The 72089-nt window shown below is 36.3% G+C and overlaps 1 pseudogene; it reads left to right on the top strand.

Moving 5' to 3' along the window:
• The first annotated feature begins 17737 nt into the window (after window positions 1-17737).
• On the top strand, window positions 17738-41148 carry LOC132422485 (transmembrane protein 125-like; annotated as a pseudogene).
• Window positions 41149-72089: the final 30941 nt, after the last annotated feature.

The following is a 72089-nucleotide window of genomic DNA, read 5'->3' on the forward strand; positions in this document are numbered from 1 at the left end:
TGGTAGAATTTCCTTCGTGGAACTTGGCTTTCAAAAAGCCGCCAAAACTTGAATCAAAGGGTCTTGTGAAAACAGTACTTGGCATTTTTTTTAAACTTTATGAGTTATTAGCGAAGTCCCCTCAAATGAAATTAACTTTAGATCATGGAAAACAATGGCAAAAGCCTATAAAGCACAATTCATGTACTGCAGATAAGCTAAAATATAATAGTTAACTCATTGAGTGGGTGGAGAGGGTTTAAGAATTACTTTTAGAAGGGCTAAAAGAGTTCAGAGCTATTTCTTAAAAATATCTTATTTCATGGCAGGAAGATCTCTCCCTGCTCTTATTGAAGATTTGTCTCTGTTAGTCATGATTTCTTACCCTTACCCACAATCTATGATTCATTTTTTTTTATAACACTCTCTGTTTTATGAAAAGCTTTTTTTCTTTTCTTTTTTTAAATCCAATCTTACCTGTGATTAGTCCTGCCCTACTTTCCCATGTCACCTTCAAAAAAGTGGTAAAGCCCAAGTTTCCTCCAAAAATAGACATTATTTGAGTCTCCTTGTTCTATAGCTGTGGTGTCATTAGGGACTTCTGTGGCAGTGCAGATACTAAGAAGAAATATGTCATTCGGTTCTGAGGTCAGCCTAGTTTAGGGAGGAAAGAGCAATCTGGTGGTGAAACACCCTACAAAATAATATCTCTGATTGAATTCACAGAAAACTCGCTGGAATTAAAAGACACCACCAATATTTTTTTCCTGCTAAGCAGGGCTGTATCTATCTGACCTAGATTATCAGACTGTGAAAAGTGGATATGAGTCCTCTGCAAAGTAAAGTCTTAAGGTCTTGGGACTGAAAAGAAGCTTAAGAGCTTCCTATTGCAACACTTCTAATTCTTGGATCTCTCTTCAATAATTTCTCCAGGTGGTTCTCTAGTCTTTTTATATAGATTTCTAACAAAAAACCTAGTAGTCATGGGAATGTGAGCTCTTTGAGGGCATGGGGACTGCTTTTTTTCTCCCCCACTGTTATCATCTCTTGAGTCTAAACAGTACTTAGTATCTATTATAACCTTACTAAAAATTTGATGAATGAATTAAAGAATGAAGGACCACTCTGAACTACTTTTAACTGCATAGTAATTTTGGCATAAAAACATATATGTGACCTACTTTCTTTCTACTCCTCCTCTAGCCATCTCTCCTTTACCCCTTCCTCCTCCTTTTCTTGTGTGGCAGGCATAGAAATCACCTATCCTAGAAACAAGAAGCTAACACTTAGCTGTGTGTACACCCAAGGTAACTTCTTATCTGTTCTTGTCATTAATATGTTTAAAGAAGACTAAGTTAATACAAATTAAGGGGTCACTAGCTAGGTGACCCATTTTACTTAAGTTCTATGTGTCTCAGTTTTTTGATCTGTAAAATGGAGATAATAGTTGCGTCTCCCTGAGATGTTTGTGTGAATACCCAGTGCCATATTGTAGATAAAGTACTTCAGAATGGTACCTGACATATAGTTGGCACTCAATAAACATTAGAAAGTTGATGCCTATGAAATAGTGTTTACTACGTTTATTCATCTTTGACTATTCTGGTTATTTCTCACTGAATAACAAATCACTGCTTTCATTTTTCTGTGTATTGATTGAGCTCAGATGTGTGATTCTCACTATGGTTTCTCACATGTGTAAGTGAGGACCCAGAGACATCTGGATACTTGCCTGAATTGGATGTCTAAGAGGGCACACAACATGGCTGGTAGCTGAAGCTGGCTGTTGACTGGGAGCTCAGCTGAGACTATCTCTACATTTAGCCTCTCCAGGTGGTTTAAGCTTCTCTAAGCATGGTGGCTGGGTCATGAAAGGGATCATCCCCAGAGCGAGCATTACAGGTGACCCAAATAGATGTAGAAAGGCTTAATATGCCCTATAGCCTCAGAAGTTACATGCTGCAGCTTCTGCCATACCCTGTTGATCCAAGCAGTCACAAAGCTCGCCTGGATTCAATGGGGTGGATAGATTCCATCTCTTGAGTGCCAGAGTGACAAGGTTACATCACAGAACAGCTTGTGAGAGAGAGACAAATTGTTGCCATCTTCGAAAAGTTTCATCAGCCACACTGACTATCAATTTTTTTCCTTTATATTTGAGATTAAATTCATTTCTTTATTATTTTTCTTCTGAAACATTTAAGGCCATGTAGAAAAGTTTCAACCCTCAAACCCTCTTTTTATATGCAAAGCTTTCAAAAATCTGCAGATTATTTAATGGCTTTAGTGAACATTTTCTGGATTAATATTATAGATGCTTCAATTTTTCTGTAGAAAAACATGGTTTAAAAATCTTTTGATACTGACATTGTTCTTAGGAGTTGAATGCGGTGACTGAAATAGCTTTAAAAAAAGTGATTAAAGGCAATATACCAGTCATGGTTTGTTTCATTCCATTGAGTTACATAGTGCAGCTGGCCATTTATTTTACTCCTTTACCTTCAGATCACCCAACAAAAAGACATTTGAGTTAAAATAATTCACACTGTGTGTTACTTGGTTATTCATATCCATATCTCTAGTCTATCGCAGTCCCAACATAATAATGTATAATATTTTATAGTCCTCAGTGGCTCACATAGCATTTTCACATGCAATATCTCACTTGATCTTTATACTACAACTGTGTTACCTAAGTGTATGGTATTTCTGCCTTCCCATGAAGGTACTGAAACTCAGAGAGGTTAAAAGTTTTTTTCCAACAAGGGAGCGGGGATTCGAGGTAGAGGTATCCACTCTTTGCAAGTTTAAAAATATTCATGCAGTTATCAAATTTCTTTTTTTAATACATTTTATTTATTTATTTTTGGCTGTGTTGGGTCTTCGTTGCTGTGTGTGGGCTTTCTCTAGTTGTGGCGAGCGGGGGCTATTCTTCGCTGGGGTGCATGGGCTTCTCATTGCGGTGGCTTCTCTTGCTGCGGAGAACGGGCTCTAGGTGCGTGGGCTTCAGTAGTTGTGGCTCGCGGGCTCAGTAGTTGTTGCTCACGGGCTCTAGAGAGCAGGCTCAGTAGTTGTGGTGCACGGGCTTAGTTGCTCTGTGGCATGTGGGATCTTCCCGGTCCAGGGCTCAAACCCGTGTCCCCTGCATTGGCAGGTAGATTCTTAACCACTGCTCCACCACGGAAGCCCCTCATTCAGTTTTTAAATTTCTGATTCTTTTCCTTATAGAAATCAAAATTAGTATAGGTCCAACACTCATTCCCAACATCTGTCATTTGACTAACACCAATATAGTATCTAGAAAAGCTGTAATTATTTTCCCAGCTTCCCCTGTAACTAAGTGCTACCTTGTAAAACATTTTCAACCAGTAAGACATAAATGGGAGTCTTCTAGGAGGATTCTGGAAATATTTTTATTCTTTTGTTGAAAAGAAAAGGTAAAGCTGATTCTTTCCTTTCCACTTTCTTCCCATCGTGACTGTACTAAAAATGATCAGGACTGCAATCATTATCTAGTAACTGTGAGGAAAAGACATAAAAACTATAGGCATGCTGGTTCTGACATTGTTGAGCCACTAATCCAATGACAGCAATCAACTTCTTCCAGATTATTTTCTAAACAGATATATGTGTTAAACAAGTCCAGTCTTCTTGGTTTAAGCTGATCACAGTTGGGTATCGTTACCACCAACAGAACACATTTTCCCCCCAAAATTTTCCTTCCTTCCTCCCTCCCTCCCTTCCTTCCTTCCTCTTTCTTTTTCTTTTTTTCTTCAGCCTGTGATGCATATTGGAAGGTGAGTGATGCTAAAGAAGAGGTAGCCTATTTGAGAGGAGTTCAATGGATATTGTCAAGAGATTCTATTGGTAAACTTTCATTTTTAGGAAGAGAAGTCAACAGAGACAAAGTAACGAAAATGATAAAGCACTGAACCTAGAAATACTCTAGTTGGCTAACAAGTTATAGAAATACTATTTATCCTCTTATGTCATTTACTCAACAGAAATACTTAATACATTAATTGTTTAATTAATTACTATACCACCAGGAATAAAAATTGGCCATAAGTTAGCCATAAAATTGGAAAGTTATTTGGAAGTATTTCGTTGCTGTTTTGGGGAAGTACACAATGAACTGCTGATTCATTATGGTGTTAAATAAACCATGCTGTTGTGCCCAAAATATCAATATCTGTAAAATGACCAAATATAAGTATACTTTCTGATAAAGATTGAAAATGTGTTCATCTCGGTTAGTCACATCTCTTACATTACCCTGTTCTTCTCCTACACTTCAACTTGGGACATGTAAAATTTCTCGTTGGACGCTTGTATATACTATTCCTTCTGCCTGGACTCTATTTCCTTTTTTCATTGGTTAACTTCTCATCATCCTGCCAATCTCAGTTAAGGATTTACTTTCTCCGAAAAGATTTCCCTGACACATAAGTTTAGCTGCTTTTTCCATATGCTTCCTCAGGTCTTTCCTCTATCATAACCTGTAGTTTCTTTGTTACTTGTCAATTCCTTGCTATACTCTAAGTTCCACGAGGATAAAGATAATACCTTTCATCTTTGTATCCTCAGAGCCTTTCCTGGTACACAGTGGGTACTTAAAACTTGTTGTGTAATTGACAGAATCAATTTAATTATCCTTTTATAATTCTTACATGTGCTTTAAACACAAAGTCTTTAATTAGTTGAAAGAAGCAAGTCTAGATTATTAAATTCACTTGTATGATTTTATTTTTGTCATCATGACTGAAAGAAATAATCCTTTCATTTGAAGTTTTCCCCCTTTTTATATTCAATGCAGACTCTTGTCTAATTTTCCAATTTCTTCTTTGACATTCTTTATATGTGAGAAAGCTATCAGTCTTCTCATTTGCCAATCTTTGTTTGCCAAGTGTGAATGTTCAAAGCCAGAATAATTTCCACATAACATATACTACATTTTCCTACCTAAAAGTTCAAAGAGAAACACTATGCTTGACATGATTTATTTTTGACAAATATGTGTAGCCTGCTTTAATATGTGAAAACATTTTTCATTAGGTTCCTGAGGGGGACAATTATATCTTACTGGATATACATCTCCATTTTAACAAAGTGTTACTCATTCCAATTTTGTTTTGTTTTGTCACCTAGTATCTCAAAAGAATACATATTCTTAAGTATAAATATTCCTGAGATGGATTTCACAGTACATAAGATAGGTGGTTTTAAAACATCTACTATGTTGAAACTGTTTAAACCTAATTTTAAATTCATTCCTGGGTTTTCTTTTGCAAGATTTTTGTCAGATTTGTGTAACATTAACTAATGGCCAAATCAATATTCTAAAGTTCAAATCTCCTTCATTCACCTTTCAAATTAGCAAATTGATCTATTTTTTCCTTTGCTAACCTCATATTTTTCAATTCATTTATACAATTATTTTCCTTTTCCTTTTGTGTTTTATTTCCTGGTATGGCATCTCTGACAGTACTGTTTTATTTATATTATTTTTATGTCATCTTGAATAATTGTGACTCTTCAATTATTCAGCTCTTAGAACACTTCAAAATTGAAACTCATTAGCCTGCTTGCTTTTTTTTTCTCCTCACATTTTTAGGGAGAGATAATGATACATAGCTCCTTCTTCCCCAGTACTCCTTTGCTAACAGAGAGTCTCAGACACCATTGGATTGCTTAAGCGATGCTTGGACACCATTTTTAAAAATTTATTTATTTATTTTTGGCTGCGCTGGGTCTTTGTTGCTGTGTGCAGGCTTTCTCTAGTTGCGGTGAGTGGGGGCTACTCTTTGTCGTGGTTCATGGGCTTCTCATCGCGGTGGCTTCTCTTGTAGCGGAGCACAGGCTCTAGGTGCGCGGGCTTCCGTAGTTGTGGCACACTGGCTCAGTAGTTGTTGCTCGCGGGCTCTAGAGCGCAGGCTCGGTAGTTGTGGTGCATGGGCTTAGTTGCTCTGCGGCATGTGGGATCTTCCCGGACCAGGGATCGAATCCATGTCCCCTGCATTGGCAGGCGGATTCTTAACCACTGTACCACCAGGGAAGTTGGACACCATATTTTGACTCTTCCCTTTCACTAACTCTCCATATGAAATAAATCTCAAAATTCCGTTTTACTTTCTCAGTATCTGTTGCATGAGTCCGTCTCTCCTCCCCTCTGCTACTGTCCCACCGGGCTTTCATCATTTCTCATCTACCTTTGTGAGAAAACCTCCTAACCATTTCTACCTTCCCATCCTACCACATATTCTACCAGGTAATGTTTCCAAAGATTACTTTGGAAATCTCATCATTTTCATTCTTTGCATGCAATCACACAATTATTTCCATCTCTCGTGGGAAAAGGTAAAGTTCTTTAACGTGGTTAGACCTCAGTCCTCCTGAATTTTTTTCAGACAAAACTTCAAACAAGTCTTATTCTTTTGCCTTCCTGATCTCCTGACCTTTTGCATAAAATGGTTCCTTTGGCTGGAAAACCCTCTTCCCTAACCCCATTGCCCCACCCACTTTCTGTTTCTTCCCAAGGCTAACTCGGCCTTCAGGTCTTAGCTTCAAAAAGCTTTGGAAGCCTAGCCTCCACCCTCTTCTTCCAAGTAGGATGGTTAGTTCCCAGCCTGGGTTTTCACGTGAAGTCTTCTACTTCCCTTCTTCTAACTCTTAGCCTACTGAACTAGTATGGCCTCTTGGTGTGCCTTTCACATTGTTGGAAATTCTGTGAGGTTAGACCATCTGTATTTTTTCCTACCTTGTCCCTGATTCAAAGCACATAATTATTATTTATAAAATAAATTAATTTGCAAAAGTTACTTCCTGAATAATTCCTTTAGGTAGGTAAAATGCTGTAATTTTTTTCTATCAATGTTATGAGTGTTCTAAAATTATTAATCTGAAGTCTATATTTTTACCTTTCTCACAGCTCTCTTAGTGTTTCAGACTACAGTCTTATGATGACTATCTTTCAAATTGTCTTTCTTGAGAAAAATGAGTCACTGTTTGATTTTTATGTGCACTGACAGGGATCTCAAATTGTTACTTTATTATGCACAGCTCATAGTGCCTTAGATTTATTTAACTGGAAAAGTCCATATGTGTGGTTTCTAATTCTGCTAATATAATGCTGTTGGGCCAAGGGGAGGTATAGAAAAGTTTCAAAATTACTTGCCATTTCTATTAATTAATAATTGGTTCAGCTCTTCTTAGTAAAAATGCAATATCCCTTTAATTGTACTAAGATCCCTCTATTGTAGAGTGAAAATAAGGTAAAAAGCTATGTGGCATACTATTTTAAAGATAAAGCTTTGTACAAAAAGGTTTAGGGCATCAGTAACTGGCACTTTGTCAGGACATAAAATAATTATTACCTCTCTAATCTAACAGAGAATATTTTATACGATGGGAAAGTGGGGTTAAATAATTGCCTCCTCAAGGCAAGTTTCTCTTGACTTAAAGCTACCAGTATGAGGGAGAAGAGAAATAAGTTTAAATTAACACAACATTAAAGACAATAATTTAGGGTAACACATGTTTTCAAAGTTGTATTTTATTGGTGAAATTTCACAGTCCACAGAACGTGAAATACAATACTTACCTTTTGTAAACTCACTGTACTAGGCTAAACATGGAAATTCTTTTATAGATGCATCTTTCTTTCCAACTTCAAATCCTTCAGGAAGGTTAATTTTTTTTTTTTTTTTTTGCGGTATGCGGGCCTCTCACTGTTGTGGCCTCTCCCGTTGCGGAGCACAGGCTCCGGACGCGCAGGCTCAGCGGCCATGGCTTACGGGCCCAGCCGCTCCGCGGCATGTGGGATCTTCCTGGACCGGGGCACGAACCCGCGTCCCCTGCATCGGCAGGTGGACTCTCAACCACTGCGCCACCAGGGAAGCCAGGAAGGTTAATTTTAATTAATTGAACCTGAATTCACTTACCAATAGTATTAAGACATTGAGTTCAAATATCTAGCCATGAAGTGGTTTCTTAGGATTTTTTGTCAGGCAACTCACTCACCTCCTCAAATTCTTTCCTTTGTCTGGTTAACTAACTACACTCTACCTACCAGCTCTAGTCTTTTTGTACTTAACACATTCACCAACCTCTACTTCCATTATTCATCATATCCATGTAGTGTACCCCTATTTGGATATCAGCAGATCCTCTCTTTTCTGCTCATGAAGAGTAAGCCTATCCAACCTTGTTTCTGCTGTGTGGTCCTGCTCACCCACCCTCATGGCCTTCACATGCCTGCTTTGTTGAACCTCTGTATATCCAGTACTTTGTACTATCTTGTATACGGTGGATGCACAATTCATTTATGAGTGCCTAAATGAATGACTGAATGCCTGACTCAAGCTGGGTTCATCAAATCCTCTCCCTTGAAAATTACAACTGAGAAACATGTTACTGAGAATTGGTGGCTAAGTCGCAGTAATCGTAGAGCTCAAGGGGGAAAATCTACAGGTTGCTGATGCTAAATTATCCACACTTGATCAGGTTCCTATTTCATTGAAGTGTGGTTGCCAACTCGCTTTAGACTATGAGAGGTACTCCAGTATACATCTTGTAATCTCTATTGTACAATTGCTTTCCTTGCAACCACTAATTCATGCACTCTCAACCATCACTTTTATCTGAAAGTGTTTGTTTGAGCGTGCATAGGTAGCAATAGATTACACATATACACACATATATGAGTATATATTGTATTCCTGTAAAAAAAACATGAAGGGCTTCCCAGGTGGCGCAGTGGTTGAGAGTCCGCCTGCCGATGCAGGGGACACGGGTTTGTGCCCCGGTCCAGGAAGATCCCACATGCCGTGGAGCGGCTGGGCCTGTGAGCCATGGCCGCTGAGCCTGCACGTCTGGAGCCTGTGCTCCGCAACGGGAGAGGCCACAACAGTGAGAGGCCCATGTACCGCAAAAAAAAAAAAAAAAAAAAAAAAAAAAAAATATATATATATATATATATAAAAAATAAATAAATAAATAAACATGAAGCAAACACAAATGAAATACATCATCTACAATAGTGTATCTGTTAATGCATGTTGTTTATCAACCTGGAATTACATATGGATTTATTACTTTTTGTATGTGTCTCTTGGCATCAGATATATGTGTCTCTGGACATAAAAGTTTGAAAAGGCATATATTTTCAATCAGTATAGGTTATCTATGTGCAAATAGATGTATTCAGGACAATATGTGATTTTAGCGTAAGCTACCATTTATTATATGCTCTTTTATGGATTGAAAGCCACTGTGCTCCCTTTTATGTTTTTCATATTATGGAAGGATTTTATTACTCTGTTTATTTTGTGTTTGTGTCTTGTTTTCATTAACTTAAAGATCAATTTATTTTTAAAAGGTGGTCTGAAGAACAACAAAAACAATAAGAAAAAAATGAACTTTTTTAGCTACTTATTTTTTGCTTCTTCCTCTTTCTCCTCCCCCATTAGTCGTATTTGTTCTGGTTCATTGATCAAACTAGGCATTTTATGCTCAAAACGTTTCTATTTAGAATTTCTTCCACTTGAGAGATGAAAGTCTTAAATAGTCTGATTTTGAGGCTTCCGTTTCCTTTCTATTGTATTTCCTTCATATTAAAACAGTATAGCCATTTTGACCATGCCATTTTGATTAATCTTTCTTTAATATTATAGACCCTTTTAAAAACAGAATATTCTGTTTGCTGATTATCAAATGATATTTGGATCTCTAATTTCTGGTTATTTTTTCATAAACTGGAAATAATGAAGAGATTACTCTAAATTTGTACTTCCTTCTAAAACAGAAACTTAAGACATTTCTAATAATTATGAATATATAATTGTGAATAAGAGTGGATACACTTTCCTGCTAGGAAAGGATGTTTTCAAGGTGTACAGATGAGAAACTCAGGATTCACCTAGAGTTTCTTGTAATAAGTCCCATTCTAGCCTTGCTAATTATCTTTTAATGGAAAGAAGCTCCAAGTGTCTGCATCCCCTATAACCTAGAATTCTAATTCCATTATTGCCTTTTACTTTATATGTGGGATGGAATGACGACATGAGAATAGTTCAAGATTTGGTGCTAGGATTTTCCCATCTCTAGTCTCAGGAATATTGTTGGATGTTTGTTTTTCCCCAAACCTCAGAATATTCTGAAGATGATTTTTCAGTAGGGCAAAGATAGGTGCCATTCCAAGAGAACTGGCTTATGCTTTATTGCGGCAAATGCTTCTTCCTTTGGAAAGGTCTACCTCTACCAACACAGTTCCCAAAATGTCCTTCCTCTCCAACATTGTCACAGCCAGTCATCCCCCCCCACCAATGAATCTATAAATTCCAGGTTTTTCTTTAATAAGAAAAATCAGTTGTATCCCGCTGAATGTATATCATGGATAAGTACACTCCAGTATACTTCTGCTAGTATGTTTACCAAGGGGTACAGTTAAGAGCCATATTTACAGTGGTATTTGACTGGAGTTAGTCCTTATAATTGTATCATTTTAGATAAGTTTATGTTTCAGTTGGTTTATCATAGTAGTCTATCTTGCTTTATTGTCTTTTAAGGTATTCCAAGATGGGTCAGGAATTCGGGTGTTCAAGGTTAACCTGGTAGTCTGAAGAGGGTGAGGGTATGTGTCAAATGAGGTAGGACTGATTTAGGTGCCAAATCACGGTAGCCTGTGATGTAGTTATGATCTGTCATTGTGTACGATTTCCTGCACTCTCATACAGCAAAGACAAAGTTTGTTATATATTGGACATGGCAGTACCGGAAATAGGTAAGAAATTTTAGTTTCTTCTTGAAGTTTATAAGACTATTTTCAAGTAAATGATTTTCTAAAGAAATGGGTCTTTGGTGAGACACCAGGGAATAATGGAAATAGATTCAGAAAAATGCCACAAGCTTATTTTATTGATTACATTCCCATGAGTTTAAATGTAATTTTTAATTAGAGTGTATTACTGAAAAAAGCTTTTTTCTATTTATTTAAAAATATCGATAATATTTTCACCCTTTTAACTTATAGCTAGAGTGACAGAGTCTGTGACGGGTTTAGAAAAAAATCAATCTATGATCTGCCTTTGACATGATTAGCCAGTTATTTCCTGAATAAGTGATAGTAATACTTTAACGGGTTAAGACTGTCTCTGTTTTTTCTCAAATCAAGTGTATTAATATTTAATTTACAAAATTGTTCAATTGTACAAAAATACGTTTGAAAAATCCACCACTATTTTCCATATTTAATGATGTTGATTTTAGGAAAAGATGATGACATAAACACTAGGATACAGTGATGAGTATATGTGAAGTATATAATTGGTATATTTATCCAAACGATTCAGTGCAATTATTATCTTTGCTTGATAAACTGCAATAAAAATGGACTTGTTATTGGCATTTACATGATGTATCTGAATTTTTTTTTAATTGAAGTATAGTTGATTTACAATGTTATATTAGTTTCAGGAGTATAATATAGTGATTCAATATTTTTATAGATTATGCTCTATTTAAATTTATTGTGAAATATTGGTTATATTCCCTGTGAAATATATAAATCCTTGTATCTTATTTCTTTTATACCTAGTAGACTGTAACTCTTAGTCCCTTTCCTCTATGTTGCCCCTTACCCCATCCTTCTCCCCACTGATAAACACTAGTTTGTTCTCTGTATCTATGAGTCTGTTTGTTTTGTTATATTTATTTTGTTGATTTTTCTGTTTGTTTTCTTTTAGATTCCAAACAAATAAGTGAAAACAGAACATTTGTCTTTCTCTGTCTGACTTAATCACTAAATATAATACTCTCCAGGCCCATCCATGTTGTTGAAAATGGCAGAATTTCATTCATTTTATGGCTGAGTAATTTTCCATTGTATATATATTCCACAGCCTCTTTATCCATTCATCTGTTGACGTTTAGGTTGCTTCCGTATCTTGGTTATTATAAATGATGCTGCTAAGAACATTGAGGTGTATGTATTTTTTTGAATTAGTGTTTTCATTTTCTTTGGATATGTATCCAGCAGTGGGATTGCGGGATCATATGGTAGTTCTACTTTTAATTTTTTGAGAAACCTCCATACTGTTTTACCTAATGGCTGTACCAATTTACATTTCCATCAACAGTGAACAAGGGTTCCCTTTTCTCCACATCCTTGCCATGTTTATTATTTGTTGTCTTTTTGATGATAGCCATTCTGACATGTGTGAGGTGATATTTCACTGTGGTTCTGATTTGCATTTCCATGATGATTAGTGTTTTTGAGGATCTTTTCATGTGCCTGTTAGCCATCTGTATGTCTTTTTTGGAAAAATACCTATTTAGGTCCTCTGTTCATTTTTTTAATTGAGCTGTTTGTTTTTTTTTGATATTGAGCTGTATGAGCTGTTCATATATTTTAGATATTAGCCTCTTATAATTTACAAATACTTTCTCCCATTCAGTAAGTTGTCTTTTCATTTTGTCCATGGTTTCCTTTGCCGTGCAAAAGCTTTGAAGTTTGATTAGGTCCCATTTGTTTATTTTTGCTTTTGTTTTCTTTGCCTGAGGGACAGATCCAAAAACAGTATTAATAAAACTTATGTCAAAGAGTGGACTGCCTATGTTTTTTTCTAGGAGTTTTATGGTTTCTGGTCTTACAGTTAGGCCTTTAATCCATTTTGAGTTTATTTTTGTGAGAAAATGTGCCAATTTTATTCTTTTACATGGAGCTGTCCAGTGTTCACAACATCACCATTGAAGAGACTGTCGTTTCCTCATTGTATATTTTTACCTCCTTTGTTGTAGATTAATTGACCATAAGTGTGTGGGTTTATTTCTGGGCTCTCTGTTTTGTTCCATTGACCAGTGTGTGTGGTTTTGTGCCAATACCATACGGTTTTAATTACTCTAGCTTTGTAGTATAGTCTAAAGTCAAGGAGCATGAAACCCCCAACTTTATTCTTTTTTTTCTCAAGATTGCTTTGGATATTTGATTTCTACTTTGGTTTCATACAAATTTTAAGATTAATTTGTTCTACTTCTGTGAAAAACATCATGGGTATTTTGATAGGGATTGCATTAAATCTTAGATTGCTATGATTGCTATAGACATTTTAACAATATTAATTCTTCCAATCTATGAACACTGGGTATGTTTCCATTTCTTTGTATTATCTTCAATTTTTTTCATCAATTTCTCATAGGTTTCAGCATATAGGTCTTTCACCTCCTTGGTTAAGTTTATTCCTAGGTATTTTATTCTTTTTGATGCGATTGTAAGTAGGATTGTTTTCTGGCTTTCTCTTTCTGATATTTAATAATTAGTTTGTAGAAAAGCAACATATTTCTGAGTGTTAATATTGTACCTTGAAACTACTTTATTAGTTCTAATAGTTTTTTTTGTGGAGATGTAAGGGTCTTCTATAAATAGTATAGTATACTATACTATACTGGTGAGAGTGGGCATCCTCATCTTGTTCATAATTTTAAAAGAAAAGCTTTCAGTTTTTCACCATTGTGTATGATGTTAGCTGTGCCTTTATTATGTTTCCTATGTTTCCAGATATATTTCCTCTGTACCAACTGTGTTGAGAGTTTTTTTCATGAATGGGTGTTGAATTCTGTCAAATGCTTTTTCTGCATCTATTGAGATGATCATGTGATTTTTATCCTTTATTTTGTTAATGTGGTGTGTATCACCTTAACTGCTTAGTAGATACTGAAACACCCTTGCATCCCTGGAATAAATCCCACTTGATCATAATGTATGATCCCTTCTATATACTGTTGGATTTAGTTTGCTAATATTTTGTTTGGGATTTTTGCATCTATATTCATCAGAAACATTGGCCTGTAATTTTCTTTTTTTGGTGTCTTTGTCTTGTTTTGGTATTAGGGTAATTGTGGCCATGTTGAATAAATTTGGAATTATTCCCCCTTTTTCAATTTTTTGGAATAGTTTGAGAAGTTAGTTACTAGTTCTTCTTTATATGTGTGGTAAAATTCCCTTGTGAAGCCATCTGTTCCTGGACTTTTGTTTGTTAGGAGTTTTTAAGTTAATGATCCAATTTAAGTACTAGTAATTGGTATTTTAGACTATATAATATATATATGTATATATTAATAAAAATGTGTGTGTATGTATGTGTGTACATATATATATATATATATATATTTTTTTTTTTTTTTTTTTTTTTTTCCTCATTCAGTCTTGGAAGACTGTGTGTTTTGTTTCTAGGAGTTTATCCATTTCTTCTGGGTTATCCAATTTGTTGGCATATAACTGTTCATAGTATTCTCTTTGATTGTTTGTATTTCTGTGTTATTGATGACAACTTCTCTTTCATTTTCTATTTTGTCTACTTGAGTCCTCTTTTTTGTTCTTAGTAAGCCTGGCTAAAGGCTTATCAATTTTGCTTATCTTTTCAAAAAAACAGTTCTTGGTTTATTTACTTAATTATCATTTTTAAAATACATTTATTTATTTTTGGCTGCATTGGGTCTTCTTTGCTGCGTGCAGGCTTTCTCTAGTTGTGGCGAGTGGGGGCTACTCTTCCTTGTGGTGCACAGGCATCTCATTGCAGTGGCTTCTCTTTTTGTGGAGCATGGGCTCTAGGTGTGTGGGCTTCAGTAGTTGCGGCACGCGGGCTCAGTAATTGTTGCTCATGGGCTCTAGAGCGCAGGCTCAGTAGTTGTGGTGCACAGGCTTAGTTGCTTTGCAGCATGTGGGATCTTTCCAGACCAGGGCTCGAACCCGTGTCCCTGCATTGGCAGGCAGATTCTTTTTTTTTTTTTTTTTTTTTTTTTGCAGTACGTGGGCCCCTCACTGTTGTGGCCCCTCCTGCTGTGGAGCACAGGCCCCGGACGCGCAGGCTCAGCGGCCACGGCCCACAGGCCCAGCCGCTCCATGGCACATGGGATCCTACCGGACTGGGGCATGAACCCATGCCCATTGGCAGGCAGACTCCCAACCACTGCGCCACCAGGGAAGCCTGGCAGGCAGATTCTTAATCACTGCACCACCAGGGAAGTCCCTCTTGGTTTTATTGATCTTTTCTATTGTTGCTTTGGTCTCTATTTTACTTATTTTTCTCTGGTTTTTATTATTCCCTCCCTTCTGCTGACTTTAACTTTTGTTTGCTTTTCTAATTCCTTTAGATGGTGGGTTAGGTTGTTTATTTGAGATTTTTCTTATTTCTTGAGGTATGCCTGTCCTGCTGTAAGTTTCCATCTTAGAACTGCTTTTGCTGCATCCCATAGATTTTGGAAAGTTGGATTTATATTTTCATTTGCCTCAAGGTATTTTCTGATTTCCTCATTGACCTTATTCATTCCTCATTGGGTTTTTAGTAACATATTGTTTAGTCTCCACATGTTTGTGTTTTTCCTTTCATTCTTCTTGTAATTGTTTTCTAGTTTCATTCCCTTGTGCTCAGAAGAGATGCTTGATATAATTTCTGTCCTCTTAAATTTGTTAAGATTTGTTTTGTGGTCTTGCATGAGATCTATCTTGGACACCATCACACATGTATTTGAAAAGAATGTGTATTCTGCTGGGGTTTTTTTTGATGGTATGTGCTACAGATATCTATTTAGTCCAACTGATCTAATGTGTCATTTAGGGTTGCTCTTTCCTTATTGCCTTTTTGTCTTGATGATCTGTCCATTGAAGTAAGTGAGGTGTTAAATTGCAACTATTATTGTATTATTGTCAGTTTCTCTATTTATGTCTGTTAACATTTGTTTTATATATTTAGATTCTAATTTATTAGGTGCATATATCTTTACAGATGTTATATCCTATTCTTTATTGATCCCTTTATCATTATATAATGTTGTTCTTCATCTTTTATTATAGTCTTTGTTTTAAAGTTTACTTTTTCTGATATAGGTATTACTATCCCAGGGTTTTTTTTTGTTATTTCCATATGTATGGAATATCTTTTTTCATCCCCTCAGCATATAGATGGGTCTTATTTTTTTTTATTTGATTAGCTTCCCTATGTCTTTTGATTGGAGCATTTAGTTCACTGACATTTAAAGTGATTATTGTTAGGAATGTACAGATTATTAATACATAGTGCCTCTTTGTTACTTGTTTTCTGGTTGTTGTGGTAGTTCTTCTCTGTTCTTTTCTTCTTCTTCTGTTCTGTTCCTTTACAGTTTGATATTTTTCAAGTGTTATTTTTGTGCTCTTCTCTCTCTAGTTTTTGTGTATCTGTCATAGGTTTTTGATTTGTGGTTCCCATGGGGTTGATATATGTTGACCTATAACTATATATACACTTGCTCTAAACCGATAGTCTTTTACTTTCAAACGCAATCTAAAATACCTACATTTTTACTCCCCTTCCCCACATTTTGTGTTTTTGATGTCATATTTTTCATCTTCATGTCAATTCCTTAACTGTTTATTTTAGTTACAGTTGATTTTACGATTTTTTTTGTTTTTTAATCTTCACAGTAGCTTATTTAAGTGATGAGCTGCAGTTTTTACTATATATTGGTCTTTATCAGTAGGATTTTTCCCTTCCTATGTTTTCTTATTTCTTTTTGTAGCCTTTTCTTTTCTACTTAAAGAAGACCCTTTAATACTTTTAAGGTTAGTTTATTATTGATGAACTCTGTCAGTTTTTGCTTTTCTGAGAAGCTCTTTTTCTCTCCTTCAATTCTGAATGATAGCCTTGTTGAGTAGAGCATTCTAAGTTGTAGGTTTTTTCCTTTCAGCACTTTAAATATATCATGCCACTTTCTTCTGGCCTGCAAAGTTTCTGCTGAACAATCAGCTGATAGCCTTATGGGGATTCCCTTGTTTGTGACTCTGTTTTTCTCTTGCTTGTTTTCTCTCTCTTTTTTTTTTTTTTTGCGGTACGCGGGCCTCTCACTGTTGTGGCCTCTCCCGCCGCGGAGCACAGGCTCCGGACACACAGGCTCAGCGGCCATGGCTCACGGGCCCAGCCGCTCCGCGGCATGTGGGATCTTCCCGGACTGGGGCACGAACCTGTGTCCCCTGCATCGGCAGGCGGACTCTCAACTACTGCGCCACCAGGGAAGCCCTGTTTTCTCTCTTTACCTTTAACTTGTTCCATTTTAATTATGATATGTTTTGGTGTGGGTTTCTTTGGGTTCATCTTGTTTGGGACTTTGTGATTTCTGTACTTAGATATCTGTTTCCTTTTCATGTTAGGGAAATTCTCAGCCATAATTTCATCAAATATATTTTCTACCCCTTTCTCTCTTTTCCTTCTGAGACTCATATAATGCAAATGTTAGTAGGCTTGATGTTGTCCCAGAGACCCCTTCAACTGTTCTATTTAATTTTTTTTTTCTTTTTATTGTTCAAATTGGATGAATTTGATTATTCTATCTTCCAGATTGCATATGTGTTCTTCTGTATCGCATAATCTGCTGTTAATTCCTTCTAATGTATTTTTCATTTCACGCAGGCATGGGAGCTCCAGAGACAGTATTCTCTGCCCTGGAGCTAGCCTTGCTCTCTCCTGAGTGTGTACCCCAAAGTGAGTGCTGGCTGATGTATGAGCCTTGGTTCAGGCTGGGTCAGAGCCAGAGGGGTTAGTGCCACACTACTGAGCTGGGCCCACCCCCTCCCAAGTGTGCACAAGTGTGCCTCAGGGATGGCAATCTCTGTCCTGGGGCTAGCTTCACTCCCTTCTGAGTGCCTGCAGGGATGCATGCTGGCTGTGGAGGTCTCCTCCCTGGAGCTAGTCTTGCTTCCTCCTGAGTGGGGGAACCAAAGTATGTGCTGGCAATGGCTGCCTCCATCCCAGGCAGAGGCAGGGCCAGGTCTGAGCCAGCTCTGTTTCCTCCAAGTGTGCATACTTTTGTTGGTACTGGCAGCCTCTGCCTTAGTGACGAGCAACACTGCAGTAAGAGGGGCTGGAGCAGGAGCCCAATGTGGGCTGGGGGGTTGTGCTGGGGTAGTCCTGGCAAGCTGGCCAGAGCCCCAGTTTTCAATCTGCTGTTCTGCCCTGTGACTGGGAGCCAGCAAGTCTGTGTGGAAGCTCTTCATGAGCAGACTCTTGGTTTCTTACTGGCCTCCAGTAAGTCCCGTTTGTTTTCAAACAGCTAAGGTGACTCATCTTCCCGATGTCAGCCCCAAGGCCTGGGGTGCCTGATATATGGCTTGAACCCCTGCTCCCCAGGGAAGATCCTTGAGCCTGTGATATCCCCCTCCTCTTCTGAGTCCCACACTAGTGGTGTGGGTACCAATTGGATCGTTTTTCCTTCCTTCCTACCAGACTCTGTTTGGCTCTTTTTTTACAGTCTTGGTTGTAGAAGAGCTGTTCTGCTAGTCCTCAGGTGGATTCCAGCAAGAGTCGCCCTATATGTAGCTGTAGTTTTGATGCGTTCATGAGGGGAGGTGAGCCCAGTGTCCTCCTACTCTGCCATCTTGACCTCTCCCTGTTGAGAAGTGTCTAAGCTTTTCAGCAATGCAAACAATTTTTCTTTAACCTCCAAATTGTTTTGTTTCTTTTTTTTTTATAGTTTGGTGATGGAATTCTACATAAATCTGGGATTTCAATATAGTAGATTGAATTTTAAATAGTTTGACATTTGACAATGTAATATAGAAATAATTGCAGCAACATGGATGGACCTAGAGATTGTCAGACTGAGTGAAGTAAGTCAGACAGAGAAAGACAAATATCACATGATATTGCTTAAATGTGGAATCTAAAAAAATGGTACAAATGAACTTTTTTACAAAATAGAAAGAGTCACAGATGTAGTAAACAAACTTATGATTACTGGGGGGAAAGTGGGGCAGGGGGAGGGGCGGGGAGGGATAAATAGGGAGATTGGGATTGACATATACACACTACTATATAAAAATAGATAACTAATAAGGACCTTCTGTATAGCACAGGGAACTTTTCTCAATACTCTGTAATGGGAAAAGAATCTAAAAAAGAGTAGATATAATAAAAAATTTTTTTATGTAGAAGTTTTATATATATATATATATATATATATATATATATATATATATATATATAAAATCTGTTTTGATCCTGGACCTATTTACTCTCAGATCAATTCTTTTTTTTTTTTTCCTCAGAAAGGAAAATCATGGGAGGATTGCCCCAGCAGGAGGTATTTCCCCCTGTGTCAGCTGCCTTCTGGCCAGGGTTAGCCAATGAGAGTTACAGGTTGGCAACTGGAAGGCCCCAGAAGGAAGAATCTAGATTATTTCTCCCCTTTGCTCTCTGCTTCAGGCAGCTTCTCTAGCAATAGCTGTATCTCCTTCATTGGTCCAGCTCCTGCTAGAAAGGTCCACCTTGGCCCCAGACTCCTTGTAATCTAGGGCCCTGGGCCCAAATAATATCATCTACTCCTTTGTATTATCTCTTGAGCCTGTGGGTAGAAGTGGGTTCATGCTTTTGCTAATCTTAGTGTTGCTTCCTCTCCCCTATTTGGTCATTTCAGCTCTTCCATCATATGTATGACCAATTCCCTGCGTTAAATTTTATCAGTTTCAAATTCTTAGTGGTTTCAGTTTCCTGGATGAACATTGGCCGATACGTTATTTATAATACATTTTAAAGAACAGTAATGTATAACCCCAAATCATTATTACAGTTTGGAAGATTCCTGATAGGTCAGCACTTGGGACATCTGCATTAGTTTAGCTTAGATAATATAAAGCCAAAAAAATCCATACAATTGGGGAATTCATCAAGATTCTTTTATAACAGATCATTTTTTTTCTCCAATACTGTAAAGCACTGAAACTATTTCTATACTGGGAATTAACTGCTGCTGGTGGTGGTGGAATGAGCGTTTTATGTGTTTATGTGCATGTATGTGCCTGTGTGTGTGTAAACACGTCCAGGGAACATTTGTTTAGTCTGCTTTAATGCTATTACAGCTAACATTTGTGTGTGTTTGTTTTCTTACCTCAGCTCTGGTAAATCCATGAAAAACAGATGAAAGCCAAATCTTTCATTATTTCTAAATCCCTGATTATGCCATGTTTCTCCTAAAATGTGTCCCGAAAGAGTAAGAGAAGCATCTGTAACTACATACAGGTTATGTCGTAGTCCCTTTAGTAACATTTTGTCCATATGGAGCTTAATTCTGTAAACTACCTATAACTAGGTATAAAATTCAGACAGAAAATAGCAATTTATCACAAATGTCCAACTGGTTTCTTCTTCTTAGTGGTTATTCCCTAATCTGAAATCCAGCCCATTCACTGCCCACTTACATTTTTGAACTGTAAAATCAATAATAAATAGCAAGAACATTCCCCTAAGAGATTAGCCATGCATTCCAACTGGAAAGAACAAGTGAAGGGCACTGCCATAGAACTGTGTGCTTGGAATTCAGTGTAGGATATAAAATATGGAAAAATGGGAATGCTCCTTTAATCAAGTTAATAATGCAATGTAAGATTGTTTAAAATTCCACCTAAATCCAGAAATGCTCTTTAAAAGCAAATATTTAGAGAAATAAGTGGGGTTTTTTTTTTTTGTTTTTTTCGGTACGCGGGCCTCTCACTGTTGTGGCCTCTCCCACTGTGGAGCACAGGCTCCGGACGTGCAGGCTCAGCGGCCATGGCTCACGGGCCCAGCCGCTCCACGGCATGTGGGATCTTCCCGGACCGGGGCACGAACCCGTGTCCCTTGCATCTGCAGGCGGACTCTCAACCACTGCACCACCAGGGAAGCCCAGAAATAAGTTTTTAATTAGTATAATCTCAGAAATAATTTTTGTATATTTTACTGACTTATTGATCTTCCTTTAATATAATTGAAACTGATCAGTTTAAAGTACACATTTTGAGCCCTCTTCAAACTAAAGGCTTGAAATCTGCCTTAGAATGTTGATATGTTGCTCTCTGAGAAAGTGCATTATTAATTCCAAATGCATATCCAACAGAACTGTGCTATGTAGAAATATTTCAACCCAAGATACTCAATTTCCTATCTGGCTTAATTATTTTTGTATATATGTGTGTATGCATGTATGCATATATATGCACACACACATATACATGTTTGAGAGTATGTGTATTTATATATTGTACACACCTATATATACAAGTATACATGTATATTATATATAATATATAAACTTAAACATATGTAAAAATACATACATACATGCACACACATGTACAATTTAGCATAAATTGTTAAATGATAGGGTATCATCTTCCACTCATGTCTGTATATCCATAGTTTATTTTTTCTCCATAAGTGTATTAATAGGAAAATGACCTAAAAAATCCATTATTAAAGAAATGTTTCCTATGATTCTATTCTTTACAATAGTGTACATAGTAAAATGTAATAAAACCCTTTGGCTCTCAAGGGCTTGCAAATTGTTAATTAGTAAACATTAAGTATATTTAAAAAATGCAAAACTATAGGAAAATCATAGTCAGTAAGTACCAATGCTATTTCACTGAATTCTTACCATCACTCTAGGAAGTAGTTATTATTAATTTTACTTTAGAGCTAGGAAACTCATCCAGAAATTAATTTAACCAAGATCACCTGGCTCGTATGTAGCTTACTGGAAATTTGAACTTAAATATGGGCAATGCTAAAGCCCTTAATTTTTTCATTATATAATGCTGATTTCCCTAATAAAAATCAATACAGGGCTTCCCTGGTGGTGCAGTGGTTGAGCGTCCGCCTGCCGATGCAGGGGACGCGGGTTCGTGCCCCGGTCCGGGAGGATCCCACGTGCCGCGGAGCGGCTGGGCTTGTGAGCCATGGCCGCTGAGCCTGCGCGTCCGGAGCCTGTGCTCTGCAACGGGAGAGGCCACAACGGTGAGAGGCCCGCGCACAGAAAAAAAAAAAATAATAAACGATACAATAAAATTAAATATTTTGGAAGACAGCCTTTAATTAAAGGATAATTGAAATTGTACAATAGAAAATAAATTATTCATATCTGGAATGGTTTGTGAAATTTTCATAAAAGAGGAAAAATTTGATCATGTCTTAAAAACTAGGGTAGACCATGAAGAAAAGAGCAGTCTTAACATGCAAAATTTAGAAAGTAGGAAGGCACAAGTTATGTATAAGGGAGGCAAGAAAAGAAAAAAATTAAGCTAGAATGTAAGATCCAAGAGGGTCAGAGTTTGAAGATGTTGTTGAACATGTTGATTACAGCCAAATTCGGAGGGACTTATATTCCACTTCATGAAGTTTGAATATTTTGGTACATAGAAAACACTCAATAAATGTGTTTTTTGATTGAATTAATTAATTAATCCTATAAGCAATAGGGAGTGTTGATGATTTTTATTGTAGAAGCATGGTAGGATGACAGTATTGATTCATAATCATTATTCTGATGGCATTATTCAGCATGGGCAAAACTGTAAGTTGAGGGACTTCTACGTATGAAATAATGGCAGAAGAATGTAAAAGAATGGATGGATAAATGACACACTGAGAGGTTACATCAGGAAGTCAATATTTTGAGTTTCTGAAATGGAATAATTTATTAAATACTATTTTAAAAACATGTATTGAACATCCACTAGGTGCCATGTAAACAAAAGGGGACAGAGTTACAGCCTGTAACAGTCTGTAATTATGTGAAACTATGAGAACTATGTGAAAAAGATACAGGAGTATAAGAAACAGAGTGTTTAACTATGAGATTAAGAGTAATAGATAAATCATAAGGGACATCTGGATTTAATAGAATTCACCTTTAATGAATATTGAACTTGTTCAAAGGATGCATATTACAAAGTAGGAAACATCTGCTTTCTAGAGAATACACAGTTTTCTAGTAATAAGATCATTGCATTAAGATGAAAACACTGATAAAGCAATGCTATTATATATTTGGGCATACGTGTGAGTGTGATTATTTCTAGATATCGTGAAATGCAGTTTGTTAACCACTTCTCAATTTTTTGAGCATAATTTGTTTTATTTTCAATTGCTGTAACAGAATCTATAAAAAATCCTAATCTATTTAGGAATATATTTTGTATATATTAATATTTATATACTTATTTCTAATATTTATATAATATATTCTATAAACATACATAATTTGCATAAATTATATTAATAGCTTTGAAAATAATTGAATAATGTTAGTATAGCTTACATTTATATGAATTGGAATTTTTGAGTTATGATACTTTGGAATGTGTACTTTCTTTAAAATTTATTTTTAATAACATTTTTATTTTGTGTATTTATTAATTTTTTTTGGCCACACCACACAGCTTATGGATATTAGTTCCCCAGCCAGGGATAGAACCCAGGCCCCAGCAGTGAAAGCACCGTGTCCTAACCACTGGACCACCAGGGAATTTCCTTGGAATGTGTACTTTATACAAATGTTGTTCTTACACATAGATTATAGATGCTTTATATAGTATATAGTGTACACAATAAAATAAATTTTATCTATTGCATATTAGGTCTGTTCACACCTGGGAGAAGGAGAAGTCATTAGAAGAGTAAAAATGTGAATTTATTTTGAGATATTTCAACTTAGAATTCCATTCAATGAACATTTAGTGAATTTAAGTAACAAGTTAAAGTATGGTTGTAATTATTTGAATTAATCTATAACCTCTCTTCAGTTAAAAAGTCTATGATTCTTCATATTTGTTTCTAGATTGCTAACTTTCTAGAAAAATAAACTCCAAGACTAAAAATGTCCTCAACCTAACACTGTAAAAAAAACACATTTCAAATGTAGTAACATGGCACATTTCATTCAAACGTAGTGCCAGATATAATTAAGAACATTTATCCTTTCAGGGAATGGAAGTAGCAAAACTTTCTCTTTTCTAGAAGTGCCCCTTTTTTCTTGTGTACAAACAGACTGAACACCCAATGAAGTGCTTTGTGCGATTCTCAAGTGTTAATGCTCCCTATCTCTAGCTCTAAATTTCTGAACTGAATTATGAATGTGACATGCTGATTTTTAGATGACTCCGGTTAGTTAATAAAGAATTTTACATATCAACTTTTCCGCTTGCTATTGAGAGAACTTAGAATTCCCAGCAAGATTCTCCATTCTCACTCCATAATCCAAGGCTCTTAACCAAGTTGAGAGAAATGTGTGAATAACAACAAAATCTGGCCTAGAAGTTTTTTTATGCTTTGCTTATAGAAGTGGCTGAAGTTTCCTCCCTATTTCATTGTTTAAATTAATAATTAAAGAAAACAAAGTGCTGGAATATTTGAAGGATTGACAAGGGAGCCACTGGTTGTGAAGATGACAGTGGCAATCCTGCCATGTTGGTTGCTATGAACCACATTTGTTCTTTTAAGGTGATGTCACATTCCTTTACATTTTATTCAGAGTGCTTGAACGCTGGCCATTTTTGCTTTATACAATCTGAGGAAAGCAATTTGCTATCAGTGAATATAACATGAAGATAATTAAAGGATGCCTATGATTAATAAATAAGGCCATGAAACTAATCATTTTTATTTATCAAGATATTTCTGAAAGTACAATATAAAGCTATTATAGGAAGTGTTCATATAAAAAGTAAGCCTCTTTACTTCAGTTTTTGGAAAAAGCCTTTTCTTGAAGTGCCCCACTAGAAATTGCATGGGTAGAATAAGAAGTAACACACAAAAAAGTAACATTTGAGTGCAAAATTAGTAAGGCCAACTGGAACAAAATAATATCCCCCCAAATATGTGATTTCTCTTTTGGGAAAGATTCTCATTTTTGCACCTTAATAATGTTTTATCTTCAGAGTATGTGGAAAGTTTTACTTCCATTATTAAAGTAACATAGTTTCAAACATGGATCCCAGACTCCAAGGTTGCCTAAAAGTTAGTAGTAACAAATGAGAGGTACTAGTAAAGACATGAACTTTTTTTTCTCATATAGGCTAATGAATTTGATCCATGGACTATTCACAATCAGGATTTTGAAAGATAAAATTTGAATTGTTTCATTCTTTAATCAAACATTTATTTATCACATAATAAGGGTTTCTTATTACCTATATTGGAAATGGCAGGCACAGTGCTACTTGGTAGGAATTCAAAACATTTGGAGATGATCCTCAGACATTGTTTGAAGGGTACAATAAAAGTTCAAAATCCTGTTTGATTAAACATTCTCATAAATTAGGTAAAATGGATTATGCTAGTAGACTTCAAAGAGTGAAGACAGAGAAAACCACGTATTTTACTACAAAGAACTAAAAAAAGTTTTAGCTGAGCTAAATCATATGAACGTATTACAGCAAACCTATCACAAGCTTTACGTTCTCGGTGAAGATGATTGTTAGATTTTTTTCCAAGCTTTTGTTAGATTTTTTTCCAAGTTTTTGTTAGATTTTTTTCCAAGCTTTATTGTTTTATGCTAAATTTGGTATCTTAGTGACAGCATTGATGGACTGCCCGCCTGTGTGTACTTCTAAAATGGGCTGCAGCTGCTTCCCAGACTAACATCTTGGCTTAGTTTCCACATTTTTCTACTTGAACATGAAACATTACTGGAGTCCCAAATACTGGCTATTAATTGCCTCCCCTAAAATGTGGGGCAATTCTAAAATTCCGAATGGATTGCTTTTAAATTCTTTCACCCACTTCCTGGTTAGTTATCGCTCCTTTTGTATAATTAAACCTTTTTTTTTTTTTTCCAAATACTTTTTAGAAAAGCCAAGTCTCTTCCAACTTAAGTACTCCCGTACTATGGTACTTAGTATATAGCATTTCCATTTCCAAATGTTGGCGGTATAGTAGAAGGAAATATGTGTTTTTAGAGTGATTAAGGCTACACGTATTTGTGTGATTTTTAAAATTTTTATATGAACTTTTCATAAACCGTATCTTCCTGTTTGCATGAAACTTGCCATCTAGAAGTGTAAGATAGGTTGGAAGAAGGGGCTGAAGCATACGTTGCTACTCTGAGATCTGAGAAAGCTCAGACAACTTTGACTTATAATTATAAAGGCCTTCATCAGGGTTTTAAAGGGGACCCCAGAACTGATTATTACAAAGGCCATGTGTGTATCATTTCAAACCAGTTATTAGATCAATGTTTTAAAAAAAAGCACTGGTTTAAGAGTAACCCATTTTCCTACAATAAAATAAATATACAATATTTAATATTTATTCCTATATTAAGATATTCAGAAACTGATTTCTAGGTTATAGGAGCTGAAATGGACAAAGAAAATGTGAATTTCCCAGATCATTACAAAAGCATGCTTGAGGGTAAATGAAAACCAGTGACATTAACTCTGTCTGGCGGTAACTTTGAACGCCTTAGAAAAAGGTGTCAGAAATTGTTGAAAATAGGATAGATTTTTAAAGGCACAATTAATTCTGCAATGAAACATTTTTCTCTTATTTGAAAGTCTCATATAAAATGCAAAGAAAATTATTTGGCATGTTCATTCTGGAAATTCAACATTGAGATTAACATTCAAAAATCAATCAGTGTAATTTCCCAGGATTAAGTTAACAGGATTAAGGAGAAAAATATATGGTCATTAAAATAGATGCAGAAAAGGTATTTGATAAAGTCCAACACCTTTTCATGATAAAAACTCTTAGCAGTTAGGAATAGAAGGGAACTTCCTCAATTTGATAAAAGATATCAACAAAACCTCTAGCAAGCATCCTATTTAGTGGTTAAATATTGAAAGCTGCCCTTTGAGACAAATGAGATAAGAATGCCACTAACACCACCTCTATTCGTCATTTTTCTGGGGATCTTGGTCAGTGAAATGGGGTTAAATAAATAAAGAGGAAAAGTATTGGAAGAGAAGAAAAAAATTGTCATTATTTGCATATGATATAATTTAGAAAAACTAGTAAAATTAATCGATAAATTCAGCAATGTTTCTGTATACAATATTAACATAAACATTAGATTTATTTCTAAATATAAGAAAAATTTAGAACATGAAAACTATATACTTATAACTTTTAGAATAGCTTTAAAATACATTATATACCAGGAATAAATTTGACACAACATATGTAAACTCTCTACAAACAAAACTGCTAGACATGAGAGAAATTAGAGAAGACTTAATAAATGGAGAGAGGTACCATATCCATGGTTTGTAAGATTCAATATTGTAATAATATCAAATATACCCTAATAGATCTATACATTTAATGGAATTCCAATCAAAATATTTTGGTGGAAACTGACAAGCTGAAGCTAAATTATATATGGAAAAGCAAAAGACTAGAATAGAAATGACAATCTTGAAAAATAATAAAGTGCGGAATCTGACATTTTCAAATATCTAGACTTATAAAACTCTAGTAATTCAGGAATTATTCAGAATTTAATGAAGTAAGAATAGATAAATAAAGCAACACAATAGGAAAAAAGATGTTGTTTGCAGTAAATGGTTCTAGGTCAACTGGACATCATATGGGAAATAAAAGTTAAAAATTGAAGCTTACTTCAAATGATTAAAAAAGAAATCATGTCTCCATGAACTGTAGATCTAAATGCAAAGGTAAAACTATGTGTCTTCTGAAAAATAACAAAGGAGAATGTCTGTGGTTTGAGAGTTGATAAATGCTTCTTGAGTTGGCTACAAAAACCCTTTGCTATAAAAGTAAGACTTCTAAAGTGAACTTTATTAAAATTGATTCCTTCTGTTCATTCAAAGTCACCAGTAAGAAAGAGAAAAGACAAACCACAGAGTGCAAGAACATGTTGGTAATACTGAAAAAGGACTCATATCAGGAGTATGCAGAGAGTTTCTTAAAATCATTAAGGAAAATACAGACAACTCAGTCTAAAAGTAATGGGCAAAATTATTGAAGAGGCATTTCGCAAAAGAAGATATTCAAATGTCCAATATGCATATACTAAATTGCTCAATATCATTTGTCATCAGAAATTCAAATTAAAACCCTAATGAGGTAATACGAAAAATGAAACCGAATGAATTAACTTAAAATGAACTTAAAAAATTTAAAAGCTGAAAATGAAAAATTCTTGATGAGGATATTGAGCAACTAGAACTCTTCCATTCAGATGGTATTTATGTAAAACGAGCCAGCCACTTTGGAAAACTGAATAGAAATATCTACTAAAGCAGAACATTTGGGTGCACAAATTCTATGACCAGGCAATTCTACTATGGGTGTGTACCTAACAGAAGTGAAAACCTGCGTGCACTCAACAACATGTATGGGAATGTTCATAAGAGCAGCTGAACACCTGGTATGACCAAGTCAATTGTGGCATACTCACACTAAGTGATGCCAAACAGTAATGTCAGTGGAGGCACTGCTGCTACACACAGCATAGTGGATGAATTTCACACACATAACGTGGAGCAAAAGAAGAGTCGTAAAGACTAGGCACAGTAGAGATCTATTTCCATACAGATCAAAACCAGGTAACACAAAGAGATGGCCATAGAAGGTAGCCTCCTAGTTACCTTTTGGAAGTAAGATAGCAACTTGAGCGGACAGAAAGGAGGTTTCTGTGATGCTGGAATTGTTCCATTTATTTATCAGAGTGGTGGTTATATAGGTATGCTCACTTCCTGATCATTTATCAAGCTAAACATGTATACTTTGCTCATGTTGTAGTGTGTAGAAAAGACTTCAATAAGTTAATTTTATTAAAAATATATTTGGCATTTCTATAAAGAAGATGTCACTGAATTATTTCCTTAAAATAAATTTTAAAAAAATGCGTATTTCAAATCAGAGAGCTGGTATTCCTGGTTAAACATCAGGTTTGTGGGGAGGGTTATGTGAATTACTTGGTGGAGAAATAGAATCTTTAGTTTGTACAACTTAAAGCAATTTCTGTAGTGCCAGAAACAATTCTACTCCTTGTTCACAGATGCTGAAATAAAACCATAAGTGGGTTAAGCAACTTACTAATCATCACAACCAGAGGAACATGAAACAGGAGACAGAATTATTAAAATCCTGCCAAGATTCTCTATTCTGTCAGAAGCTCTGTTGGCAGGTTCTTTCCTCATTTTAATTGGCATTACATTATTTTTTGAAAGTTCTGATTTTAAAGGAGACAATGGATACTAGATAATTCTCCCAAGTATGAGAGCCATGTTCCATAGATCAACCTGTAGGCATTTTGTAGTTAGTAAACTGATGATGCTTTTAGAACTGCTTATGGTTTTGAACTTCAGAAAATGGCTACGCAATATCACATTACAAGGAGCACTGCAAAAGGACCCTTCTCCCTTCAACACGGCTTGTGCTCAGTGTTCTGTGGCTGTTTTGTGCTGTGCTCTTTATGTGTTTTTAATTATTATTGTTTACGATGATGATGTTTTAATTGTTGATATAGCACCCTGAGCATATGGGTGGAAGCTTTGTAATAATTGAAAAATATTATTATAGTAGTTCCTGGAAAGTAGAGAAATCATCAGGGCTCCTTTGAGTTCTTATGGGAACCGATTGCACCAAGAATCAACATATTTCCTGTGGGGAAGTAGGAGGTAAGATTAAAAAGCACATCTTTCGCTGCCTTCAGTCGAGTCCCTGCTGCTCCCACTGCCTTTGTGACTAACAAGGTTTACTTATTTGCTTGGTTTTGTTTAATTTGATAACTCCCAGTGTCAGCCCTGTTTTCCCCACAATCTCAATGGCATTTTCTAAGCCTGAGAAATACACAAAACATACACAACATATGCATGTTATCAGTGATAACATTCCTTTTTGATGGACATTTTAACTTTATGCAATGTCTGTAACTATTATTACTATGAAAAAAATTTATTTGTTAACTTTAATGGACAAAAGAGATTTGCAAAAATTTGAGCATTTATGTGTGCTGTGATTTGTTCACTATCTTTTTTTGTTACATCATAATAGTTTTCATTGCTATGAAAGTGATAGTAATCGAAATTTTCGTGGTGCTTTTGTTCATGCTTTTTTTGTGTGTGGATAAGAAAATAGTGGTTGTCCTAGGGGAAAGCATGATGAGTGATTATATTCTTTCAAATGCCTTCCTATGTTTTCTGCTAAAGTGCAGGCAGTATTTAATGGTTTCAAAAACTTCATTTGACCATATAGGTCAAATAATTCTTGTGTTCCTTCTGTTATGAAACAAAGGACCATGCATTAGGTATTATCATCATCTGTAGATCAAAATTCTTATTCTTAAGATTGGATTATAAAATGTCTGCAATAAAGACAAGTTCTACCTAATATTTATTGATTGATTTTATTTTTTAGAGGAAGTAGAATGTGAAGTATTCCGATTGATCAATTTTCATAGACTTCAGGCAGATGAGAGTAGGAAAGAGAATTTCATGCTTTTTAGAGATTTTATACAATAAATAATCACCTCAATTTTAACTAGAGAATCCTATTAATCAGCTAACAAATGTTGTTACTAGTCTTTGCGTGTCTGACAACTAAGAATGACTTACTTCTATTGATGACTACTTTAAAAACAAAAAAGATACCTCAAAATGGAATTTGCATTTCTGAAAACATGAAAATCATCAAAAGTTTTTTATAGAAAACATTTGCAATTAATACTATAGTTCTACAATTTTATCTTGAATTTGTTTGAACGATTAAACATGAGGGGCTGTAGCACCAAGATGTATTTCACAGAGAATATTTAATGTATAATTTTTAAAATTTTATATTGATTAAAGAATTTGAAAATATGCTTTTTAAAAGAATAACTTCAAAGGAGAATAGAATATACAAAAATTAATCCCCTAAATATAATTCTGCAGGTGAAATGTACAAAATGCATACATTTCCCTGACTTTCTTCTGAGGTGAGCACAGCCATTAACTATTCACTGGAAAGATTGACTTTACTATATCCTGACAGGAGCTAAAACACAACCCAAGGTGGGAAGATTGTGGGAGTTTCTAGAAGAGATACTAGGAAACAAATATTTTTCCTTATTTTCCTGATCGAGATAAACATTTTGCAAACTATGAATTCACTTTTTATTTCTGAATAGAAAGAAGGGAAGAATTCTAGAGAGCTCACTGAATATCCTATCTTGTCCATTATTCGATATATTAGTTTAATGACACACATTTCAGCTGCATCTGATATTCTTTTGATGGTATACCAGGAATTCTTGAACTGTAGAAATGACTATTCCACTCTTTCCAAGTAGACTTGACGACTCCCTTTTTCTTCTGCTGTATCCCTTTTACAGTATCTATCACATGTTATGCACATTAGTTTACACATTTATCTCTCTCTCCATCAGATTGTGAATAAACTATGTCTTCATAGCCCCAGGACTTTCCCAGTGCCTCTCCACAAGTGTGTGTTCAGTAAGTGATTTGGAAATGGTTACGAGGCTGAATAAATGCTTTAGCAAACCATACCTCATTGACCTAGAGATGTGTATATAACATCTTAGTGCCAATTTGGGAAGCTATTTTAGAGGACTGTCCAAGAACTAAGTATAATCAATTACTTTGGGGTAGTTGGAATGCAACTCAGTAAGCAACCCTGTCCAAGTAATAAGTTACTGAGAGCATTTACCCAGCACCAATTTCAAATTAATGAACCACAATGCATTTTGGCTGTGGGTATATCAAATTAGGAGTAACTGTGCTTAGAGCCACGGAGGTTTAAAAAATGCAGATTCTACATGAGGTTTGCAAAAGTGAACAATGACTATAAGATATACTAAGACCTCTATGAAAATATTTATCAGCACAAATATAAGGAAATGCCAAGTTTGTTATGGATTGGTATTGGTCATAGATACTGACTATACGGTGATGCAAAAAATCCAGGAAACTTGCATGAGAAGAGCATCTTGATAAAACCGAGATAGAGACATCTCCTACAGCTGAGAGTGCAGCACTAAGGCACTAGACTTAATATAAGAACTTTATTATACGTACACATATTTTCCACTAGAGCTCCAACTAATTATATCTTTGTTTTGGAACTTTGATTATGACATGGGGAGGTTTTTCTAAGACATTGAAGATGCAATTTTAATATTTCTCTTTCCTATAGTAAGCCAATTATTTCTTTCAAAATCTTACATGACAGCTAAAGGAACAATTCATTAGTGTAGTCGTAAGAGAGGAGTCAGAAATAATCATGCTGCTTTTTGGAACTAGAGTTGGAGCACATCACAGTGGGCACAGGATTAATGCTGCTGTGCACCAACCTTTAATGGGTGTTTTGGGTACATGGTGGTAGGATTGGGGCTGACTGGGCCATTTGGACATTCGCCTGTGCCTTACAGTATTGCTCTTTTGGCAGAAGCTGTCAGAGCTTCTTTCCAAGTTTGCATCTGGTCAGGGACAGAACTCTGTTTCTTGTTCTTTTATGCTTTGTCTCTCCACATCCCATTATCACACTCTGGATGAATGCTCTCTCTAGGTTCTGTGACCTGAACCCTTTACTGCCCAGTACAGAAAATGAATGTGAGAACAGAACTCAGCCCCTAACTCTCTACTGCATCCTTTAAATTCTCTCACAGTTTTCTTATAACAAATTAGGGAACATACACATACAGGATGATGGAAACAGTGGTAAAAGGGAGAAATTACACAGATCAGGCAGATGAAACCCAGACCACTTCCAATTCCCTGCACTCATGTATTTCTTTTCATTCTCATTTTGGATACTTTCCCTACGTTTCATTTCACTTTTGTACTTCGGCCAGCACACAAATTCAGCTGCAGATTTTTTTTTGTTTGACCTTACTAAGAATGAATCCCAAATTCCTATTCAAATGAAAGCAAAATTTCCAAATATAGGGGTTGGAGTCAGTTATGAACACACAAAGGTAGAATCAAATGAACGAAGTAAGAATAAAAAGTAGAGAGACAGGAAAAGAGGATGGAAAAAACTTGCAGAATTAATGAAACAGAATTTGAAAGCATATGATAAGTTCTGTTAACATGTTCACTGTAAGTTAGGTGACATTTCTCTTCATCTTTGTTATGGCTGCACAGGCTCAGTTTACCCCAGTTATCGTGGCAAGCTGATTAAGAGTTCTGAAACCCCATCTGTCATTAAACCGTCTCAATGTATTATTAAAACAGCAAAACGACTTTTCCTCCAGGCAAACAGAATAAAACAAACTGCAACAACTTATGCTGTGTCTATACAACACAGAGCGAAATGGAAAATTCTCATTCTCCACTTATTTTGATCAATGTGAATAATGAAATCTGAGAGCTGAAACCACATTTTTACTTTGTGGACCTCAGGAGCCTGTGTGGTTGTCATATCTTGGTCAGATCAGAATACTGTGTCAAATATTTTTGGTTGTTTTGGCTTTGGCCCAGCTATATATTGCAGAGAGACTTCAGCTGGTTAAACTTCATTTTCTTTAGTTTTTTTTTTTTAATTACATTGCCCCATGAAATAATATAACAAAGGAAAATTAGGTATGCTTCGATGGAAGGAATGTAAAGAAATCAGTATTATTAAGAGTATTTAGATTGATAGCCAAAAAGATGGGGAAGAATTAGAAGGAGTTTAGGAATCTATTTTCTGCAACTCCATTAATCGTTCATTCATAAAACATGAATGGTACTAGGTACCTTCCAGTATTTCTGATACATATAGAAACTATAGTGCCTTCTATCAGGAAGCTTGAAATCCAAAGAGAGAGAGAGAGAGACAGAAAAAGAAGTGATTGCTTACAATATAATGGGGAGGAATAATGTATGGGTTATAAGCTACTGCAGGATGAAATGGGAATAGACGTGGGGTTCACAGAAGGCTTCCCATGGAAGTTGATAATGATCATGAATACTCACTATGTACTAAGCACTAGATTAAGCTCTTTGTGTGCATTAACTTATTTAATCTCTAGTAAAACTTTGAGAGAGGTACTGTCATTATACTCCTTTCACATATGAATAAACATGTTCAGAGAGACCTTTTCCCCAAAGCCCCTAAGTAGACAAACAGATTTGAATCTAGCTCTGTCTGATTTTACAGCTGAGGGGTCTTAACCTCTAGGCTCTAGTTTAAACTAAGTTCTAAGGGACAACCTATGCAAATAACTTTCCACTAGGAATTGCAGTCCTAAGTGTATACGTCAGGGGGTGCTCATTTGTGTACATAAAGGGTTAAGACAAAGAAGTTTACTGTAGCATGTTTTGTCTTTTTTTTAAATATGCAATTAGCTAATTGTCCACTAATGAGAGTATATCTTTAAAAAATCTTAGGCATTTATAAAGGATGATATCGAATACTGAGAGAAGAATCAGCCTATCTGGATTAAAAACCTAGCTCTGCTGTTTCCCTGCAGTGTGAACTTGGGGAAATAGCTGAACTTTTCTGTGACTCTGTTTTCTCATCTGTAAAATGGAGATGATAAGAGCATCTAACTCATTTGTGGGAATTAAAGGAAACAATACAAATAAACCACCAAAAGTATCTTGCACATACTAAGTGTTCAATAAATATCGGCTAGTATTATGTAATGGACCTTCTGTATAGTTAAAAGGAACACTTATATGTACCTAAAATGGAAAGTTCCCAAAGACATATTTCTGAGCGTAAGTAAGTTGCAGACAGTTGACATAACATGATAATGTTTATAAACTATATATTTTCATAGATACATATCATTTATATAAGCACATTTAAAAAAAGACACCTGACAAAGTTTTCCTCTCTCTCTCTCTCTCTCTCTCTCTCTCTCTCACACACACACACACACACACACACACACACACACACAAACAGTCCTTCAAAGCATCAATACAGCTATCATAACTAAGTCTTTACTGATTGTGTTTACGCGTGTTGGTCAGGGGAAAAGAATGACTTGAGTGAGGGAGGAGGGAGGACTACCTGTTAAAGTTACTCTTTTCATTTGCTTTGACACAAGCATATACACATATAAATATGTGTATGCCTTTCTAAAATTGGAGAAAAATCAAGTTTTGTTGTTCCATTGAGAACAAAAATACATTCTGGAAAGATTTCACATGTGCTCCTGCCAAATATGGCTTTCATCCTATTTTCAAACAAATATTGATGTCTTTTGCTAGCAGGACTCTTTAAAAGAGTAATGAAGTATAAATGTTTTCCTATCACTAAAATTATGTGCCCCTTTGGGGAGATATTTAGATTTTCTTAATTTCTTTGGGGTTTCTTAGCATTCATGATTTTGATGGGTATTTTTGAGTAATGGCACTGCTGTTTTTAATCCCTTCATCTCTGAGGGTACAATTGCTACCATCATTTGCTCTTTGCCCAGATGTATGTTCTCTATTTCCTTCTTTGCTATTAGAGCTGGGCCACATTCTGACTGTTCCCGCAGGAGGACATGGCCAACCTCACACTAGTGATTTTTGTGCATTCTTTCTCAAGCTATGTCAGTCATTTTGCTCATACCACTAGAGGAGTTTCAGCAAAGCTTGTGAAAAGCATAGCTTCTCTAGAAGTGTGGGAAATGATCAAGTTCTTGGAACATCAGGAGGAAGTAAGATTTCTGGGAAAAACAAAGCTCTGTTATCAACTAACTTTTAGAGGTTCAAGAAAATGGATATCTGTGTCTTGATGCTAGATCTGTCATTTTTTTGGTAAGGAGTGAAGGATTCTCTTTTCAATTATCTTCAACCTCTTTTTCAGATATTTTAAATTGTTTATTTTGGCAGAGAATGTGAACATGCATGCATATAAATATATGAATTCGTGTCATATCTATATCTATCTATCATCTGTCTAATCTAATCCATCAAGAGTGCCAAGCATAGCATTTTTTAAACGCCAGAAAATACATTCTTTTTAATTTTAAAAGTTGACAGTTTATTTTTAAAAGAAAGTAACTTATTTTCAAGAAAGTAATTCCAAACAGAAAATATGCAGTATGTCTACAGCATTTAGGACATTGATTTATTATTTGAGAGTTATTAACTATCTGAGGTCCTAGGTAACAAAAGAAGAAAATATTCCACTTAAATATCGTAGTGTAACTAATAAAATAAGTGTGCACTGATTTTGCAGTTTACAAGGCTCTTTCTCATTCCTCTTGTATTTTTATCTTTATGCAAAAAATTATAAAATCAGTCAATTACTTTTTATTTTATTAGAGAAAACTGATTATCTTTTTCAAAGATAATCAGATTTTCAAAATTACATGTCATTTTTCCCCCAGGACTCTAATATTTATGATTAATGGAGAAAAGTTTTAAAATTAAATCACTGCTTTTCTTATAGTGATAAGCTACTTTGAGCAGAAGCCTTTTAGGTTTACATAAATCTGCAAGGAACACTGGCTTTAGAACAAGAAGGTGTACCTTAGTATTTTTCTATTGCTAGCTGTAGACTTTATAAGTTAGTATAACAACAATATTTTCCATTTAAAAATAATCTTTTTAATCATAGATTTTTCAATCATCTTTTTGTAATCTATTTTAAAATAACATTTATTTTTTCTGCTTTTTTTATGTCTAACATACAAACCTTACTTTTTCCTTAGAAAATTTAGAAATTATAGAATGATATAATCCCAGAGAAAATTAGTCAGTTGGAATTCTATCACTGAGAATAAAATAAGTTAACATTTTGGTTTATATATTTCCAGATTTGTATATAGATACAGCTTTAAAATAAAGGTGCTATGCAGTAATGTTTGATAACCTGCTGCTTTAAATAATAATATAAGTATTTTCTAGATTATTAGATGTATTTTTAAATGACTTTGAAATTGTATGGTGTTTAGTGGTATGCGTGTATCAAAGTTTTTTTTGTTTTGTTTTGGTTTTGTTTTTTGTTTTAACTAACTTCCTATTCTTTGTCATTTATATTACCTACTAAGTTTGCTTATAAATTAGGCTTTCAAACTATCTTTGCTCAACACAAATATAACTTGGTATTTTTTTTTTGTATCTGAATTAACTGTTCATGTTTGTTACACATTTTCTTTTGGGATATTTCTTAGGCATATTTTCATGGGCTATTGATTTATAAGAACTAATTTTATATTGAGGTTATTAGCACTGTATCTACTCTAATGTTACCAATATTTTTCTTAGTTTGTATTTTATCATTAAATTTAGTTTTTTTAATTCATGAGTTTAAAAATATATTCTTATTTTTCTTTCTGGTATATATATATATATATATATATGCACATATAAATATATATATATAATTAGTATTTAGAAATGCCTTTCCCAGACTAATCTGAAACTTAATTGTGCCTTCCTCCACTACTGCTACAGTTGGACTCATTCTCTTTGACATTTTGATTGTTATAAAATTTGAAGAATGTATTGGTAAAGAAGAAAGGAGAAGGTGAATTTCAACAAGTTGCATTAAGACCTAGGTAGAATTGATGAGGCTTGAGGGAATGCAGAAAGTTTAATAGCTGGGATCATGGGGAACTAGAAGAAATGTGATTGATGTCTAGGGTGGATAAATAAATATTAGAGAATATGAGGAACTTGTCATCTGAAAAAGAGGAAATTACCTTTGTCAGAGAAAAAGCACTTTTAAATTGGAATGATCACATCACGTGACATCTTTTCAGCGAAATAGAGATACAAGAATCTTCTGAAAGCAAAGATTTGGAGTGGAGGAAGAGTGAAGTTGCACTAGACTTTCAGGTTAAGTTCAAAGGCAAGTACTTCCGTAGTGCTGCAGAAATTCTTAGCAGTGAAAGAAATATGACAGGAAGCAGGAAAAAAACAAACAAACACAAAGAAAGTACAACAGTAATCCTTAATATTATTTAATGTTGTAGTTGTTTTTATAGATTGGATAAGGACTTGATGAGAGCTATGAATCCTCCCCTCAGATAAATGCATGTTTATACTATTTTGCAAACAATTTTAGAAAGTGAGATGACTCTCTTACACTGAGTTAAGGACCTTTACTTTAGGGGACATATAAGACTTCCTCCCTAAATCTGTAGCCAGCCTGAGGGAGCCTTATATCTAGATGGAAAAATGGAATCTTCAGAAACACGATAATGTCATATTGCAGCATATGGGTTTTAATTATAAAGAATAAAGTGAGAATAAATGGAAAGGCATAGAGACATGTTCACTTTCTTTGGTTATTACTTTGTTTCTTTTTTCTACTCCTCAGGCTGCTCTTTGGGTGGGTATCTTCTCTCTTCCTTTATATCTATACTTCTAACGGATGTGGGTATATTCCTTGATTGGCAGTTGCCTTCACCCTTGAAGGCTAAGCATGAACCTATGAACCTATGAAAATGAGAGATAAAATCATTTATCAGAGTGGCTTCTACTAAAGTACTTAAGCTGAAAGTCCAAAAATAGGTTGTTCAGTTTTCTACATGATCCCATCCATATTGTGATGACAACAGGGTAAGCAGGTATACTGCAAACAATAAAGGAGTGTATTTGACTCATGTATACTTCAAACCTAGCAAAGACTGCATTGAGAATTGGTAAAGAACATGACTCATAATGGGAACTCCATTTGTGATAAATCCCTTGTCTTCATAAAGGATTCAAAGGAAATTAACTCACCATACTATTTACTGAAAATGTTTGTTGTCTAAGGCTGTGTCTATCCAACTGAAAATGAGCAGAGTACATTATTTTCTGCTGTTCTAATGCCAATATTAATGTCAGTGTGGATTTCTTCATGGTCGATTTGATAATTTCTTCGGAGATGGGCCATTCTTATAAAACAATAACAGGCAACTGGAATCAATTGCACTGTATTGACAAGGTTTATTGTTTTCTCTGAAATCATTTGAAAAGACATACATGTGAATTTCACTCAGAAGAAAACTTTGGTTACAAAAGTCCTTATGCTCTGTGTCTCCCCCCAGAAACATTTGGACCTTTAGAAACATATTTTATGTATAATGTGAATAGGGTATTAAATATATAGGAGACACTCAGGTAAAAATGGAAAGATTCGAAATCATAAAAGTAACAAAATAAACCCCAAAAATGTGAAATGATAATCTCAAATAAGTTATAACAGAGATAATTTGGAGTATTTAGGCACTCTCTTGTCTCTAGACATTTAATGCTGAATTGTGGTGAACACTGCACTTCAACAGAAATTAAAACAGCCTGATGTGATTCCATCAAAGATGGAGATGCAGGTAAAATTAGTTATCTCCAGGCTTTATGCACAGATGAATATGGCAATAGGAAAAAAAAGCTAGTACAGATAAACTGAAGGAAAGGCTGAAGCTTGCTGTGCATCTGTAGAAGTGATATATGTATTGATGTGGTACAATATGATGATTGATTAATCTTTACCAAAACAATTTAGTATTTTAATTATGTTCAATTTATAATTGAGAATACATATTCTTTAAAAAAAATCAGTTGTAATCTCCCCTCCTTCCCCACAGACTGATTCATCCAGGGTTCTCTACATAACAATGTAGACGTAATAATTTAATCATAAAGTAATTTACAAAATCACTTTTAAATTCTTGAGGACTTCAAAGAGCTAATAAAAATAAAATTATAGGGCTTCCCTGGTGGCGCGGTGGTTGAGAGTCCGCCTGCTGATGCAGGGGACACGGGTTCGTGCCCCGGTCCGGGAAGATCCCACATGCCGCGGAGCGGCTGTGCCCGTGAGCCATGGCCGCTGAGCCTGCGCGTCCGGAGCCTGGGCTCCGCAGCGGGAGAGACCACAACGGTGAGAGGCCCGCGTACCGCAAAAAAAAAAAAAAAATAAATAAATAAATAAAATAAAATTATAGAACAAGAGAATATAGGGGTTACAGTAATGACACAAACATAGCAAAATAAAGACATACAGTCCATGAAGATCTCTACATTATTTTTTTACTTTTAAGTTTTGATGAAACTAAACACTAACTCATTAGCTTAATCAGCAATCCTGTTGCTATAGGGTCTGAAGGATGCTAAGTCAGGCCTGATATTGGGAGATGGGGGACTCCTCTAATGGGCAACTTTGGCTTGAAGATTCACCAACAGCCTTGCCAAGCTTTCTTAAAACTGCCACATTCTCTACTACTCGTGCACCTGACATTCCTTTCTTTTCTTTCCCCTCACAAGGGTCAGCCCTGCATACTGTCAGTTCTCCCACCCTCCTCCAGCTCCTTCCCCAGTTTCCTTCACAGATGTTTTCCCTAAAAAAATTTTGCACGTCTAATTCTGTCTAGGGGTCATTTGCTTCTCACAGTACCCAAATAACACAAGTGGTATCAGGAGTTATCCAAGAAAACAAGATAAGTATTTAGGACTGGCAACTCATCGCCCTGTGGGTGAAGAGGAAGGATATTGTTCTGTTTGGTAGGTGGGGCAATGGTACTCCCTTGTACAAAGCAATGTTAATTGCTAAGGATTTCACTGCTGGTGGCAGGAAAATGTCTCTGTGGAGAACAAGTCTGTGATAGGGGATGAGGATTCAGGCATTCGAAAGTTTTTTGTTAACAATGCTTTTAAAGACAGTGAACTTGGCTAGTTCTTTCTAAGTTGTATTTATGCCCTGCAGAGGGATAATAGTAAGAGACTGAGGGCTGTTAACAAGCTTTGGTATCTTACAAAGAGGCCCTTATTTCCTGTAGTGAAAACACAGAGCTGTTCAACAGGCTGAAGATCTAATAGAGTTGCAGGGCTTCAGAGACATTTGAATGATCACCCAGTGTTCTGCTTTGTTATGCCAAAGCCAGGGTGCTGGCTGGGAAAACCTGGGGCCCTGAGACATAGGATGGGGATATCTTGATACTAGTTCTGCATTTGTCCATGAACCTTCTGGGCTTCAGAGGTGGACTACCTTCCTGAGAAAGAGCTATCACTCTTACTGAAGGCCTTGTGGCCAGCCTGGCACTGCTCTCCCCCACCAGCAGCTGCTTGAGCAAGTAGCAGCTGGTAGTAGGCACTGTGCTCTGTCTGCTGGCTCCTCTGGTTCTGGTTAAGCAGCTGATGAGCTCAGCTGAGCTGGACATGAACTGCATGTGTCAGCTGCACAGCTGTGGAGGTGATGATGCCATCATGGTGCTGCTTGGTGGCCTTGTCTACTGGTCACCATCCTGGTGCTGGCTGGCCTGGCCATTTGCCCTGCTTGGCCACTGGCTGCCATGTTGTCAGTAGGCATTGCTCTGGTTGCCTCAGGCTCACTCTTGCTGCTGGGTTTGCTGCTGTATCAAGTGGGTGTGATTGGACACTGCCTACCCTTCTGTGTGGCTGCCTGCCCACCCCCTGCTGCCCAAGGTGACCACCACAGTGGCAATGGAAGCATCTTCAGCATCTCACGATGGTTGTCTGCTGGCCAGTGTCATGCAGCCACATCCAGCCTCATATGACCTAGCCAGAGCCCTTCTTTCCATCACTTGCCTCAACATCCTGAGTGGTGTATATGTGTGTGTGTGTGTGTGTGTGTGTGTGTGTGAAGAAGATGGTGAGCGTATTTGAGTAGGTGCATATCCCAGGACTGTATAGCCCTCTGGTGGGATTGCATGATGTGTGATTCAGAGCCTATGGGTACCTACACATTCATACCACAGGAAGGTGAATGTATGTCTCCTTGGAACCCCAGTTTTTGTCCATGGAACTGTGAGAGTCTGCCTCTCTGCTGTACGTGGAGTCTCTAGGCCAAGAAGTGTCTGGGATCCCTGAAATGTCTTGACTCCTATTACCAACACCCGTCAAATCCAACCCTGCCTTGTAACACCCATCAGGAATTTCCACAGGAGTGACTATTTGTCCACACCAGAGACTGCACCAAGGACCCTTCACTGAGAAGAGTAACTGGTGGCTAAGTGGAAAGAACATGGGCTCTGGAATGTGACAGGTCAGGATGAGAATCTTTCCTCTAACACTTACCAGCTGGGGAACTCGGACAAGTGACTAACCTTTCTGAGCCTCAGTTTCTTGAGGGTCGTGGTCATAGTCCTGGTTGTGGTAATTAATTGTGAGGATCGAATGGCATCACGCATGGAAGGATTGGACACGTGGTAGATGTGCAATAAGAATAGTGGCTGTTGAAACAAAAACACAAGATAAACAAATGAAAAACTCTCCTCCCAAGGAGACAGGTGAGCCCCTTCTCCATTTCTTGCTGCAGGCTGATACCTGGTAAGTCCCAGGATTACCTCAAAAAGAAGGCCTCAAAAAGGAGAGAGACTATATACAATGAATGAGTTGAAAGAAATAGCTAATAAGTACTTGAACCAGGAGAATACCCCTGTGATGGGAATTTGAAGATGCTTCATTAAAGAGGCCAGAATGTAAGACTATGTAAGCAAGTATTCTTGATGTGGGACAGTTAATTGACTTTCCTGGGACAAGGCATATCCTAGCACGGACCCTAGGAGACGAAGTAAACTCACTGCTGCAGTGGCTCTTGGAGACCTAAGAAAAATGATGGCCAACATTAAATGAAGTAGAAGCATCTGAGTTATGGTATCTAACATTAAAGGCAGGAATAAAGAGGCTGAGAGAAGCAGGCATACTGGAGTGGATATATTATCTGAGGCCAGAAGATCCAGCAGATGAATGTGTTCCACAGAGGGAACCAGAGGTCACATTACTCTCCAAGGCCATCATCAAAATGCTGGTGATAGGGACACTAGTATCAGAAATTCTGAGGAGCCTCCTTTGCAAGCCAGAGCTGATGGTAGGAAAAGCAGATAGTCTTTTTTTTTTTTTAACATCTTTATTGGAGTATAATTGCTTTACAATGTTGTGTTAGTTGCTGCTGTATAACAAAGTGAATCAGCTATATGTATACCTATATCCCCATATCCCCTCCCTCTTGTGTCTCCCTCCCACCGTCCCTATCCCACCCCTCTAGGTGGTTTCAAAGCACGGAGCTGATCTCCCTGTGTTAATGTGGCTGAAAAGCAGATACAGTCTTTAGAAACCAGGTAGCAAAGTTAGGCACCAGATGCCAGGAGGCCACAATTACTCTAAAGATCAGCAAGGTCAAAGGGGCAGCCAAATGAGCTTGACTCACAGGGAGTGGTTAAAGATGGTTAATGGAACATGGCGTCCCTGGGAACAAGAGTGCTGTTCAATAACTACAACCAAAAATAAAAGGAAACAAAAGAGAAGCAGGAGGCTGAGGATTAAGGACAATCTCCTCAGTAAAAAGTAAAAATCTCTTGCTCAGTTCCCAAGCATGAGCCAATATTCAGATATTGAACCCATAACATCCAAACAGTGGGCGCACCTCACAATGAAAGAAGTGAGGTAAAGCCAGATGACCTTGGGAGCCCCTGGTTATATCACATAGTGTACCATCTAGAACATAGTGTACCAGCCAGCCCCACAGAACTCTGGAACAGCCTCTAGAAATCCAGACAAAGTGTCAGTCCAGAGGCAACACTCTGAATTTATAGGGAGCCATTCTCAGGATGTAGTGTATTCATTAAATCAGAGACCTCTCTGTGACGCTGTGTCCCCAAGGGAAAGAATACAGGGAACTGGGAACCATAGAATAGAAGCAGGATTATCCTCATGGACCATCACTCTCAATGACCAGCTGAGAGATTTTGTTCCTATACGGAATGCTCTGGGTTTTGCAGAGTTGGAGGTCCTGGTGAGTAAAAGGGACATACTTTTGCCAAGGGACACATAAGAGGTTCCACTGAAGTGCATGTTACAGCTGCTGTCTGGGTATTTTGGATTCCTTGTGCCCAGAGACCACCAGGGTAGAAGAGAAGTCATCATACTGGTAGAGGCAATTGACCTTGATAACAAGAGGCCACGGGGCTACTCTTCATACAGTAGGAGTAGGTAGGAATATATGCAGCACCCAGTTGGTTCAGCTGGGCACCTCCTAGTACTCACTTGCCCCATTGTAACTGTGAATGGATATGTGCAGCAACCGCCATCTGAGGGTCTGATTAACTAAGGATACAGACCTCTCAGGAAAGAAGGTTTGGGTCACACGAGTACTGAGATGTGCTACCAACAGCGTGCTGAGGTGATCACTGAGTATGAAGGCAATTCTGAATGGATAACAGAGGAGGGATAGTTTGAATATCATTTATGGTCTCGAGATTGACTGCATCAACACTACCTCTTCTGAGTTTCTTGTCAGGTAGGGAGTCCCATGGGAACCACGGATAAGATGCTCCCCAACCAGTGAGGAAAGTAGATATATGTGATGCAATAGGTTGCCTGTGGCAGGCATCAAATTGTGTTTCTCAGAGCTCCAACTGAGGGGAGCATAGTTCAGCAATGGCTCCAAGCACTGTGCTCTGAAATCCATCACCACTATCACACCAAGGCTGCCTTCTCAATCACTGTTCCGAGCCAATGCTGACAGCAATGCCGAGAGCAGCAGGCTAGATCATTACTGGAGATGCAGAACTCCTCTAATGGGCCACTTTGGCTCAGTCCTTCCCATTGGCCTTTGACCTTGCCAGATTTCTTAGATCTACCTTCTTCCAGTCAACATTTATTCCCTCTGTCCTCTCAAGAGTCGGATAAACATCTTGGTCTGAGGGAAGACCCTCCTGGTTCCTTTCTAATTTTCTCACAGACATTAACAAATCTCGTGCCCATCTGATCTTGTCTTGGCATCTGCTTCTCAGAGAACCTTCAGTGCACATTGGTGTTGAAACATAGGTCAATTTGTGGAGTTTAAGTAAACTGTATCCTAAATCTAGACTGCTTCGTAATACTAATAAGGCCATGAGTATTTCTTGCTTCTTGTAAACACCGGTTGGCTTTTCTTCATTCAGTAATGATAACCAGTGCACCTAGTCCACTCAGCAACCTTTCAATTCTTTCTTCCTTAATATAAGACAGGAAGGATCAGCAACAAGAGCATGTGAATATGTACAATTTCCCCACAATTATTAAACAAGCAACTAAAAAACACATGCCTGTCTGACAACAGAATACTTCTAAGGCAGGATCTATATTAGAAAGTGAAATAGAGATATGTAGGAGTCAAAAAATAATGAAAGTCAAAACCTCCACTTGCTTCAATATTCTGATATGTCCACTTTGTTTAATCTTTTCATTGGCTTCAAATTCTAATAATTAAGAAAGCTCACAAGGTGGTTTGCAGGAGAATATTAGTGAAAGGATTATTGCGTCCTTCATCCATAAGTCAGTTAAACAGGAAGCACACATCTTACAATGCTAACTAATTTCTTGAGCAAACAGTTGCCTGTGATTGGATGGATTTATAAATTCATGTTTACATTGCTAATATCATTATCAGCAAAAATATTTTACAGCATCTATTATAGCAGCTTTCAGGTAGTTGATGCCTCCAGAAATATTTGTTGGTCTGAAATGAAAAATATCTTTGAGAAATGGGTTTAATTAAATACATGCCATAAAGGTAAAACTGACTCACCAGCTGGGGGTGACAAAGAAATAAGTAGAGCAAGGTGTCATCAAATGGATCCTTCTGGTCCCATTAGTGGGAGAACCACACTGCAGCATAAGTGCCTTTGCCTATGGTAATTATTGCTGACATCCAAATGGCCTAAATGAGCACCATGTTAACACGATGTAGTTGATGATTTGGGCAAATGCCAACCCAACATGTATATTTCAGCATGCAACTCAGTCAGGGGCTCAACTACATTATATATGATTATGGTTTCCAGCTAGATAGGAGGCAAGTTTCTGGCCTTTTGCGGGGTTTGATACCCTGAGAAAGTTTTCCAGTTTTATCCCATTTACCACTCCTCCCAAAGTGTACCTCATAGTGAAGGATATAGGAAGTTAATTATAAGGAACTTCTGTTAAATATGGGAATAGATAAAGAATAAAAGGGAAATGATGGCCTATGCCAAAATTAAGGGGATGAGAATCTTTTTATGAATGTGTTCTGAAGACTCCAAACAGTTTTATGATATTTCAGACAGGAAAAGTCACTTTTATTCTGAAGTAATGTAGGGTCGTGCAAACCTTCATATCAGCTGATAAAGAAAAATATTACTTTCATAGGTTCACACAAGAAGTTCAAGTATTTCATCTCAGCTTCAATTTTTAAGCCATTTTCCTGCAAACTGGCAAATTTCTGCCTACAGCAAACTGATGAAAATTCATGGGTGTTTTCACTCCTCCACTTTAGGGAGGAATAGTAAAACTTTTGCCTTAAATCAAACTTTTGAATATTTGAGGGGAGAAAAAAAAAAACACATCACTTCTCAAATGCGAATACCCAAAGTGAAATGTGGCTGTTTCTTACATTTTTAGATGCCTGGAAGTTTTCCACAAACTTCTATAACAGTCACTCTGCAGGCTTCTGCTATAAATGTTTCAGGAACTATCTAGGGAAATATTCTATTGAGGGGGAAGGCAGGATTATCTAGCAGATAGAGCGTGGAATTTGGACTTGGACAACCATCTGAGACCTGCACCTGCCTCTTTCATTGCCTTATGGTGCAGCGTTGTATAAATGATTCAGACTCTCTTTGCTTCTATTTTTCCCTGTGGTAATAGAGGGAAATGGGCTAAGCATTAGCCCCTTCTCAACAATCAGAGAACACTGTAAAGGTAAATATGACATTGTCTGTAAAGTGCTATGACCTGTAATCCAGAAAAACAGTGCAAGAGGTGTGAGGCCACAGAGTTTGTGTAAACATTATAGAACCCTAGCATGGAGAGCTGCGTAGCCTGGCTCTTCACTTCTGCATTTGATCAGGGGTCCTTATGACACATAATCAACTATAGGTATTGCCAGTTGCTGATACCAACAACACACATCTTGCCTTCAGCCTCTGGAACATGTTCATCTCCCTCTCACAAACTCAATGGATCATAACAGTCAATCAACTTGCATCTATTGATTGTCTAATATGCAAAATACACTCTGCTGAGTATCAGACCTCTGGTGAAAGTCTCTTAGGGCAATAATGATTTATAAAGCATAGTAGCTGTTCTCAGAACACTTGTAATCACAATCTAGTTATAAAGGAAGATTGCCTAAAGTATTAAAAATCATATAAGATACCCGTAGATGACGATTAGAAATAATGATTCTAAAGAGTTTAAAGAGTGATTCTTTAGAATAATGATTCTAAAGAGAAGGAGGGAAGGTATGAGGATTCAGAGTACCTCCATTGCATGTGATTTTAGTTTGTAATTAGGGAAAATGTACGCATAAATACAGAAGGAAAAACGTGTACATGCTCGGAAGTATAAAAAACTAAAATGAAAATGGTATCCTTGGAAGTTATCATGCTAAAAAAAGTGATTTGTTATCATTTATGGCTGCCATCATTTATCTCACTGTTCTCATTGAATTTAAGCAATCTTTGTTCTTTTCTACTGATTATTTCTCTTATATGCTCAGTTTGAGGAATTTTGATGTCTTGTTTGAAACCCAGTTCAGTTAGTCAATATGGATGTGTCTTATGAAAAAAATTCAGGGTGAAAGGAGGATCATGTGCTACAAAGGGAAGAGAATTAGATGAGGATCACAGTGATCTCACTCTGAACAATGAGCAGTCTCAACCTCTCAAGGCATCTGTTGATTCATTTGTAAAATAAGAGGGTTGGGCTAGATTTCACTGGCCAGTTCTAAAATTTTCTGGAGAAAAAAATGCTGCTTAGCAGTTCTATATCTTTGTGCTACTGGAAAGCTCCTCTTGCTTTTGCATTCTGTCAGGGTCCATGATTATTTCTTGTCATTAAAATCAAAAATCTCAATTTTATAGACCATGGATGCCTAAGGTAGAGGAGAAGCAGATGGCAATATGGTGTGCTCAAAAACAGGCTCTAGGGCTTCCCTGGTGGCGCAGTGGTTGAGAGTCCGCCTGCCGATGCCGGGGACACAGGTTCGTGCCCCGGTCAGGGAAGATCCCACATGCCGCGGAGCGGCTGTGCCCGTGAGCCATGGCCGCTGAGCCTGCGCGTCCGGAGACTGTGCTCTGCAACGGGAGAGGCTGCAACAGTGAGAGGCCCGCGTACCCCCCAAAAAACAAACAAAAAAAAAATCCAGGCTCTAACTGTAATTCTTAATTTAGTTATTCTTAGGCTAGACTTTCCCAAGCTCTATTAAATTTTAGTATTCAAGAGAGGTTTGGTCTTGCCTGTAAGGACTAACATAGGTGAATAGGCTGGTTCTTGGTAGTAGAACTTGTGTGTCAGTGAGCAAGCTGTCTGTAGAACAGAGTGGAGGCAGAACAACCTTGCTGGGGGATATATTGGCATATACCTTTATTTCAAGGTATATTGGTAAATATTTATTGTAAATATGATAGTATGTATCACCAAAAAGATTAACAATGTCAAAACATCTAGTCAATTCAAAGAAAAGAGTAATCCAATTTTTAAATTAAGTATGAAATATGTTGTTTGGTTTATGTGGAAAATTGAAAATTTGGATTTTATTTTAAACAGACATGTTTTAATGTGTCACATGAACAGCCTAGAAAAAAATAAAATTTATTTGTGCTGCATGGTATAAATAATGTGAAAGATAGTAGTATATTGGAAAAAAAAGTCAGATTTTTTGAGCATAAAATTGAAATTTTCTAGAATTTAAAAAAAATACGGTTTTAAGGACTTCCCTCGTCCAGTGGGTAAGACTCTGTGCTCCCAATGCAGGGAACTGGGGTTTGATCCCTGGTCAGGGAACTAGATCCTACAAGCATGCTGCAACTAAGAGTCCACATGTCACAACTAAGAAGTCCACATGCCGCAACAAAGATCCTGTGTGCCACAACTAAGACCCAGCGCAGGCAAGATAAATAAATAAATATTTTAAAATAAATTTTAAAATATGGTTTTAAACAGTTAATATTATAAACTGACAATAAATAATTGAGGCAAGATACAGCTACTTTAACTTATTATGAAATGTGTTCACTTATTCATATAAGGGGGTTTTACTGAAGGTTTATGAGGTGTTATGCACAGTCGAGATCAGCACAGTCCAACAGAAATATAATTTAAGCCACATGTGCAATTTAAAATTTTGTAACTTCCACATTACGAAGAGTAGAAAAGACACAGGTAAATTTTTTTTTTTGTAAATTTCATTTACCACAATATATGTACAGTATTACTTCAACATAAAAATTATTGATATACTGTAATTTTTTACTAAGACTTCAAAATTCAGCATGTTTTAGTTATAAATCAATTTGAACTAGCCATATATTTCAGGTGTACAATAGCCACATGTGGCTAGTAACCTTAGTATTGGCCACCTGGGTCTGTATGATGGGATTGAATACTAAAGAACACAGGCACGGCCACTACCTTCAGAAAGTTGACAGTCTAGTATGGAAGACAGACTCTGAACAATAAATCAAAAGTGTAAAATTTTACACTTTTCACAGTTTTTATAAGCATCACAAAGTTAATATTGTTGAATACATGCCCAGCATTTAATGTATTTCCACTCTACATTATGGATAATGTGTTCTTTATGTGGGTGAGATTATTCTTGGTATTTTTAAAGAAATGCATTCTTAATTAACACACTTTTGTAGTCTACTAATATTCTTTTATCCTTGTGCTTCCCATTTTCCCCAAATCAGTATTACACTGTAAGTTTGAAGTTGAATCCTGAGTCAGGAGCATAATAATCTTTTAATATGATTAAAAATATTAAAGCAACTAGGTACAAAATAAAGTTATCAGAGAAAACATTATTTGGGGTGAGAAAAATATTCAATGTTTTCCCATGAACTTTCTATAGCTTTATAATTTCTGTGATTTCTGCTGACATGTGTTTGTGAAGGCTTTCTACTAAGTGCTATAGACCTTCTCTAGGTTTATTTTAGATGTAATTTATTTCTTATGAAATCTTGCAATTGTTCCTACTTTATACATTAGCTGGTGTGATGAAAGTACTTAGGTATTAAAATAATAAGAGCATAAAACCAAAATATAAAGAGAATAGTTTGTACATGAAATAAACTCCGTCTTGTTTAAGGATTTGCCTTAATTGATTCCATGTAGCTCAAGCTTAATTGTGGATGGTGCTGAAGTTGGTTATCTATTTACTGAGATATGAAGAATGCCAAAAAGCACAGATGAACCAAAAGTTTACTGTTCACTCACCTAACTAAAAATAAATATATTTTCTCTCTTTGCTTCCCAAATAAAATTGCTACAGAATTTCAGACAGAGAAGATTTTATGGACTGGAAGGGTCAAACCTATGAGAAAAACTTCCTTAGCTGGAAATTGAAGACTGGATAGAGCTGGATTTTTTCAGGAAGAAGTAGTCAAGTCTTTCTCACTTGGAAAAGCAGCATAAATAAAGCAAGAGAGTTGAAATTGGCAAGAGTTGTTGGAAAAATAAAGCAGATGGCTTAAGTTTGAGACATAGTGGAAGTTAAAAAAAGGGATGAGCAATCTGAGGCTAGTTAATGGAGACTCAGAATCTTTAACCTGATCCAATAGGTGATATGGTACCAATATAGTTTTGTCAGGGAAGTGGCATAATGAAAATGGCAATTTTGGAAGATTCGTCTAGCAGAGGTGACATGATTGATTTAAAGAGGCTGAAGAAAAATATCCAAGAGGTTGAGTTGAGAGACCAGATCCAATAATAGATTTGGAAGATTTAAAACAAGCCTTCTTAAAATGGGAGACTCATGCTTTTTTGACAGCATAGGAGATGGAACTGGTAAGAAGGGAGAGTAAGAGAAGGCTGAGGAAATTTATAATAAATGCAGGATTCAGTTTATTCAGAAAGTAGGCTATTACAGGATTCAGGGCTCTTTTTGGAGTGGGATGGACATAAAAAGAAGGAAAGACAATTCCTCCATGGACAGTATGGTATTTTGAATTGTAGAGGTGCTTTCTCTCAAGTTTCTCTTGTGTAGTGTAATATGTAGTGGGGTTACATTTTATATTATTATTCTCAGGTCTCATTCCTCAGAGCTAAAGTAAATGGAAAGTTGGTTGAAAAATTACCAAGTGAACTATGGCAATACTTCCATTTCCTTTCTAGAAACATATATACTTTGGTTTGAATTATTTAGGAAATTATAGAGCAAAACAGAATTTATGTTTGCCTTATTTTGACATATGGTTTACATTTTGAAAACTTTGCCCTAGGATGGCATTGGGTAAAATTATAAGGATAAAACTGGGTATAGAGAAAGCAAAATCACAAAATTCAGAACAGTAATAGACTTTATAAGTCATGTAGTTACATGTGTAGTAAAACAATAAATATTTATCAGCTATCAGGTGCCAAACCTATTGAGGGCATTAGGTATATCTATGTGAAAAAAAAAGTAAAAGATAAACTGTCTGGTAGAGGAAATGGTCACTAAAAAAATAAGCAAACACACACACACACACACACACACACACAATACATTTTGAAAAGTGCTTGTTATGAATTGAATTGTGTACTCTCCAAAAATTCATATGTTCAAGTCCTAACCCCCAGTACCTCAGGATGTGATCTTATTTGGGAATAGTTTTGTTGCAGATGTAATTAGCTAATTTAAGATGAGGGTACACTGGAGTAGGCTGGGCCCCTAATCCAATATGGCTGGTGTCCTTATAAAAAGGGGAAATTCAGATACAGATATGAACACGGGAGGAACACCATGTGAACATGAAGACAGATATCAGGGTAATGTCAAAGATTGCTTGCAAACTACCAGAAGCTAGAAGAGAAGCATGGAACAGAGTCTTCCTCACAGCTCTCAGAAGGAACCAACTCTGCTGACACCTTGATCTCAAGATTCTAGCCTTCAGAACTGTGAAACAGTACATGTCTAGTCACCTGGTTTGTGGTATTTTTGTTACAGCAACCCTAGCAAAATAATAGAGTGTTACCAAGAATTATTGGTGACGCTGAGAGTGAATAAGGGGATGGAGGCTCATTTTAGATTGGATGGGACAATGGAGACCTCTTTTAAGAAGTTATATTTACCCTAATACCTGACGGATAAGAATGAACCAGCTATGTGGGGCAATAGAGAAAGTGATCTGGGCAGAAGAAAGAGCATGAGTAAAGGTACCCTGAGATAGGAAACAACTTGGAACAAGTAAGGAACTGAAAAAAGACCAGTATGTCAGGAGCATTGCCAACGAAGGCAAGAGTGGCACAAGATGAGACTCGATAGACCTAAATAAAAAAGAATTTGAATTTTATTTTAAGAGTAATAAGGAGACTTTCATGGACTTTAAGCAAGTGATGACATGATCCAATTTACATTTTAAAATAAATTTTAAGTACAGTACTATGTAGAGAATGGTATGGAGAGGGAAGTGGAACATGATAGTAATAGTATCAAACCAGGTATTCAGGCTTGGAATAGGCTTATGGTAGCAGAATATAGATAATTTGAGAAAATATTTAATATTGGGATTTAGGGAGACTGTGTCATAAAGAGTTGCTCTAAATTTTTTGTCTCGAGCTACGGAGTGTTTCTTATTGCGATGTTATTTACTGAGATGGAAAAGGCTGGGGGAAAAACAGAATGAGGGGTAATAGAACAAGATTTCAGTTCTGGATATGGTAAAGCTGATATGCCTGTGAGATAGCCAAGTAGAGATGCTAAGTGAGATGTTTGTTGGACCAAAGAAAGGTCTAAGAAGGAGGTGGAGAAATAAAAATTAAGTGAGGTGTGCAGAGACCACAGATTACTGAACACTGATATTATAGCTGAAGTCTCCCAATTCCCAGTCCTGTGTCCTGGCAAATGCCTACTCAATGGTATTAGAAGATCATTTGATTAATAATAAGGGGGCACTTTTGTGGGTTGTTTTGAGAATAAATGTACAAGTATCTGTGTAGCAAATAAAAGACATGGATGAAGAGTGGTGACACAGTGTCAAGGGCACAGTATTAAGATCTGGAAAGCTTGGAATCTGCTTTTAGCCTTGCCACTTGTTGGTTAATTGTGCCTCAGAAAAGTGAGTTCAAGGCATTAGGACTACTGTCTTGTTAACGGAATTATTCTTATCAGTCATAGCAAAGCTAGTTTCCACATTATCCTCTGGTTCTGTTCTTCTGATGAATATCTTTATAGCTGTTACAGTTTTGTTCCTCTTTTGGGAAAAAATAATGTGTTATTTTTTATGTTAAAAGGGACAAGGATTTTGCTGTATCTAGGAGGAGAAGTGTTTCACTATATAGAGAGTGCATATTCATTGGTTGATTTTCTAAAAAAGAAAAAGTATAAGAAAACTTCAAGAAAAAGCTACAACAGACACATTTGACAAGAAGTTCACAAATGTAACTTTATAGTCATTTAAATGGTTGCTTCTTTCTTATCTTCTCGGCCTATTGTCCCCGTTCCTCATCTTACAGTTTTTGTTATACTTGAATGATGAGCTCAAAGCATGAAAAGCTGTTGTTTTCAACCTTTATTAATGTTTCCCAACTCATTTCCCTGTTTGCTTTCTGACAACCTGCCAAAATCACCCTCTGGTGAATTGTGAAAAGATTGGGGTAGCAGTCGTGGGACCCAAAATGTGTTGCAGATAATTAGTAGATCAGGTCTTTGTCACAGAAGATACTTGGCCACCCACACATCTCTATTTTTAAGCCTTGTGTGTCGCACAATGTGTATTCATTGTCTGTTTTAGTGTGAAGAGCACATCTCTTCATTGTATATAATAGAGCTGAGTTGATTGAGAAATTCCATTATTCTTTCGTCATTTTGTACTGTCCCTGGTTAACACATGAGATATACATATTTGGTGAATAACTGAAGCCATCTTTGGCTTTTAAATTGCTTTAGAAATGGGAATTACCTATTTTGCTACTTACCGAATAATCCAACCACCACAGTCTTTGTTTTCCAATAAGGCAGGAAACAAAAATCTCCTTAGATGATCACATTTGTTTTCTTGCTAATTAGTTCTGACTAATTTGATTGGCAAGAATAGCAGGTCAGGAGATTAGTTCTTGAATGGCACAAAATAGAAAAGGTTTTTTAGTGTAAGATAAGAGGTGATAAGTTGAAGTAAAAAGAAGAACTTAGATTTGGGAATGATGAAAATGCCAGGGTTATCAGCAGGCTTTCCACCAGAATTGATCACAGAACAGCAGGTAATGAATTATTATCTAGTGATATGTTCCCTTTAGAATACTATCTAATGGTACAGCCTCTGCACACATGTGGGGGGGTTGTGTTTGTGTGTGTGTGTGTGTATTTTATAATCAACAGACGTACTCAACACTTGCCCCATTTAATTCTTCCCTTACTTGTTTATGTGTTTCAGTATCAAAGGAAGTTCATCAGTTGACACAATGTCAGTGGTCTCAAAATATAAGAGTTATGTAGTCACAATATAATGAACTCTACTTGCTATAATATTATAGCCAGAAATAACTTATTCTTAAAAGATTAATAACACCAACACCGGTCTTAAAATCTGACAAAGCAGTAAAGATTATGCTTCCTCCTATAACTGAGATGGTTAACTTAGAGAAGTCACACAAACTCTAAAAGTTGTAGATTATCTGTAAAATGAGCACAAAACAACTCTTCTTCCTGTCTGACAAGATTCTTATCAGGTATAATAGAATTGATATACAGAAAAACCCTTTGAAATTTCTTAGATGTTTTACAAGTGTAAGTCATTATTGTAATAATCTAAATTTTGACCCTGGTTTCTTTTTTCCTAAATCCACATTTATTCATTTTTAAAAAATGAATAAATACCTACTATATTTCAAGTCTGTACCATTCTAGGTACAGGGAAGACAACAATAAACTAAACAGACAATAATTCCTGTCCTCACAGACCTTAAACTTCAGTGAATTGGAGTAACAATAATAGGTAAAAGTTAAAATATGTCAGTTGTTGGTAAGTGCTGTGAAGTAAAATAAGACAAAAGGATTCTTTAAAAATGATTCCTTTGTAGAATAACTTGAAGGAGGTGATGGCTTCAGCAGTGAGTGAGGGCCAAATTGTGTGTTGAAATGCTAGTTTAAAGAAAACGGCCATTCTTGAATGAATAGTCTTTCACTTCTCAATTAAAGCCATGTGTATCACTTACTAATACTTCATAGAAAACCCAGCTAAGTGGTTTGGCACTTAAAACTATTTTTTTCACTCTATGCTTTTATATTTAGAATGAAAAATTTGAAAATAATGCATCTTTATCTCTCTACTTCTTTGACTTGAACACAAAATTATTTATTTATTTATTTTTTTGCGGTTCGCGGGCCTCACATTGTTGTGGCCTCTCCCGTTGCGGAGCACAGGCTCCGGACACGCAGGCTCAGCGGCCGTGATTCACGGGCGCAGCTGCTCCGCGTCATGTGGGATCTTCCCGGACCGGGTCACGAACCCGTGTCCCCTGCATCGGCAGGCGGACTCTCAACCACTGCGCCACCAGGGAAGCCCCAAAATTATTAATATAAGAAAATGAATGAAGTGTTTATATTGTATAAGGTCATGTGAGTGCAATGTAATAAAAATTAATTTCATATTAACATATGCAAGGTATTTTTAGAAAGGTACATCTACTATCCAAAATGACACAATGCCCTTGAAAGTAAAAAAGTTGAATTAGCCTCTCTCTCACATACATACACAGGAAACAAATGCACCCTTCCTTAGCACAAGTGCCGTAGAAAACAGACCTAACGGCAAAGACCTTATGTGCTAACATTTCATTAGGGAAGGAAATCCATAATTCCCTAATTAGGAGGAAAATTTCTAACTTAATTAGGGAGGGAAGGAGGGAAGGAGTGCATTACTAAACAACTGACCACAGTGTCTTAGGCACAGCTGATTGCTTTGTGGCTTCAAGAGACAACTTCAGAGAGTGCATGTGAATTTCTGAGCCTTCTCAGAGTCTGCGGCCCAGTCATTCCAGAAGGAGCATAAACTTGTCTGGGACCTAATTCTTATTATAACCTATTCAATTTTAAGGAAGAAAAAGTTTAAACACATTGGAAATCTATGAAATACAAATTAAAGCAAAAAAAAAAAAGAATTGTCTTTTAAAAAATCTGTCAAATCAGTTAAGATTAAACAGATCAATATACTATACTATATTTTTGTTATATGGGAAGGGTGCATTTTTCTGTAAGTCTAATGATTGTGTTAGCTGATTCAACTTTTATAGAAATATATTCTATTGTTTAAGACTATTCACTGCCACAGAATGACAGGCATTCTCTCTCTCACGCACACATAAACGCATACGTATTCACAGAAAAACAGCCACCGTGGATTAGATTGTCTCACATTTCTCAGAACAGAGTAGCCGCATGATGTGGGAAAAATATAGTGTAACTTAGCTAGCTGTTCTTGGTTCCCAAGTTCCTAATGGGAGTATACAACCCCTCATATAGTGTAAGATATGAAGAGTTGGGAAAGCCTACTTATTTAATGCACAGTCCTTTTATACCAGATGTAGGCAAACTACAGCTGCTGGGTAAATCTGAACTACAGTCTGTGTTATAAATAAAGTTTTATTGGAGCACAGCCACCCTCATTAATTTATATACCGTCTATGGCTACTTTCCAAAGTTGAGTAATTGCAGCAGAGACCATATATCCTGTAAAGTCTAAAACATTTATTATCTGACCCTTTATAGAAAAAGTTTGGCAACTGTTTTGTATTATTGGCTTGCATTAAAATTCATGAAGACTTTATAGTCACAAATAATATACACCCTTACAGAGAGTATTCATTGACATTTGAAGCATTCTTGGGTTTCAAGTTAATTCTGGCTCGAAACCCAAGAATGCTTATTAATAGCAAAGCCCCATCCCTGCTGAGGACGGGTCAAGTGTTTCTAGTCACCCAGAAAACCCATTTCCATAGTCCACCCTCTGACTCTAACTTCATAACTGTCTCCATAGGGTCATCTTAACTAAAGACCAACCAAATATCTAATGATATATTGGAGGTGCCTCTCTCTATCTTGCTATCTCTTTATCTATCTATCTATATACATACATACACACACACACACACATATATATATATATATATATATAGGCAAATATGGAAAATACCCTTTGTTACAGCAAATTCATCGCTACAGATTTATGGTAAAGACATATTTATCTACAATTTTGCTATAAGGTGTTCATTCACATAACATATCAGAGAAATAATTCTAAATGTTCAAATACTGGTAAAATAAATTCTATCACCATTATGTTATAATTATTAAAAATTATATCTATATATGTGTGTATATATATATATTGTGCAAAATGGCAACATAGTTTACTATGAATATGTAAAGACGATCCCCGACTTACAATGATTTGACTTAACGATTTTTCAACATTACGATTGTGTGAAAGAACGTGCATTCAGTAGAAGCCGTACTTCTAATTTTGAATTTTGCTCTTTTCCCAGAATAGCAATGTATGGTACAATACTCTCTCATGATGCTGGGCAACAGCAGTGATGGAGTCAGCCACACGTTCAGGAGGGTAAACAAAAGGTACACGGTACACTCACAACCATCCTGTACCCATACAACCATTCTGTTCTTCACTTTCAGTACAGTATTCGATAAGTTACATGAGATATTCAACACTTTATTATAAAATAGGCTTTGTGTTAGATGGCTTTGCCCAAATGTGGGTTAATGTAAATGTTCTGAGCATGTTTAAGGTAGGCTAGGCTAAGCTATGATGTTCAGCAGCTTAGATGTATTAAATGCATACAATATTTTCAGCTTAGGGTGGGTTTATCTGGACGTAACCCCACTGTAAGTCAAGGAATATCTGTAGAGGATAATCACATTAAAAACTGTATTTGTATATGATGGAATAATATTTTAAAATGTAATTGCTGTCTTTTTTCAGTTTTGATAACTATATTTTAATCCCTACACCCCTTCCACAATTAAGACCAGGTTACAAGGTGGACACCTATTGCTCTAAGGAGAGAAAAGTGGAAGCATCTTACCAAAGTGATCAATCTTCCTTTAACTTTTAAAATAGAGTTTTAAAATTCAACTGCCAAATCAATAGTCCACAAACCAAAGCACATGTGGTATATAAGAACTAGACAATTAAGGCAGAAAGTTTTTCTATGAGTTTTCCTATGAATTGTTGGATTGGAAGATCATAAACAAGAGCCATGAGGACTTAGACCCAAGAAAATCACAGAACTGGGTGAATTATATCCTACCTAATCATGGTAGGATATAATTAAAATTATAATCCTCTGCACTGGATGAAATCAATTGCTGCAAGTACTTTTCACATATTAAGTTGTTGAATCCTTGTGCAGTAGGTGTTGTGTTAGTATTGCTATTGTATAGAGGAGGAAACTGAGGCACAGGAAGGTTAGGTGAGTTGAGCAAGGTTATACACAGCTGGTAAGGAGAGGAGCTGGTGTTTTAATTCAGGTATTCTGGCTCCAGAGAACATGCTATTCACCTCTGTGCAGTATGGCTTCTCCAAGATATAATCATATTTCTCCAGCTGAAAGAGCAATACTGAGTTAGCCACTTGAGGGCTAGAGGGAGGGAAAGAATCAGAATCAAAAAGGAGACCTAGAGAGACAATATAGGTGCATATAAGCCATTGAACCCTGGTTCTGTCTCCTTCTGGGGAGACAGAACAATGGACTGAATATTTGTGTCTCCCCCACCCCTAATTCCTATGTTCAAACCCTAATCCCCAATATGATGGCATTGGAGATGGGGTCTTTGGGAGGTAATTAGATCATGAGGATAGAACCGTCATGATGGGATTAGTGCTCTTACAACAGACACAAGAGAGCTTGCTACCTCTTTCTCTGTTTTCTGCCATGTGAGGACACAGCAAGAATATGGCCATCTGCAACTCAGGAGGAAGGCTCTCACCAGAACCCAACCATGCTGGTATCTTCATCTTGGACTTCCTGGATTACAGAGCCGTGAGAAATAAATTTCTGTTGTTTAAGCCATCCAGTCCGTGGTAATTTTTTTATAGCAGCCCAAACTGTCTAAAGACAAAACCTAAGGGTATGGATGGTAGTGGGGCAAAGAAATCTTTACTTCTACTGGAGAAATTCTACATGGAAATCCAAGGAACAAATTTACTTATACCCATAAGACTATGTATCTTCATTTCCCTCCATAGTCCTGGATTTCATTTATTATTGTACTACTGTAATTATCAATAGCACACCCTTTCACTCTCAAAAGCATCCCAGCTTAGACAATAAATTATGTGGTCTATTTATACATCAGTTACCACATGGAACTCAGGTAGGAGGCTGACCCACAAGGCACCCTCCTCCAACACAAGCAGAGTAGAACACAGAAATGGTGGCAGCAAATGTTCAGACAGAAAGAGGGCCTGAGAGAGCCATCACTGTGTCAGCCATCTATTGCTGTATAACACACCATCCCACAACATACTGGATTAAAACGACACAGTTTGTTTAGCTCTTGACTCTGTAGCCCAACAATTTGGTCTGACATCAACTAGATTTACTCTTTCCTCTGCAATCATCTTCTAGTTATATAATTGGTTGGCAGATAATTGCAGGGTACTGTCTGTACTTAGATGTCCTCGCTCACATCTCCGGCAGTGTCTGTGGCAGCTGAGTTCCGTCCATGTGGCTCCACTTCCTCCAGCAGGCTAGCTTCAACTTGTTCACACAGTAGTCTCAGCAAGTCCAGCAAGAGAGAGGACATACCCCAACCCCTAAGTATATTACTAGCCTCTGCTGGAGCCATAGTAGCTAATATACCGATGGCCAAAGGAAGTGACATCACTGAACCCAGAATCAGCCTAGAAGGGTGCACAAAGTTCCATGGCAGGGGTACGTTACTAGAGGGAGGGGTAGGATTTGTAACCTTTTGGAATGGAGGCGTTAAGTAGTTACCAGGTACCTCACTACAGGAGGTGGGAAGGTGCAGAAAGTCATTGATGTCCCATTTGGCATGGAAATCATTTGTATCCTTGAGCAAAGGAACTGTTCAAAGTAGTACCTGAATGGGAGTTGAAGCACAGGCCAAGGTGACAGCCTAGCAGCTGGATACCATACCAGGGAGCTGTGCAGGAGAAATACCACGTGCTGCCTGTGACATAACATCAGCAGCAGATGCATCAGGGGCACACGCACACCCTCAAATACTGTGTCTGCTGAGACCTCTCATCTAAGGGCCAAATCTGTGTGCAAACCAGGGCAGCCCTACCATGCCATCTGTCTTAGTCCTCTTGGGCTGCTCTAACAAAATATCATAGACCAAGTGGCTAATAAACAACAGAAAAGTATTTCTCACAGTATAGAAGGTTGGAAGCCTGAGATCAGGTTGCGGACTTTGAGTTTTCACCTCATGTATGGGTAGGAGCTCGGAAACCCCGTGGGGTCTCTATTACAAGGGCTCTGCCCTCGTGATCTAATCACCTTCCAAAGGGCCCACCTCCTAGTACCATCACATTGGGGATTAGGTTTCAACATATGAATTTTGGGGGTATACAAACATTCACACCATAGCATCATCATATCATGGAGAGGAAGAAAAGAAAAAGAAGTTGAAACTTTAAATGAATGAGAGTGAGCTAACGCAGAAATGATTAAGTTAAATGAGAAGTGCTTTGATCATCTTAAAATGGAAAACTCAAGTTTATTTTCTTCCACTACAAACGTGAAAAGGGAGATTTGTGAATGAATCCAGTTAGGAAGAAGTAAAATCATGTCTGTATTTCTAAGTAGTGACCTTAAATTTTAAACTATGTATATGTTTATATACACATAAATAAGTGAAAAGTGAGCATATTCACCCAAAATGTTAAGAACAGTAATCTTAGGTAGTGAGCTTATGGATGACTTATATTTCTTTAACTTTTGTATATTCTCTAAATGTCCTCAAATGAACATGTATCAGCTTTGCAATAAGAGACAGATTTTGTTTTAGAACAGATGCATTTGTGCTTTTGCCCATTCTGTGCTTGCTGAAGCTAGTTAATCTGAAAACAGTTCCACCTTGAGTGTTAATGAGCTAATAAGTCATTTCAGGGTGAGTTACTTTTCAAAACTGCTGATATCACACCTCTAACTGCACTTGTACTCTACCTACTGATGGGGAGGACCTGGCTTTTGAGGCTGTGACCTTATGTAAGAAAATATGACAAAATATGCTTGCTGTCTACACGAATTCTTCTAAACATCTAATTAATTGAAATAGTTCCCATTTTAATAAGTTGGTGACTGTGCTTTGAAGCCACTCATTTCTCTATATGAGGCCTCAACAGAACATGGCTTAGTCTTTCATAAAGTAGCAAGAGAGTTCAAATTTACTTCCATTCATTCTCAGAAACTTTGCCAGATGTTACTCTAGAGTTTTAAATCTATTCAACTATTTGGAATTTGAAAAAAATATAAGCTAGGCTGTGAACTATGAATGAGAAGCTTGCAATTAGCTGTGATCATAACAGTTATATGAATGCCCTAAAGTCCTATCATGTAAAGATTACACCTAACCATAATGTTAGAAAATCCACATAGAGCGCTGGCTGTGCAAAATACCAGTTGATGGGAATTTTAGCTTTTGGAATGATTGACTTACACACTGGTATCTGCACACATATGCACGAGTGTGCACATACACACATACAATTACCACCAGCCACAGAGGAATGGAGAGAGAGAGAAATAACCTGATGTTGAGGTTTTCCACTGCACCTGTGTTTATGTGTTTTCCTCGGGTTGTCCAAAAAAAATTTCATTCACTCTGCTTCCTGTTCCTTCCTTAATTATTCTTACAAAATTATTTTTCACTCTTATAAAACTCCTCTAGTAGTTATTGGCTATTAAGTGAAAGAGGCAATTTTATGATTATCACATACAATATAAGATACAATAGATTAGATAAAATAAGTGAATAATGAATAATGAAAATCATGAAAAAGTGCTGGGTTTGAAACATCAATTAGTTAAGACATGCTACATCCTTCAGAGGTAGCAAACCCGGTATATTAGTTAAAATGCTTTATGTTGCAAATAATGATAACTCAACCTGGCTGTGATGTTAATTTCATGTGTCAACTTGACTGGGCCAAGGAGTACCCAGATATTTGATTCAACATTATTATGAAGGTCTTTCTGGATGTGGGTAAACATTGTCCACTCTATTTTAAGGCCTGAATAGAACAAAATGTAGAGTGAGGGAGAATTTACTCTCTTTGTCTGATGGTCTTTGAGCTAGGACATGGGCCTTCTCCTGCCTTCAGACTTGGACTCAGATTGAAATTTTTTTTTTTTTGGATTTACTTTATTTATTGATTGATTTTTTTTATTGGAGTATAGCTGCTTTACCATGTTGTGTTAGTTTCTGCTGTACAGCGAAGTGGAGTTCCCTGTGCTATACTGCAGGTTCTTATTAGTTATCTATTTTATACATATTAGTGTATACATGTCAATCCCAATCTCTCAGTTCATCCCCCCCACCCCCCTCTTCCCCCCTTGGTGTCCATACATTTGTTCTCTACATCTGTGTCTCTGTTTCTGCCTTGAAAACTGGTTTATCTGTACCATTTTTCTAGATACCACATATATGTGTTAATATACATTTATTTTTCTCTTTCTGACTTACCTCACTCTGTATGAAAGACTCTAGGTCCACCCACGTCCCTACAAATGACCCAATTTCATTCCTTTTTATGGCTGAGTAATATATGCCATTGGCTCTCTTGGTTCTCAGACCTCTAGATTCAGACTGGAACTTACACCCTCAGCATTACTGCTTCTCAGGTCTCTGGATTTTACTGGATCTGTAACATCTGCTTTCCTGGGTCTCCTGCTTGCAGATCTCGGGACTTCCCAGCCCTCATAATCATGTGAGCCAGTTCCTTATAATGTGTGTGGCAAATGCCCTACACATGAGAGCCTTTGTAGAAGTTCAGGTTCCTAGAGGAGAAATTCCAGCACTCTACTGGAGGAAAAACAGAAAAAAACAAGTTTGGACACATTGGAGTGGTCAGAAGGAACTTTGCCAGAATCACCGCCCCCCCCCCACCCCACCAAGGCGGCACAGCATAGAGAATTAGAGAAAAAGAAAGCTGGAGATCCCTCCTATCAGTGAAAAGGGAGAGTGGTAAGTGAGCACCTGGCCTTCCCAGCCATGCAGGACACCGCTAAAGAAAATCATTTCTCTCTCAGATATTAAAGGAAGAGCTCCATGACTTGGGGGAGGGGAGGAGATCAGGAAGGAGGCAGTTAAGACTATCAGAGCATTAAAGGAACACAGGTCCTGCTACAGAAAGCCCACCTACGATCTTCTGGCAAAACCTCACCAGAGAATCCCTCCAACTGGCATGCCGGCACCTCCAGTGCCCCAAAGGCCAAGCCCACACCTCTCTCCTCTCTGTGGCTGGCTCCTTGTGCATTCTCCCGAGGGCAGCAGCAAAAGCAAACTTAGACAGACAGTGAATACACACAAAACACTGAACAGGGTGTGTGGGGAAGGGAGAAGCCACAATTGTGAGCTGTAGTACCACCACTGGGGGAAAAAAAGAGAGGTTTCCAATAGCGGGCCTGGTGCATTTTAAGTTTGAGAGACAGCATACTAGCTTAAAAATTCTGCCACAAGAGGGAGCAAGAAGCATGGAGCAGGTGTACCCATATAAGGTCAGAGAAAGCCTCAGAATACAAGCAGGACCAACAAGGAGTATGTCACCTGAAGGCCGCTGGTAAAGATCGAAGGATGTGACTAGTACTTTGTGAAAACAGCAATATAAAACTCCAAGGAACACGAAGAATCAAGGAAAATGACATCACCAAAAGATCATCATAATCTTCTAATAACCAAATGCAAAGATACATAGGACAGGACAGAACATCCAATAACTGTAGGAAAATTTCAAAAGGTATCACACACATAATTGGAATACCAGAAGAAAAAGAAAATGGAGCAGAAGGAATATTTGGAGTAGTAATGACTGACAGCTTTCCAAAACTAGTGACATACACCAGAGCATAGGTACAGAAAGAGCAAGATAGCAACCACAATGAATACCCCCACCCTACCCCCCAAAAAAATCTACACCTAGGAATATCATATTCAGTGTGAAGTAAAAAATGACAAATTAAAAATCTTCAAAGAAGCCAGATGAAAAATAAATTTACCTGTAGAGTAACAAGGTTAAGAACTACATCAGACTTCTCCCAAGAAAAAATTCAAAGGAGAAGAGAGTGGAGTGGAATATTTGAAATGTTGTAAGAAAATATGAACCTAGAATTCTATATCCAATGAATTCATCCTTTAAAAGTTGTGAAATAAAGATTTTCTCACATGCAAACTTAAGGAATGCATTGTCTGCAGAACCACCCTGCGAAAAGCATAAAAGAAATTCTTCAGGGAGGAGAAAAATGATATAGGTCAGATATTTGAATCTTACTGAAAGAGCTCCCCATGTCCAAAGTTGGAAAAATTTCAACAATAAATAAGTTTGGGTTATAGTCCAAAGGATGAAATACATATTTATGAGTCCATGTTGACATAAATAAACAACTGAATAAATGGGAAAGAAGAGACAACTGTTCTAGACAGAATTCCAAATAATGAATGACGATACTCCATTCTCTAGGAGGCCGAGCAGAGCTCCCCATTTCCCAAGAATGGGCTGCAGATAGTGATTTTCCTCTAAAGAGCATAGTAAGAATGGGGAAAATATAATGGTAGATTTACAGTGGGGAAATCTGACAAGGATTAACTCATCCAAGTGGTGAAGGTCAGCATCAACAGTGATAAGTCATGTTGATAGATCATATATATCCTTGCTAGGGTGTGATGAGACCCTAGCAGGAAGACCCTGTGGTCTTCCTTCCCCCAAACTCATATTCCCAGATGGATCAGGACAAAAATAACAGACAAGTCTTGACTGAGGGATGGTCTAAAAAATATCTAACTACTCCTCCTCAAAATTGCCAAGGTCATCAAAAAGCAAAGAAAGTCTGGGAAATTGTCACAGTCAAGAGAAGCCTAAGGGGACATGATAACTAATATGATAAGGACGGGACCTTGGAACAGAAAAGGAATATTAGGTAAAAACTGAAGGAATCTGACTAAAACATGGACTTTAACTAGTAAAAATGTATGGTGTTTATTGTGACAATAATACCATACTAGTGTGTTAATAAGGTGTTATGAATTTGTGTAACACTTGTTAAGGAACACAGGGTGTTGGGTGGTGAGCAGTTCAACAACAGACCACAAAAGAAATTGAAATAGAGAAGCTTATTACTCACATGTCCTGGAGGAAGCACACAGCATGCCTTGAGGAACCTCGTGGGAGGTCAAGGCAGAGTGCAGACAAAGATACAAAACCTGGGGCACATGCCTTTACTAGGGACCATGGGTGAAGTGCTTTGGGGCTCCCAGGCTAAGGGTGGATTGGTCTGTTCAAATTGAAAGGGCCAGTTACGGTAATCCACATGGGGATCTTATCTAAGTAGATCCTTTGCGAAGGCATTGGGAGGCAGAGGAGACTGTTGACCGCAAGGGCTATTGGATAAGTCATACCAGGAACACAGTGACTGCAGGCTGCTATCTAGGACATGTGCTTGTATGAGGGAGTAGTGTCAGTTTAGGGTCACTGTAGGCTGCTTGGCCAAACAAAATGGTTGTCAAGGCAGCAATGCCATGGAGTAACTTAGCTAAACTCTCGACATAAGTGAAACTGGGGCTGGGATGTTTGAAACTCTCTGTATTATCGTCATAATTTTTCTGTTAATCTAGAACTGTTCTAAAAATTAGGTTTATTTTAAAAATACTTATCAAGAAGGAAATAAAATTGGCATCAGCAAACTAGATCTTCAACTATCTTAGGAAAAATTATTTGGAATTTAGAGTGCTTTATAAGCATTCAAGAGTGGGAGAATAATAAGAATATTTTGGAACAAAAAGGGTCTCAGAAAGTTTAGTACAAATAGACCTTTTTAAAATGTTTTACTTGAAGATGTCTTCCGTAAAATTTAATTTAAAAAGTCCAAAATGGACAAGATTTTGGTATAAATAAACAGTGGTGTGTGAAAAAACAAACTTATAACTGACACCAAATAATTTTTGATGAAAACATTAAAAAAATTATTGAAATATCAGATGTTCCAGTGTGCTATGTAGATTCTGATGTATTTGAGAGGTTTATATATTAAATACTAAGGGTTACAGTAGCAGAAAAGGAAAAGGATATATAACTCCCAATAGGAGTTATAGTAATAGGAAAAATATAAAAACATAACAACAGAAATATACTAGATCAGTCAAATGAAGAGTGAGAGAGAAAGGAAATGTTTTTTTAAATCAAAAATAGAATACATATATTAAAATGGCAGAATACTTATAAGAATTCATTAATCATAAAAATATTAATGAGTTAAATTCCATTTTAAAATATAGATATCCTTAGAATGTGTTAAAAATTCCCCAAACCAAATACACTTGCTATACAAGAGCCATACTTATACATATACAAGAGCCAAAATACATATACAAGAGCCATACTTGAAATTAAAATACATAAAAAAGATTGAAATGCAAAAGGGTAGAATAATGTATTACCAACAACAAAGATTAATCAAAAGAAAAGAGTTGAAGAAATGTTATTATCAGACAAAATAGAATTGAAAGTGAATTATTTATGTAGGGCAAAGGGAAACATTTCATACTGGCAAAAATAACAGTATACCAAGGTGATATGAGTGTCATGAACTTTTATGTGTACATAGTTACAAAATACATAAAGCAAAATTTCATAGAAAGCCAGAAGAAATGGACAAAAAAAAAATAAAAGATTTTAAATCCGTGTTAGAGACGACAAAGCAAAAAGACAAAAACGAGTGTAACAATCGAATAAAACACTTACAGGCTTCTGTGTGTGTATATGTGTGAGTGCATATGGTATGTGTGTATGCATAGATGTTAAGGATTACCAGTATCAGAAAAGAATAATTAAAATAAATTCTCAAAAACGATAATAAACATTTCTTTTCAAACATACATGGAATATTCAGAAACATTAATGATGTATTAGAGCACGTGGAAGACAACTTTGGTTGCTCAACCAACAAATCTAAACTCTCCCTACCTCTTCTTTCTTCCTGGTTAAATAAAACAATAGGGAGTTTTCAATTCAAAGAAGAGTGAAAGGAACCTAATAAAGTGGACTTCAATGTAGAAAATCTTTTGTATCATTTTAATATGATATGGAGAATAGAAACATAAGCCAGTAGTTTAAAAATAGTGCTTGGGTTAAGGAAGGTATTTCTTAAGTTGGAAGATTAGTATAGACTTTTATGCTAATGGATGAACAATTAGAGAAGGAGAAATTGATGAGGCAGGCTACTTTAAGTTGGAAGATTAGTATAGACTTTTATGCTAATGGATGAACAATTAGAGAAGGAGAAATTGATGAGGCAGGCTACCAGAGACAATTGCTGAAGTCAAGTCTTTCAAAAGGCAAGACAGAAAGGGCTCCAGAGCATAAGAGGAAGTTGGGGCTTTTGATACGAATGGACACACCTCTTTTATTTTTAGCAGGGATCACTTTATAAGGTTGTATAAGATACAATTTCTATCACATGATTGTAATTGAAGCACCAGTTAAATTAGCTATGCAGCAAAATTGTAAAGTTGGCAATTTCAGAAGTTGCTAAATTAGAAACATTAAAAATTTTTAGCATTTTCTTTGAATCAAGGAATTATGACAAGATTGTATTTTCCTCTATAAATTTGGTTTATTCATTTGATAATTATGAAAGGATATATTTTTATCGTATGACCTTGGGCAAGAGAGACTCTTCCAGCAAGGATTATGAGACTTTTTATTGGAGCTGAATATAAAGCATCTAGTTGTAGATTAACTGAAAAATAGAGAACAGATAATGAGCTAAAGATTTTTAAAAGGTGTTATGCCAAAGATTGTTTCTGGAAAAAAATGTAAAGATAGCTCAGATAGGGCTAAAGAGGGAAGAAACATCTCTTACAATTTAAACCTTGCAGATTTTAGAAATATACTTCAAGCTCTTTTCCAATAGCACTTTATCCACCTGGACAGAGACATTGAATGGGATCACTATTCTTTCATCTCCATGGCTGTTTTTTCTTTTTCTTTCAAATGAATGTGGAGAGGGAATGCCATGGTGGAAATGAAAGAGAATGAACAAAATATCCAGGGAGAAGAATTTGATATGCTTTGCTTGACAGTTTTCTTGGAAGATGCTACCCTTCTTGCTCTTTTTATGTCTTGTCTTCCTTCATTTTTTTTCCTATTTTAGGGCCTGGTTATAAAGACTAGAAATATATAAAATGCTAGACCTGGATGTTCTTCAAAATGTTAACTGCTGAGTTCAGCAGCTTGAGTCATCACTGAATTACTTCATTGGAGGAAAAAGAAGAAGGAAAAAGAAGAAGGAAAAAGAAAGCAACCGTTGATTGACAGACTGCCCCGGAATACAAATTTGCCTTCTGAAGTCACCAGGAGAGAAACTAATCATTTCTTGTAATTAAACAATAGCTGAGTCTCCTCCAGCAGTACTACCTTACCTAGATTTGAATTGTGAAAACTTACAGAGAGGTAGCATACTTTCAAGAATCAGCCTTAACACCGCATGCCTGGTTCAACTGAGCAAAACATTATATTGCTGGGGCTTCCTTCTGTCAAGCTTCTCCACATTGTCTTCTTTTTCTCTGATGTAAAAATTCTCATTTTTTATAAAAGAATCTTTGAATCTTTCTTCTTTGCGGTAGAATAAAGCTTAAGCAGTTGACAAGACTTACCCCTTGTATTCAGCCAGGTGATATTAAAAATTATCCATGATCTGTAGACTTGATTCTTCTCTTGAAGTCTTTCAGGGATGGACAACAAAGAGGAAAGTGTAGTGAAAAAAAAAAATAGCAGAAAAGTTTTAATACTAGAAGTGAAATTTGAATTGAATGTAAATTGAGGTGTAGAAGAAACAGCTGTCTAAGGGCATGTTGACACTGCCACTGTTTGAGAGATGCTAGATATGCACCTGGAGAAACTTAGTAAAGACGAACTTACTAACACAAATAAAGAGATGATTGTGACAAAAAGGTTGAAGATATCCTAGAGGAAAGGTGACACCGGCAAAATCTTTGAATGAAAGGAACTCCCAGAGATATTTCACAACATTGCAAAAGTGCAAAGGATAAAATGTTGGAAGCTGATCCAAACTTAGAAAGGATTATGAAAATTCATCAGGGTGTAGAAAAGATGCCGGCTCCACATGGTAAATTATAAGATGATAAGAGAAGGCAAGCACTCTTAAAACTATTCTTGGTAAGTTTTTTTGTAAAGAAATAAAGCACTTTAAAATCTCAATGTTACAAGTTACAGTGCACAAAACAAATATTATTTTTATGTGTTGTTTTCTTTCCCTATATATATTTAATTGACAATAAGAGAGTTTTAAAGTTCTGGAAAAATAATTTTAGAGATCACAGAACAATTGTAATTTTTCCCGTTAATTATTTAAGATCAGTGTGTATGGTATTAGTTTATATGCTCATTTTTATGGTCTGACATACTGTGCAAAGTAAGGACTGCCTGGATTAGTAAATAAAGTCTTCCATTTTAAAGTCTTTGTGAAGTAAAGACTATTTTATCTAGCATTTTTGAAGTAAAAGGTGTCAGAAAATGCCAGTTGTCTTTCCTTCACTTGAAGGAGATCATTTAGGACATGATGAGATGAGAATGATTCCAAAGCACCACTCTTAAAGTTCAGAACAATAAAAGTACAACACACAGTGACCAGATTTCTCATGATTTTTGTCTCAGGACCTGACTACAAAAATCAACTTCACTTTGTGGATTACATCTAATTGGAATAAATAAGTGAAAGCTGAAGGACCTATTTTAGTGATCTCAAGGAAAGGAGACTAATTCATTATCCAAACCAGGATGTTACTGAGAGTAAAAGGGATGCTAAATTAATTAAAATTATTTAACTATTGAAATATTTCTTGGTTTTATTGTATTGGTAAATATAATAACTAATTTACTTTTTCAAGTCTTATTTTAAAATTTTCTCTAACAAAATGAAAAGTAACATATCTTTGTACATTAAAGAATAATTTTTTTTAAAAAACCCTCAGATTTAGTATCTAAACATTAAAAATTAACATAAGCAAAATAGTTTTACTTGGTACATATTCACACCTTTTTCTCAGTTTTTAGAGTATACCTGTCTCTAATTAGATGCCACCCTTCTTGATAAAGAATATAATCTGTAAATAAGTCAATTTTTTCATAAAATCAACAATCTTCAAAGTTAACTTTTTATGTAATACATTTGAAATTGCTAATACATTTAATGCAGTTATCTATGTAGATTATAATATTTTAATTGAAAAAATACACTGCAGTTGCTGAAGTCCGTGATAAACTGAGAACATATGCTGTTAAATGGAGTTGTTATAAACATTACATATTTTATTTAGATGTGTAAACATTTGATATGAAATAAGTTCACACATGCTGTCTTTTTTTCTTTATTCAGAGGAAGTTTCCTTGACAAATAAGACAAATAAATTCTTCAAATAAGCTCTTTTTTTAAATGATTCTTTACTATGTATTATCAAATCAAATTGCTATAAAATCATAGAGCTTTCCATTTCATTCTATTCTTATATATATTATCAAACTATCCAATTGAAAAAAGAGAGAGAGAGAGAGAGAGAGAGAGAGAGAGAGAGAGAGAGAGAGAGAGAAAGGGAATTTCAACAACTAAACTGTAGGCCCCATTTATACTGATAGTATATCATAGCTTTGGGGAGCAACTATGAATTATAACTACTGAAACTAATTTCAAAAGCATCCCTACTACGCAGCTTTTTGATTTAGAAATACCATTGCTTTATCTTGGCAATGTGTTCCATCAAAATTTAGATTCATATTTTTTTCAGCAAAATATAATAATAAAAATAATCTTAATATTAATGTTTAACTTTTGAACTGAATTTATAATATCATTCATAATAATGTGAAATATTTATCCTTCAACTGAATACACTTCCAAATCTTTATATTGTATATAAAAATGTCAAAACACTATGAGAATTAACTGATTTTCTATTTAAAACATCTGTCTTTGATAAAAATCTGTTTTTTTTCCAACTCTGTATAGAATTTTTATGCTGATGGAGCCAGTTCATTAATAGTTATAGCTTTACTTACAGTATATGTACAAGACAATTTCAACTAAAAATGAAAAATTAATTTAGAAGAGTCATTTGATTTAAATGAAAATTTATGTTTGAGTGAGAAGTAAACATACTTTTTTAAAATACAGATGATAAATTATTTTTCATCCCAGACTTCTTACATAAAATAATTACTACCTTTTGAAATAAAAACGGACAATTCTTTAGCATATTTGTGCCTTGTAACTTTTATGTCTCTGTGTTACTATGGCTGTAAGAGGAGAGGGTAAATGTCAATAAAAATTTTGTGCATGTTACATGTTCATAATGATGTTTCATGATAAATGGAAATTTAGTGCTTAATTTTTTTTATTTGTTTTTTTGGCTGCACCACAGCATGCAGGATCTTAGTTCCCAGACCAGGGATCGAACCTCTGTCCCCTGCAGTGGAAGCATGGAGTCTTAACCACTGGACCTCCAGGGAAGTTCCATGTACTTAATTCTTTTTTGACTTGTACTTTTGTTTTTTTAGAACTCATTGCTCATTAGAGTTCATTGCATTTCATTGCAAAATGAAAACATGGGACTAAAAAGGAACAAGGGTAGTTTTAGACTTACACCATCTAATAAGTGAGAAGAAAATTGTAACAAGAGGTTCGAAATATTCTCTGTGAACTGTACAAAAGAACTGTTTGGCTTTCATTGGCTGCATATATTTCATGCACTACTAATTTACTACCTTTCATTCTAACCAGTGGTAGTCTGAGCAGCTTCAGGTGTTAGAGTTCAGTACTTGAATGGGTCATGGAAGGAGAGCTGGTTTATCACTGGTTTCTTTCAAAAATAATATACTATATCTGATGCGGTTTACAAAAAAATATGGAGTTAAAATTGTGATGGGGTTTATAAAGGAAAAGAACAAGTGTTAGGAGAGAGTCTAAGAGGGGAAATAATTTAGAATAAAGATCAGAGAGTTCTGGGAGGAAGCATGATTAAAAAATATAAAATATTCCCAATATTGGAAAAGCTTGAATTGAAATTTTTAAAACTGCAAGTCACAGTGAAAGATATTTTTATGAAAAATGTTACATTACAATGAAGATCTGCATGAGTCTCTATACTTCATAGAGTACAACTTCAAAAGAAATTTTTAAATTGTAGGAATTGCAATGAAGTGTCGGAGACATTGAAAGACTTGAACTTACCTCTCAGACCATAAAAATCAAGTTGACAAAAACATGTAGACATACAGAATTAGGA

The sequence above is a fragment of the Delphinus delphis genome, chromosome 3 (genome assembly GCF_949987515.2).
Source record: "Delphinus delphis chromosome 3, mDelDel1.2, whole genome shotgun sequence".
Classification (NCBI taxonomy): domain Eukaryota; kingdom Metazoa; phylum Chordata; class Mammalia; order Artiodactyla; family Delphinidae; genus Delphinus; species Delphinus delphis.